A 72089-nucleotide genomic window follows, 5' to 3' on the forward strand; every position below is an offset into this window, starting at 1 on the left:
CTCATAGGAGTCATGACATGCTTTCCTCCTGATTATTTTAAATACGCAGACCTCTCATACCCCAAAACCTACAAATACATGCATACAGATAGCATCATAGAATAATTTAATTGTTGAACCTAAATTCATGAGAGAATTTAATCTACAAGTTCCCTTTCTTGTAATGTCCATGCCATGTTTTAAAATTCAGATTATAGGGGATCCCTGGGTGGCACAGCAGTTTGGCGCCTGCCTTTGGCCCAGGGCGCGATCCTGGAGACCCGGGATCGAATCCCACGTTGGGCTTCTGGTGCATGGAGCCTGCTTCTCCCTCTGCCTGTGTCTCTGCCTCTCTCTCTCTCTGTGACTATCATAAATAAATAAAAAAAATTAAAAAAAAAATAAAATTCAGATTATAATTGGCCCAAAGAAAAGTCCCTTTTTTTCTATTCTGAAGAAGAATTTGTTGAAATGTAATGTAATTTCTTCTTTTAATATTTGGGAGGAAAAATCACTGATGGTGGCTTCTGGGCCTGGGAATTTCCCTGAAAAAAATCTTGAATTTATTCAAAAGATATAGAGCCTTAATGTTTTATTTTCCTAGCATGTACACAGGCATTTTTCTTTTCTATAAAAAAAATATTGCAAATCGTAATGATTTGCAATGATTCAAATTGTCAAATATATTGCCACACATTTTGTTTAGTGTTTGCATGATATCTTTATTTTATCCAAATATAAACTTATTTTCCTCTTATATTTAAGGTATTCTCTTAAACAACATAGCTTTATTTTCACGCATTCTGACAGTCTTACTTTAAATATTCAATTTGACCATCTGCCTTAATTTCTACTTTGATTTTTTTCATGACTTCTTCTAATCGATTTTTAATTGCTACATTTTTTTCCTTTCTATTAACTTGTAAGTTACTCTCTTCTTTATCACTTACTTTTCCTGCAGTTGATACTTTGGAGCATCCTTATTTATTACAATCCAAAGCAAAGTGTTACTTTTATCAATTCTTTGATATTGCTAAAATATTAGAATATATAAACTCTATTTCCCTCTTCTATATTTCACTTATTTTAGTTCTACATTTATTTTAAACTTTATAAACATTAAATTACTTTTATAGACAAACTCTTTTATATTTACTCACATGTTTATCATTTATATTCTTCATCCTGTGTTTCTATGATGCAAACCTTATCTATTTTAATTCTGCCTGGAAAATCCTTACAGGTTTTTCCGCTGGCTGCTAATAAATTCCTCTGGTTTTATTTATCTGAAAAATGTGTATTTCAACTTAATTTTGGAAGATTATTTTCGTTGTGTGTAAAATTCAACATTAGCAGTTTTGTTCTTCCAGCACATTGGCAATGCCGTTCCATCATCTCCTGACTTTCCTTATCTTTTAAAAAGTTAACTGTCATTTGCATTTTTTTCTTCCCTTTGAAGGCCTTGTTCCCCTGCCCCACATATAAACATCCATTTTGAAGATTTTTTCTTTTTGTCCTTGGTTGTCTGCAGCTTTACTAATAATGTGCCAGGATTTGGTTTTCCTTGTGTTTAACCTTGGACTTTACTGAGCCTCTTAAATGTGTAGTTGATAGTTTTCATTACTTGCAGATAATTCTCACCTTTTATCTCCTCATATATTGTATTTGTCTCCCTCTTCCATTTTAGCTTTATTTCTACATATAGGTTAGTCTCTTCGAGCATTTGCAATATATCTCTTAAGTCTGGTTTTCTAAAAAAAAATATTTTATACTCTGTGCTACTTCTTAAGATATTTTCAATTGAAAATATTGTGTTAGTGTTACAACCCTTTTAGTTCATCTACCGTGATTTTGAATTCTAGAATTTTCTGCGCATTTTACATTTTAGTAATACTGAAATTCTACACTCCTCCCTCTCTTTTATTTTTCCTCTATTTTCCTTAGCATGTTAGTTCTTTCATTATTTTTTTTTTTAGATTTATTGATTTGTGTGTGAAAGAGAGAAAAAGAACAAGCGTGGTGGGGGTGGGGGTGGTCGAGCAGAAGGGAGAGAGAAAGAATCTCAAGCAGACTCCTCTCCACCCCATGACCTTGAGATTATGACCTGAGCCAATATCATGAGTCCAATGCTTAACTAAATGAGCCACCCAGATACCCCAGTATCTTAGATGTTCTTGTAGGCCAAAAAAGAAAAAAAAAAAAAAGTAGCCTCAATTAATTAAAATCCTTACAGCTTGCAGCCCACTGACAGATACCTGACACATGTAGAATATGATCTTCCTCAAGGAATTTGAGGCTGTCTTCACACCTTCATGTTTAGAAGTAACCTTATCTTGGCAGTAGCTGGCCCCTCAAGGTCCTGAAAGACTTGCTTCCAGATTCCTTGGAGACTGGTGCTATCCCTCACCTCCACTAAATAAAAAGTATACAGTCAGTCACTCCTCACAATCTCAGTATAGCTCTTTCTGCCCACAGGTCCTGCCCCATGAATAAGGAAGGAGTTAAGATCTAGGCAGGAGAGATAAGAGGCCACTAACTCCCTTGACTGAGCTTTGAAACTATTCCTGGCAGGTGGAGGTGCTGAGACAAAGCAGAACAAGAGATAAAGGAACACCAAGATGGCACCAGAAACTAAAGGCCACAAGATTCCCAGTCAATTCTCAATAGAAGATTGCCGCTAAAAGCCCTCAGTGGCAACCCATTCAGGACCCCTCTTACTCTAAAGAACTTTTTCTTTCCTTTGCTCTCATCTTCACTTAATAAATTTTCACTTTACTTCATCCTTTTGTGTCCATGAGATTTAGTTTTCTGTTCCATGAGACAAGAACCCTGCAACCTCACAACACTATGGTAGTCTATTGATTTTTTTCTCTTGATTAGTATTCATATTTCACTGCCTCTCTTTCTTTTAAGATTTTATGTATTTTATTTATCTAAGAGAGAGAGAGAGCATGTATGAGAACAGGAGCAGAGGGAGGGGCAGATGGACAAGCAGACTCTGTGCTGAGGGTAGAGCCCCATGGAGGGCTTGAGCTCATGACTTTGAGCTGAAATCAAGAGTCAGACACCTAACCAAGTGACTAGAGCTACCAGGCACCATATCACTGTCTTCTATTTTCAATATATAGGAGTGCACGTGTGCTTATTTTTTAATTGCATGGTACCTCTAAGTGAAAAACTCATTTTTCCAATTCCCATGTAGAGAAAAATCCAGTTCTTCCCTATTGTGTGTCTCTTTCCTGTGTGTCTCCTTTATTAATCATGCAGAACACTTCATTTCTGATATTTCTGGTCATCAAATGTCTCACTTCTGACATTATCTACCCAGGATTAGCATCAGATTTTGTAGGTTAAGGACTCAGTCTCATAAGGTTCCCCTCTACCCCCTTCACATGTGAATCATAAACCCAGGTTGTCACCTGTGCTTCTGAAAAACCAGCTATAAGAGATTCCAGTGATCCTTTCCTTGGGTTTGATTAATTTCCTAGACTGGCTTATGGAACTCAGGGAAACATTTACTTTTGTTTACCCAATTTATTAAAGGATATGATAAAGGGTACAAATGAACAATCACATCAAATACATACAGCAACGTCTGGGAGCGTCCCGAGCACGGGAGTTTCTGGCCCTGTCAGCATAGATGTTCACCAGCCTGGAAGCCCTCTGAACACTGTACTACTACTACTACATGTCCTCATGTAGGTATGATCAGTTATTCACTTCATCTTCAGCCCCTTTCCCTTTTCTGGAGGACTGGGGGTAGGGCTAAAAATTTCAAGCTTCTAATCAAGGCTTGGTCTTTCTTTGGCCAGCTTCCACCCAGGAGCAACCCAGGAACTCTAAGTGACCCAGAGTCACTTAGAACAAAAGGTGGTCTTACTGCTCTTAACACTTAGGAATTTGCAAAGGTTTGGGAGATCTGTGTCAGGGACAAGGTCAAAGACCAAATAACAGAACAAAAGATAGTCTGCACCTTCTTATCACTGGGAATTAATAAGGGTTTTAGGAGCTCTGTGTCAGAAACCAGGAGCTAGAGATCAAAATATGTGATTTCTTACGTTTTACACTGATCATTATTTATAAATACATTTTTGATGTTCCAGATGATGCTCTCCTTTTTCAGTGAATATTCCCCTTTCTTGCATCAGGCAGATATGAGGAGAAGCAGATTTTTTATACTGATACTTGTTATTGTCAAATCGATCAATCTTACTGTTTCTGAATTATATATTAACTACTTTCTTATATAAAAAAAAAAAGCCTGTTTCAAGGCAATATCATAGAAATTATCTCCTTCCTATTCCCTGGCAGTTTTCAAGTATACGTTTTCATATTTAATCCATTAAAGCATCTAGAATTCTATTTTGAGTAGGTATGATGATGCATTCTCATATTATTTTTTTATCCCATTTAGAATACAAACTGACTATCTTGACACTGTTTATTGTCCAGTTCAACTTTTCTTCATATATTTTAATGCAAATTTTTACTATACTGAGATGTGTGGTTTATCTCCTTGGAGCTCTCTTTTGTATGGTTTGTTAAATTTGTTGAAATTTTTCATTAATGTGGACTTCTTTATGCGCCATAAAATTGCTATTTTAGAAGCCTCTTTTTTTCAGAAGATGTTCTTTATGTATTCCTTGATATAGAGATTATAAAATTGCCTCTGCACAAGATTGCCAGGTGTTGGGTTTTAAATCTGACCCTCATTTGGAAGCCTGACTCTGGGCTCTCCACTTACATATTTATCACAATTTTAACTCCTGAACACAAATATGATGCCAGCTATGATATATTATTCTTTTCTTGATTATGACCAAGGAGAGGCCTAAACACAGGAAGCCAATTGGAACTATGAGAACCCATCTTCATAAAGGTCAGATTGTTCTCAGCCTTCTCCTATTCATGCAATGATGTACGCATTTGTATTGTATGTGTGTTTAAAATATGCACTTACACACAAACATAAAATAGTTACTCATGTACCCAGTCTTCCAACTAAGTCTCCAAATGTATTTCTACTATAGCAGTGAAATAGAATCAAATTTTGTATATTAGTCTCATGATTTCATTTCTCGCTGGAAAAAAAAAAAGATCAGTAAAGAAGAAAACTTTCAGGCACTGGAAGAGATAGAAGGACATACTATTTAAACAAAATGTTAGTAAGGGTTTATCTCCTAACTGCAAAGTAAACAAAGGCACCAGAATATATTTAAATCCCTTAAAAGAATCTTCAGCGGTATTTACTTTTTGTTTTAATTTTATTTTTGTAATAGATATGATAATTCATACTCTGAAACATCATAGTTTCCTCTGAACTAAATTATACATTCCTTTTACAAAGGCATAGTACACTTTTTTTAAATGGGAAAAAATGACTGTTAACGAATCTATTAATCTATACAAATACCTACATGTTTGCTGACTAGTTTATTTTTTAGGTAGAAAGAATATGCAGTTTTATTGTTAGTGGAGTGAATTTTGGAGGCAAGGTAAACCTAATTATTTATAGCTCATTGAAATGTTCAAATTTTAGGGATGCCTGGGTGGCTCAAGGATTTAAGCATCTGCCTTCAGCTCAGGGTGTGATCCTGAAGTTCTGGGATTGAGTCCCACAGCGGGCTCCCTGCATGAGCCTGCTTCTCCCTCTGCCTGTATCTCTGCCTCTCTTTCTCTCTCTTTCTCTGTGTCTCATGAATAAATATATAAAATCTTTTAAATTTTTTTAAAATAAATGTTCAAATTTTATCCTGAAACTTGGTATATAGATGATTTGACCTATCCTTGCTTCAGTGCTGAAAATCCTTAATGCCTATTCATGTTGCATGTAAACATTTGAAGATATATCTTGAGGTAGCCAAAAACATGCAACCATGGTACTGCATCTATCAAACTGTTACCATGGACAATCATTTTTAATTATCCTATTTGCATTATATCTGACTTAAAGAATTTTTTTTAAAGAATTTTTTTAAAGATGGTCATTTCTCCTAGAAATAGACATTTTTTTTCTTTGCTTAACCATCAAAAAATTCAAGGATATAAAAGCAAATCATTAAAATTTGTCAACATCGGAAATTAAAAACAAAGTTGGGGCACCTGGGTGGCTCAGTCGTTTAAGCATTTGCCGTCAGCTCAGGTCATGATGGCAGGGCCCTAGGACGGAGCCCCATGTCTTGTGCTTTCTACTCAATGGAGAGTCTGCTTCTCCCTCTCCCTCTACCCCTCCCCACTGCTTGTGCTCTCTCTGTTAAATAAATAAATAAAATATTTTTAAAAAATAAAATAATAAAAATAAAAAATAAATAAAAATTTAAAAATAAATAAAAGTGAAGTTTAAAAAAAAAAGACTTAAAGTGTTCAGCTACTCTTTGTAATAAAGTATATCTTCGATCCAGAGAAGAAAAACAGATAAAATAATTATTAGAGATTTTAAACTAGTGTTCAATATAATTCATATTGTGTCTTCCTTATACTTTACAGTTATTTGAAGAAATTATATTTCAAAAATATTGATGTTCCCCTTCTAAGTTGCTCTACAGCATTTTACAAACACTTTTCCCTTCTGAAACAGCAAATCATGTCTTTTACCAAATGGAATCAAACAGCTAGAGAATGATGTTAAACAATATTCTAAAACCAAAACAAGGCCTAGAGAAGTTCCGAGTCACAATATAAAGATAAACGCACTGGGTTGAAGTAAATATCACAATGGGAAAGAATTAGAAAATACGTGTAGAGTATTTGTTGACCCTTGTGTAGATTTTTACAACCCACTCTCAGTCATTTTATTCTTCGCCTCAATCAAGAAAACTTAGTGAATGTACATTTCCAAATCAGACATCTAGGTTTCTCTCTGAGCACTTTGAGGGAAAATACTGAAAAGTGAAACATAGATAAAGATAGAAAGGAAAACAAGCTACCAATCATCCTAATATATAGGTATTCACTCATTCTTTTCATATTTTTATATTTATAAATAGATTTGTTTTTCCTTTGCTTTTTATTTTGACATATTTTCAAACCTGTAAAAAAGGTTGCAAGAACAGTACTCTGTGTGTGTGTCGTGTGTATGACGAGTAAGATAAATCACAATAATGAATCAATGTTAATGTCTTAATTTTGATAACTGCATTGCAATTATATTAGAAAATGTCCTTGTTAAAAAAATACATACTGAAGTATTTAAGGAGAAAAAAGTATCAGGGGCTTAACATAGCCTCAAAATAATATGTATAATACAAAAATACACATTTTTTAACAATGTTGGGGTTATCAATTATGCCAAGCGATCTGCCTGCTTTTTAAATCTGTATTATATAATTAGCAGTTTCTTGTTTTATTGGCTGAATGTTCTACTTTATCTGTACACTACAATTTGTTTTTTAAATCATTTGACACATTATGTGTCCAGTATTTGGCTCTTATTGAAAGTAGCATCATAGATATCTTTGTCTATAATTATCCTTCCTGGGATAGATTCCTGGTGTTATTATAACTAAAACATATTGTGGGAATTGAATATATTAAGACTTTTGCAACCGATATCTAATTAGTCTCTATGCTTTTAATTTCTTTTTGTTGTATAATTTTTTTCAGACAATTATGGCTGGATTTTTAAAATCATTCAGCAAATGTAATTAAATATCTTCTTCTTGAGCACCTATCATGCAGCAGAGCACTGTGCATGATTCTAAGTACTAAGCTTACCAAAATAAATAAGATACAACCTTTACCTTGAATGCACTCATAGTCTTCAAATGTTGAATTAAGGAACTGTAACCTACATAAAAATATCAAATATTCACCATTGCTTAATGAAACAATGCAAAACATTTTAGACTGTCATATAAGGCATTCATAATTTTAACCTTATTTTAAGCTTCACATTCTTTCACAATATTTTTCTAGTCTTACATATGTTGGTAATTATAACTGAGGATACCAGAGCCAGGCAAACTCATTCTTGCCTTTTTTATATTAAACAATTCATAAAACCTACATTAAACTTCCTGCTATACTGAATCATCTTTCCTTAAAATCTAGCTCATATTTGTCAAAAGAAATATTCTAGGATGTTTTATTGTAACACTATTCTAATAGCCCCAATCTAAAATCTATTCGATGCTCATTAACAAAATCCATTATGGTTAAAGAAATTGTACTATATTCAAACAATGGAATAAAATGTTACAATGATGACAAATTATAATTATATGCAACAATATGGATGAATATCACAAATATAGAGATGAACAAAAGCAACCACTCAGAGAAGGTATTGAATGGTTTTATGCATACAAAGTATAAAAAGTGAAACAAATCTACGATGTTAAAAGTCCATATAGGGATACATCGTGGAGTCAGTGATTGGAAGTGACCATGAGGGGACTTTCTGAGGTGCAGGTTAAAGGATTATGTTAGATTTGTGGAAATTCATGGAGGCGTACACTACCTTATGTATATTTTTTGAATACATGTTACACTCCAATGATTTTTAAAATCTATTTTATTTTCTGCCTTACTCATTCATCTGTTCATTCAACATTTTCTCCTCATATAAGTCTTCTGTTCTGCATAGTGTGCTTTGCACTGAGAAATAAGAGAATGAGACATTGAGTCAAGACAGATGCAAATCCAGACAATCAAAACACAGAGTACAAAGCCAAGTTATAGACCACGTATTATGGAAGTACGTGGAAGTAATGAAGAGAAACTAACCTGCCTGAAAAACCAGGAAAAGCTAAATCATAAAGAAGTAATCAAGAATAAACAAAACAAAGAACAAGGGCGTGGTCAACCAGGGAGCTCACACAATCACTAAACATTAGTCAAAGCAGAAGTACAATAAACAGATTGATGAAACACAGAGAATTTCAGGACTTTCAGTGATAGTGAACGTAACAGGACTTTTATAGATGGTTAAAGAAATCTATAAAATTTAAAAATATAAATGTCTCATAAGAACTTCACTGGTAGAGGAATGCCTGGGTGGCTCAGAAGTTTAGCACCTGCCTTCAGCCCAGGGCCTGAGCCTGGAGACCCGGGATGGAGTCCCGCATCGGGTTCCCTGCATGGAGCCTGCTTCTCCCTCTGCCTGTGTCTCTGCCTCTTTCTTTTTGTGTCTTTCATGAATAAATAAATAAAAATCTTAAAAAAAAAAAAAAAGAACTTCACTGGTAGAGAAAGAGAGCTACAGGGAAGAAGCCATGGTCTTTCCCAGTAGAAAAGATGTCATGAATGATGCTAGAGAGATGTGAATGGAAATGGCCTTTTCAAGAATCATAACTGGTGTGACATAAATGAGGCAGAAAAAATACTGAGGAAAGAGAAGTGAGAATTTAGGAAAGACATTTAGACACCTGCAAATGCCTGCAAACTATATTAAAGGTATTATGATTTATCCCCTAGGCAAGGGGGAGATATTAACATTATTTCAACTGGGAAAGTAATATGTTTAGATTTTCCCATACAAGGAACATTGTGTTTGTGTGTGTGTATATGTGTGTTAATATTTAGATGTGAATGAGCATAGGACAATCAGCTTTATACATTTCTTGAAAAAAAAATCAGTTCCTTACAATTGCAGTTTCTATCAACATCTTCAAACTCTGTTCCAATAATATCAAAAAGTACAACTTATCAATCTTATAATTCAATTTCTACATATTAAGAAAAGAGTATTTTGTTTACTGTTAGCCTATTCTCTAAACAAGATAATTCTGACCTACTAATCCTTCTGGGTCTTCATAACTTCAAACTGCTTTAAGTAACTTCTCCATGTTTGCTTATGGTTTCTTATGTTAATTAGGTATAATAGCATTCAGGTATAATATAATATGATATATGTTAGATATTATTCAGATTACACATTTAATATAAAATATAAAGAACGGAGGTTAAACAGCTTTAAAAATATTATGTAAAACTTTATAGTTTTATAAGATCTTGTATATCATCAATTTTAGATTCTAAGAATTTATTCAATAATAGTCTACTAATATAAAGTGTCAATGAATTTTCCTAAAGTCTTAACAATATAGATATTTAAACAAAATTGGAAATTAGTAGTGGAATTAATTCGAAATATCATTCCTTTTTTGCATGATTTACTTTAACAAATAGGAGATCATATACTATAAATATTTTTACTATATTCTAATGATGTAATCTACGTTAAGTATAACATATTTAGAGAGACAGCGGATCATCTAACCACAAGTAGAGGGAAAAATCCCTTACATGATTCAACATTAAGATGTTTGCTTTATAAAATATTAAGTCAAAACAGAGCTAAGTGTCTACAGATGTGTTTTGCCCTAACATAAAATCCCATTATTATATGGAAATTTATTTTATATTAAATTAGACCACACTGAATTTGCATTCTTGTAGGCCAAAAACTACTGGATATCTGAACTATTTGAGTATTCTTGTTTAAAATGATAGACAATTACTCCCTTGGGAAATGCTATAGTTACCAAAAAAAAAAATAATAATAATTCTTACTTTGTTTAAACACTTGTAATCATCATGTCTACATTTTAAAAAATTGTTAACTATGATACATAAGTTGATTCTTTCAGAACATGTATCAAGAAAAGCAAATCAAGCACATTTCCATCAAGAACATTATAAGATATTTATTTTTCCTGTATAATGTAGTCCATTATTCCTGTTTTCGGACCATCTTACATCTTCACATATTTTTGATGTGCATATCCCCAGAAGAAAAAGAAAATGACGTGTTGTGCTCTCAGCATATTCTGGAAAGGAAGAGGAAAACTAAAGAACTCTCTCTTTATTTGACATTGAAGCTACCGGATAACATACCAGTGGGAGACACAGCATGGTAAAGCTGAAAATTTTTTTTTTCAACGTTCACCTGATGATATTGTTGGTTTTCAAATCTGCCCTAGCACACACATAACACTTAGTATGTTGGTAGTGTCAGAAATATACCTTCAATTAAATTCTCACTTATTCACACCATTCAGATGCAAGGCAAGGGAATAGTTGTATAGGTAAAAGGTGAGGTCTCTGTTCCCTGTGCAGAGGGGGCCATATTCCCTCAGAAGAAAAAAAAAAAAAGTTAAACTTAGTAATGGTTTTAAAATTTTTAAATATCTTGTTTTACTTTTCTTAGGAACTTTATAGTGTAGTTTCATTATGAATGTACCCCATGACTTATTAACTCTCTGGAAATGTGTTCTTTCATTCAAAGCCATATCTGAATACAGGCTGTTCCGAGTACAGATGGGAAGTCTTATTCATCTTGCTCATGCCCTTGGTGCTATTCCCTAAATGGAATTTGAAATGACTGTCAAGAAATCTAGTCTAGCTAGAAGAATGAAAATGAATAAAAAGCTAAATCACAATGTAAAGAATAAAAGGATTTCACCAGGATTGTGGTCATCTGTGGCAAGAGATAAATTGTATTTAAACATTATCAACAGCATTTCACAAATACCTGCCTCTCACGACTGCTACAAATGAGCCTAAATGGCTTGACGTGCGTGTGTAAATGAACAAAACCTTGCCTGTTTCAATGGGGTAAAGGAACAAAGGCACTTAATTAGAATGTTCGTGTTGCTAGCACCAACAGCTTCAAGGTGTCCAGTTTGGCCTTATCTTAAAAGGCAGTCAGGCTCCAACAGTGTAGCATTTCAAGACAAATGGTCTCACCTAGATTTCTGTGAAGTGGCACCTTTCTAAGCCATATTAATATGGAGGTGAAGGGCTTGACAACTAGCAATCCAATTATCCAGTCTTCTAGGAACCCTTTGGGTGTAACCTTTATATTGCTCAATTTCTATTATAAACTCACAGTGAGAGGTGAGATATATGTTCAGAATTACTCAGACCTTAGACTTTAATAAAGGCATATGGAAAACGAATAAATTCATGTTCTGTATTATGCACTGAGCCACTTCCAATCCCCACAAATAAATTATACTTAATATATCCTTATTTTTAAAAAGTAAACAGTGAGTCACTCCCATTCCACATAAATAAGCTATTCTTCACATCCATATTTTATTATTTTATTTTATTTATTTTATTGTTTTATTTTATTTATTTTATTATTTTATTTTATTTTATATTTTATTTTATTTTATTTTATTTTATTTTATTTTATTTTATTATTTATTTTTTCACATCCATATTTTAGACATAAAGGTCTTTTAGTATTTCAGGAAACTGAAATTATCCACTGTTTTCCCTTTTAATAAGATAAATAGATTAATATAGATATCTACAATGAATACTTACCTCCTTATTTTCTAGACATAACAGATCTGCAAAACTAGATTATGAAAGATTGAGTGAAATTCAGTGATTCGTATTTGGAATATAATTACCAAAATTCTAGAACCCAAGCTTTTCATGCCCAGCGTGCCCGAGGAAGCCCTTAGTTCTCTTGTTCTTTATGTCTAAGAGTCACTTTGAGAGCTTGCTCTGTCCTGTGAGAATCTGATTCAGGAGTTTCACAGTCAAGGAGAGGTATGTGAATTTTTTAGCAGGCACCTCAGGTGATTCTTGTACCATCAGAGATGCCAGAAACCCGTGTATTTCGACTTTGAGACTGCTAGGTGTTGTCAATCTGGTGACTTAGGTGAGTAAATTCTCAGGAAAGAAAATTTAATGTCTATGTCTTCTAATGACATTAAGTATCAGCCAAGATATCAAATCAAGTGTCAGAAAGATTTTTAAAAATTGCTAATGAAGCAATTCCCTTTTCCTCCCTCATTCTTTTACTATGCCAACCTTTTTTTTCTTTTGGGCCACATCGTCCTCAAATGCAGTTTATATTAGATAACAAGGTAAAGACTGCTCATGGTTCCCCAGTATCCATTGTCCCTTTAGTAAAGTAACCCAGGAATACATCTTTGCTTGGGTTGTTCAGAATAAAGACACCATTTCCCAACATTGATGCACAGTTGAAGCCTTGTGCCTAAGTATTGTCCAAAATAATAATTAATAATAATAATAATAATAATAATAATAATAATGGCTACAAAGAGGTAGGCCATTGCAACTAAAAAAGAAAAGAAAAAAAAGTCTGTACAGTGGGCAAAATCCTTTTTTCTTCCTTTCTACTTTCTATGAGATAGAACAGAGATATGATGACTAGAACTTGAAGGAAATAAGGACATGTCACCCTAAACATGCCTCTTTGACGTACAACCTATTGTGAGCTAAAGGCACTTTAAAAAAAACCCAAACAGCAGGTTCAAGGAAAGCACTCTGACCCTCCCTCCCCTTTTGCCTCCTGAATGTAGGAGATAAAGGCCCCTGTGGAAGATAAGTCTTCCCTACAGCACAAGAAAAGTAACATTCTTATCAAGGACAAGATGTTGAGACCAAGAGAATTTCAAACAAGCAGGATTTATTAAAAATAATTTTTATCTTCCTTTAGCTTCCCCACTAGTTTACTTACTTTTCCACAATCGACTCTCTGTGTCCAACCTAAAATCAAAGCAAGCAGGTTTCACCATTTCTTTGCGTTCTCATTCCTTGTGAAAGGCTCTCATGTTACATAAAACTCACAGTAACTAAATGTGTGTGCTTGTCAGCTGTTGATTGGTCTTTTGTCAATTAAATTCTGAACCCAACTGGAAAAAAAAAAAAAAAAACTTAATCGAGTAAAGGGAAAAATTTACCTCCTTTCCAAACTCAAGGAGCCATCAAAGACTTTGAGTATCATTGCATGGGGAGGATACAGTGGACTTCAGGCTGCTTAGAAATAAAGATTCTGAGTGCTTTTTTTTTTTTTTTTTTTTTTTTTTTGCTTTTTCACTAGTTTATCCTGAAAAACTATAACAATTTATGAAATACAGTGGATTTTTAATAAATATTTGTTAAATGAATTTTTCAGATGTTTCAAATATTACGGTCAACTTTTAAAACTAAATTAAATATTTTAAAGATTTTTTTTCTGTATGATTTTATTTATTTATTCATGAGAGACACAGAGAGAGAGGCAGAGACACAGGCAGGAGGAGAAACAGGCTCCATGCAGGGAGCCCGATGTGGGACTCGACCCCAGGACCCCAGGATCATGCGCTGAGCCAAAAGCAGACACTCAACCACTGAGCCATCCAGGTGTCTCTAAAAGCAAATTAAATTAGTTCTTGGTTTTTACGTTTGTTCACTGAAAGAATGACAGTGAATTACCACAGCTGAAAGCCTGTTGGAAATAAACTAGTGAAATTCTTTGCTTGACTGTCACTATTGCAATGAGATTGAGGTTGTAAACATAATTATATAGTGATTTGTCAGCATATAAACTGGTAATTCTTATATAATTGGTGGTTATTTGGGAAGAAGTTTACAAGTATTAAAATTTCAGTGATGGCTTCACTCTGGTTTATAGGTAGTTCAGATTTAAAACCAAGCCAAAGGAAGAGTTGACTAGGGAGGGGGGAGAAATCCATCTAGTATTATATTATGGCATTAATAATTGACTTAGTAGATAAAATTAAAACGTATGTTTTATCCTTGGCAATTAAAGTTCATACCTCTGCTAAGGCTCCATTTTCTCAGCTGTTAATCACAGGGACTTTCTCCAGATTCTGATAGCAACTTCTTTAATTAGATTAAAAATCTTGTAAGAGAGTGATCCAATTCTTAACTATTTATTCATGACTAATAATTTTCTATTCTACATAAAAATTATTGGTTAGGTGTATGCAATAATGGAGATTGCACAAATCCTGCTAACTTATTTAATTTGAAAAAATATAGTTCATGTGGTTTGCAGTGTTTTAGAAAAGAGCAAATAAAGATATAAAAAGTTGTGAATTTATTTGCCCTCTCCCCTCTACCTTTCTTGAATGTTTTTCCTTTCTTGGAAATATTTTTTAGTGAAGCTCATAAATTTTTACAAGTATGCTTAGAAAGGAATAATCATAGAGTATCCTAAGTCATATTATAAAGTGGGTAATAGATTATCCTATTTATAACTATGTTTATTTGAAATGAAATATTGAGAATAATAAGGCCGGCTAAATTTATTATGCAAAATTGGTTTTGCTTTTCTTTAAAAAATAACAGAAAAATACATATAAATGATAACTACTTCCAAAATTAGTTTTTTAAGAAATTGATATTTTTCTGATTGTTGTTCTCTTATGAAATCTGTACAGTAGAAGCTATTTGCCATGCCATTCCTGAAATCCTTTTTCCCCTTGGTTTTCCTAGCTTCACATTATCCTGGTCTCTACTACTTCTATACTATCGATGATTCTCCATTTCCTTCAGGGACTTTTCTGTCTTATCCTGTTTCCTAATTATGGGAGGCACAGCATCCTCAGTGTTTGACTCTTTAGCTCTTATTTATTGCCTACTTCATTTTTTTTTTGTCTTCAGGAATAGCTCATGCATTAAGTCACAAAATACTGCATCTCCATCAAATTTTAGTACAGATTTGCTTATGCCATTGTTACCTGCACTAAAATGAAAGCTGGAATCATCCAAATATGGAACACATCTGAACATGAAACTAATTTCCTTTGCCTCTCCCATCTTCCCAATCACCTGCTTTCTTGTTGCCAATTACTTTTTATACCATTAAGAAGTGTCTTAATAAACTTTTCATAACCATTCATTTATACTTACATTTTTCATTGCCATCATCTAACCATTAGCAGTTCCACTTATTCTAAACTTAAATTCAAAATGTTCAAATACATTTAGCAACAACAAAAATATTGTTGTTGCTAACTGCTCCCTCCTTTCTCTCATCTCATATTTAATTACTCTAGAAAATTTGCATTTGTATTTGAAGACTGTACTCTCTGATACTACATTACTTGCTCAAAGCATAAATTATTAGAGTTGACCTTAAATTGAAATGTTAAATGAAAGATGCTGAATTTTCAAAGTTGTCTGATTTATTTCTATAATTTACAAAAAGGTACCAATAAACTATATGAGGATAAATCATTTGGAAAATAGGGAGAAAACATAATTAATCTACATATTCGAATTAAACTGATCATGCATTCCTTATATTATGCAAATTAAAACAGATTTGTATGTGTTAACTAAATTAATATAATTACTCTTGTAATAATAATGTAATGACATATTATGACAGTAACATAATTATTTTCCATTTTATTTTTTAGCACAAACTACATTTCTTGACCAAGAGTAGGGTAGGCTATATATTTTCAGGGTAACACTGATGTGGAATCTAATACTATTTAAATATTAATGGATATGTTTCAGGTTTCACTCCATTCCTTCTTGAGTATTCCTCATTGTTTCCTACCATTACTTGAAAAACTGCCCGTTTAAAAAGGAATCGGAAATTGGGCTAAAGCCATTAAGCTTTATGGTAGGATTGAAAGGCCTAGAAGCCAAATTGAAGCTTACCAAGAGCTACTGGAGTTTCAAGTCAACACAGAACTCCCTAAATTCATCTTATCCTGTTGCTTAGAATCCATCAAAATAGCTTTGTCCTGATTTCCAAAATAAGTTTAAAATCCTAGTGAAATCCATTTTCTGAGAGATTGCTCTTAGTTGGGCTGAAACAATGGAAATAAAAGGACAAGTATTATGGCCTTTAATGACAGGACATGAATATAGTTGACAAATCAATGGGTGTTTTGAAGCAGTACAGAGGAGTGACTCAGAGTTTCCCCGAAGGGGGTTATTTTGAACAGTAGCTTTTTAAACTAGAACAGTTAACACACTTTGATCAAATGTGACCTGCTCAGATGGACCTTTTCTTACCATAGTACCCATTAATTAAACAAGTAGGCCATTAAAAAGAGATGGTTTTGATGCCTTAGTGATCTATGTAAGCAAAACAAAATCTAAGCCTCCAAGGCCTCACAATTAAGAAATCAACACCTAAGGGGAACAGTCACAAACAGCCAAGGGGATTTTCATGAAGACTTCAACAGCTTTAGCAAAGCCAATTGAGTAATTTCCTTGCTCTGCTTCCACCTCTTCTCTGTAAAAGTCTTTTCCCTAGCTTCCATCAGGTGAATGCTCCTTACCATTCCCCGTGTGGTCCTGCCCAATTGAAGTCAGATTTTCATCAAATAAACTATTACAATTTTTAATATGCCTTACTTTATCTTATATAAGCTAATGTGTCTGACATTTTTATACTATTTTTTTCCACACTTGATAGAACCTGAAATATTTATGTTCTTGTCTATTGTCTATCATCATATCACGATTGAAAAGCGCATGTGGAAATTTGCCCCATTCACCTCTGTATATCTAAAATTGACCTGTATTCTATATGTATTTTTAATTTAAATAAGGAATATTTCCCAAGTTACATTTTATTTCTCTGTCACAAAACTGAACTACTATCGTTTATGTCTTCTAATTTAAACTCACATTTAAATATATATATTTATTTATTCATGAGAGACACACACAGAGAGAGAGGCAGAGACGTAGGCAGAAGGAGAAGCAGGCTCCCCTCGGGAACACAATGTGGGACTCTAGGATCACAGCCTGAACTGAAGGCAGACGCTCAACCTCTGAGTCACCCAGGCATCCCTAAACTCATATTAAAAATGATAATAATAAAAGCTTAAATATATCATCTGATCATATTATCTCATTTAAAGATTAGGAAGAAATATAGTACAAAATCCCTATCAAGAAAATAAAACTGTTACCTATAAAAAGCAATATTCTGCAGTAAAATTTGCAAGAACATTAGCATAAAAGATTTATGAGATAAAATACACTCAAAACATAGTAAATCTATTTTGCTTATCAATCTAAGTTGTTAAATATGGTATGATCTAGATTAAATTAAGACATGAGTCTGAACCCTATTAGCATATCATAACCCACTGAGAATATTTGTAATATTCTGATACATAGGCTACAGTTTTAGAAATTCTTAGTTAGTTGGTCTGAGACATGAACTGAGAGGATCAGTTTTTTTTTTTTTTTAAGATTTTTATTGATTTATTCATGAGAGACACAGAGATAGAGAGAAGCAGAGACACAGGCAGAGGGAGAAGCAGGCTCCATGAGGGCACCCGACGTGGGACTCGATCCTGGGTCTCCAGGACCAGGCCCTGGGCTGAAAGCGGTGCTAAACCACTGAGCCACCCGGGCTGCCCTTGAGAAGTTCCCCAAAATGATTCTAAATGAATACCCCAATAGTGCATTGTACATCCAGCTCTATTTCCAAAATACTGTTTTAATTCTAATTTTGTAATACTTTCTTTTTGAATTTCACATTGCACATGCTATTATTTCCTATCACATGTTCTAAAGCTGAATTTCTTTTGATTTCACTCATACTGAGGCAAAATCATGAATGAAAATTAAAAAATATATAAATCTTCTTAAAATGAAAGAAAATCTACATGTAAATGTGAGATTTTGGTAGTCTCAACTTTTATAAACTATTTTAGAAATGTGTATTTATATAAAAAATAGGTTGCTTTTACTCAAAATATTTCTATTGAGTATTTGATGGGACATGTATATGCTCTGTGTAAACTCTGGCTAATATGTTTGGGTAGTTCATGCAAAACTGAAGTAATATTATTATACTTACTATAAATTATCTGGGCTATAGTAGCATGCACTACAATTTTGATGTTTTCCAAGAAATCGATGTGTTAGCAATTGGTCAGTTCTGTTGAAAAATATAAGAAATAAAAAAAATATGTAAAAAATAGACACCTTTTGCTATAAATATCTTGGTAATAAAGGAAGAAATCATTGGGTATACTGACTCTATCCTCCTGACATTTTGCCCAACACAGACACAAACTCAACATGTTACCATCCACTGTGCAAACTCTGTGTACTTAGCTCTCTAGTAGTATAATAGAACATCCGCTGAGAAATGTTACTCTGCAAGTCAGAATTGGATAATAGTGCTGCTTTCTTCAATTTTCTTGCTTTGGACAGTGGAGACTTGGCCCCACAATCAAACGTTTACCTGGTCCAGGAGAGTATGTAGTATCTGTAGAAGCCTTCCTTAAATTAGTCCTTTATGAAAATATTAAAGGAATTTCCTTCCAAACTGATATACAGTGTCTCTATGAGTGTGTATGAATGTGTGTGTGTGTGTGTGTGTGTGTGTGTGTGATATTCCTTAATGCGTGTAGCTTAAAATTATTCTTCTAGGCCAGCCAATATCCTCCTTCCAGATCCATTCTCCTTTTATCTCACATATCTGTTTTGGGCTTCAATCAGAGATGGTTGCTCTATTTTTGGCCAGTAAAATAGACCGATTAATGGCATTCACACTCTCTCACCTTCGTCCCTGGACGCTGCTTTCTCTCACAATAGCAAGACTCTGATTACATTGTGGTAGGAAGAGCTACTTTAAATCCAAGTAGAGAAAAAGCTTTCCGACTGTTCACATACCACAGGAACCTTGACATATCCTCTGAAATGCCATCAAGTAGACCCTTGCAGCAACGCTACCCCCCCCCCGTCAGACTGAGCCAGTGTGAGCATTATAATCACCAGGATTTCTATATTCTCTTACCTATACAATAATAGAAAAACCATAGTTGATTTGTTTCAGCTTCCATAATATTTGAGAGGTATTTAGTTAATAGCAATAGTATTCCATTTAAAAATGAGAGAACAAGAAAAGTAATTTTATTTACAATAAAGTGTGCACATACATAGAAATAGAAGAAAAAAAATGATATTGAGTCCTTAATTTTAAAATATGATTTTACTTTGAATTAAAGTTTTTAATAAAATATAATTTAACCTACTATCAAATGTACTTTAAAAAATAATTATTTATTCGTGAGAGACAGAGAGAGGCAGAGACACAGGCAGAGGGAGAAGCAAGCCCCATGAAGGGAGCCCGACGTGGGACTCGATTCCGGGTCTCCAGGATCACGCCCTGAGCCAAAGGCAGACACTCAACCACTGAGTAGCCCAGGTGCTCCTATTTAATGTACTCTTACAGTGATAACACAGTTGGGATAAAAGTGAATTTCAAAATTTTTTATGCACAGTATAAACTCAGTGTCCACTTACTAAATACATCAAACATCAATCAAATAATATTACATCTCTAATTTGTATCTGCTTATATTTAACATTGAAATTTATAATATAAGTATATATATAACCTATAATACGTAAGTCAAATCATCTTAGATAAAAATATAACTCTTGAATTATAGAAAATTTTAATGCAATTTTTAAAATATTTATTTTATAGAAAGAAAGAGAGAATAGAAGCAAGAGGGACAGAGGGAGAGGGGGAGAGAGAATCTCAGACAGACTCTATGCTGAGTATGAAGACTGATGTGGGTTTCGATCTCCCTACCTTGGGGTAACGACCTGAGCTGTAACCTTGAGCTGGACACTTAACAGATTGTGCCATCCAGGTGCCCCTAAAAAATTTAAATGTGATTTTTTTAAAAAAGATTTTATTTATTTATTCGTGAGAGAGAGAGAGAGAGAGACAGAGAGAGAGAGACAGAGAGAGGCAGAGGGAGAAGCAGGCTCCATTCAGGGAGCCTGACGTGGGACTGGATCCAAAGTCTCCAGGATCACACCCCAAGCTGAAGGTGGCCCTAAACTGCTGAGCCCCCCGGGCTGCCCCTAAACGTGAATTTTAAAAGAAATTAACCTCACGGGACCCCTGGATGGTTTAGCAGTTAAGCTCTGCCTTCAGCTCAGGGCATGATCCTGGAGTTCAGGGATCGAGTCCCACATTGGTCTCCCTGAGGGGAGCCTGCTTCTCCCTCTCCCTTTGCCTATGTCTCTGCCTCTCTCTCTGCCTCACTCTGGGTTTCTCATGAATAAATAAATAAAATCCTAAAAAGAAAGAGAAAGAAAGAAAGAAAGAAAGAAAGAGAAGAAAGAAAGAAAGAAAGAAAGAAAGAAGAAAGAAAGAAGAAAGAAGAAAGAAAGGAAAGAAAGAAAGAAGAAAGAAAGAAAGAAAGAAAGAAAGAAAGAAAGAAAGAAAGAAAGAAAGAAAATTAACCTCACATAGGCCAGAGTAAATAAAATAGCAAAATCCTAACACAGGCTTAAGTAATCAATTTATTTAAATCTTCTAATCATGAATTTTGATATTTTTAAACCAATCTTTTAATTTAAACTCCACATTTTAGAAAGTTTTATCGAGGTATGAGCTATATACAAAAAAGTTCACTTTTTTCATACAATGCAATGTCTTTCAATGGATTTAATGTTGTGAAACCAACACTACAATGCAATTTTAAAAATTTCCTTCACCTGAAAAGATCCTTTGTGCCTGTCTACAGTTTTATTCTTGTTCCCACCACAGCAACAGAAAGCTATGAGCCTATTTTGTGTATCTAGAGATCTGCCTTTTTGCATAAATTAAATCACATACAATGTGATGTTTTGTCTTAAACTTCTTTCATAAACGGAACATTTTTAAAGTTTTCCATGTTGCAGAATGTGCTTTGTTTCTCTCTATTGCTGAGTAGTATTTCATTGTCTGGATATACCACATTTGTTTATCCAGTCAATAGGTGGACATTGGGGTTATTTATAGTTTTCGTGTTTTTTATGAATAATGCTGCTGTAAACATTCCCATAAAAATACTTGACCGGACATATGTTTTCATTTATTTTAGAGGAATCCTAAAGAAGGAATTGCTTGGTTGTACGGTCAATTTACGTGCATCTTTTTAAGAAACTGTCAGACTCTTTTCCAAAGTGGTTGTTTCATTTTATTTTTCCACCTGCAATTTATGTAGTTTCCAGGGCTATTCTGCTATAGAAGCCACATGGAGAACAAGTGCCCCGGCCAACTGACCCAGTTGATGGCCAGACATGTGGATGCGCTACTTTAGCTCATGTAGCACCAATCAGCTCATCTGACGACTGCAGCTGCAAAGCAGGATGAGCAAAAAAACTTCCAAACTAAGCCCAGTCCAAATTATTGTAAGTAGATACAGATCTGGATTTAAATATCAGCATATCAGATTAAATTTTCTTTGTTGCTAACCTATAAAAAGAATACAGGACTGTATGAGACTTTATAGTTCTTATGACTGGCAAGTTCTGTTCCTAAAGAATATTTCTGCTCTTGGACTACTGGTGTTTTCACTGAAAATGTTTGGTAATCGGTACTACTGCTAATTTAAATACCATAGAATATGGGGCATGGGGAAGAGCACAGTCTTTTGCCAGCAGTGTCTCTATCGACTCTGCCAATGGGAGCTCCTAGTGTGGTGTCTGAGGGCTGGAGTGAGGTCAACCCCATTCTGCTTGTAAATCTTTCATTGAGCCCAGTCCTGGGCTCCTGGAGCACCTTGGCAGTGGCAGCAAGAGGAACCATGATGCTTTCATAGCAGCCAAGAGCATCTTAAATACAGATGGCTATGGTCTCCTAAAACAGTGGTAAGGCCTTCTTTCCCGCATTTTATGGTCTTTGGAAGACCACCCCAGGCCCCTTTTTAGCTCCTCTATCTCTTTCTGACAATTTTGTCACCCATGCCATTGCATTAAATTTCTGTGCATGAAATGTCCAGGGTTGGTTTATAGGGTCCTCCTGACCAATTCCTGACTGATCCTCTGTTGGATGGCCTCTACAAATCCACTTTGAAGAAGGTTTATTGTCAAACCCTGAAGGTAGAGATGGGCTTTCTGCACACAGCCGTTTGAATCTACATTTTGGTAAAATTGTACAGACTCATCATCTGACAAATTTGTTTGCTGTTGAGCAGAAACTCACCTGAGGACAAAAACATGTCAGATCGTACTGAAAGGAGAAACACCTCCTACCTACCCTCAGCTCCAACTCGTACTCATTTATCCCATTTATGGAACAACATAAATCCTTTTTCTGTCTAATTCAAAATAAAGGCAGAGTGCTATGGTGAGACAAGACAGATACGCATTCTCTCGGGTCTTCAAATTCTCTCCTTAATGCGAGAACTTTAAACACCAAATACTCCTCTTACTCAGTGCTTACTTTACTCTTTCCCTCAAAAGTAACTCAGTCACGCTTTCATCAGAGTCTTCCTTCCTTAACCTCCCTGATGAGGTATATACACCTACTGAAACAGGTTACAGAACTAGGGGTCTCTTCTTTCTACTACAGAGACGTAACCTGTTACTTGTATGATGATTGGATTCAAAACTTCTGCACAACTTACCTGTAAGTTCCGTAAACACAAGTCCATTAATTTGATCATTTTTGTTATTATTATTCTCACCACTAAATCTCCCAGCTCTAGCCTTGGTGATTGGAATCCTACTTCTATTTTCTGTTTGTGCTTTCCACCTTGGGAAGTCATTCCAACTCTTCAGTTTCCAAATTCTCTTAACAGCTATGTTCCCTTACACCATGTACATAATTTTGCTAGGCTTCAATTTACTCCTTTATTAGCAAGGTAACATTGGGCAGAATTTAAAACTTTCTTGGTCATCATCATAATAGGAATAGGATTAGTGTTATTTAAAGGATAAAACAGTGCATATGAAGTTCTTATCATGCTGCCTTATACTTGATAAGTATCTGGTAAAGATTATTATTTTTTTTTTTTTTGAGAGAGGGAGAGTGTGCGCTGTGAGAGGTAGAGGCAGAAGGAGAGGGAGACAGAGAATCTTAAACAAGCTTCATGTCCAGCTTGGAGTCAGAGGTGAGGCTGTCTCTCCACCCTGAGGTCGTGACCTGAGCCAAAATCAAGAGTAGGATGCTTGCTTAACCAACTGAGCCACCAATGTGCCCCTCTTTTTTTTCTTTTTTTTTTAATGGTAGTAATACTCCAACATAGTAGCTCTAATAAATATTCTATATATATCCTATATAATTTATGTTACCAATAATAGATGAAAAATATATGAATATAATTGTACTTTGTATTGTATAAGAAGCCTTTTGTACAGGGAGCTGTCTTTACTCTTAGCTGGAGGTTCATTCATTAGAGAGGCTATCTGACAGAAAATTCTGTTTTTGGTTTTGTTACTAAACATCATTAATCAACAATGACATAATAGTAATAATAGCACTTAATTATAACAAAAGAACTAATGATATGACTATCTACCATGTGCCAGAGATTATCCAAAGTAACCTTAAGTAATGAGTTAGACAAGTGTTTGAACTCATAGCTAAACACTTATTAACATTATACCTTTGGAAAATATTTAGCCATGCCTAAAGCTCTTTTACTTAGCTAATAAAATGGGCTAAAAATAATACTTGCTCTATTAGATAAGTATGAAATTTAGATGAGAAAATTCACAATCTGTTTTAATGTTGTGTTTGACCCACTGTAGAGACTCATTATGTGTTGATTCTCAATATTGGTGCTGGCACTCTTGCTACTGTATTATCCCTGACTTTAGAGCCTTTTAAGGTCTTACTTCATGTTTAACCACATTTCTCCAATTCATATACCTTTCCTAAAAGGTAATTTCTTCATTCCTGTCTTAACAAGTCATCTGATTTCCATGTAAATATGCTTGCACATACCTGCAGGTGCTTTAGCTGCCTCTGATGGCTGAATAAATACAGTGGGTCACTAAGGAGCAAGCTGCACTCTTTCTCGTCTGGCATTTCCTTCTCATCCTATATCTTCCTTTTCTTCAATACCCAGCTCAGGGATGCCTGGGTGGCTCAGAGGTTAAGTGTCTGCCCTTGGCTCAGGGTGTTATCCTGGGTCCAGGATCTAGTTCTGCATCAGGCTCCTTGTGGGAAGCCTATTTCTCCCTCTGCCTGTGTCTCTGCCTCTCTTTCTCTCTGCCTCTCATAAATAAATAAATAAATATTTCTAAAAAATGCCCAGGTCAGTTCTATTTTATTGAAATATGCCTATCTGACTATTTCAACCAATTTTGATACTGAATGAGCATGTCTTAAGACTTAATTGCCTTTGGATTTTTAAAATATGTTTTAAATATAGGGGTATGGTCCATCCAAGATTGTTAGAAAATTGCATCAACTGAAGGGGTGCCTGAGTGGCTCAGTTGGCTAAGCATCTCTGTCTTCTGCTTAGGTCATGATCCAGGGTCCTGGGATAGTACCTGCGTTAGGCTCCCTGCTCAGCAGGGAGTCTTCTTGTCCCTCTCTCTCTGTCTCCTCCCACCCCACAGCTTGTGCTCTCTCTCTCAAAAAATAAATATAATCTTTTTAAAAAGAAAAAAAAAGAAAGAAAGTTGCATTGACTTAACTAATTTTGCCAAGACATTTTTTTTTCTTATCAAATGTGCGTGGCAAGTGATGATTTTTTTTCCAGTAAAACATCAATGAAAATGTGTGATCACTGTATGTGCCCACATATCCTCCAAAGACTAACTCTTTGACAGGGTAATAAAATACTTGCATTTGTGCATCTTTCTGCAACTTGCAAGTAGAAATTCCTCCAAGGCCTGGCTCAATTTTCTGACCATACCATTGACTGGGAAATTGAGAATTAGGGGAGACTTACTGGGAATTGCAATGTCCAGTTTATGTCCAACTTGACAGAGAGTTTTCTCTTGGACAGAGATGGAACCAAAAACTATCAAGTTTAACTTGATTTTCCTCAGGATGACTTAGTTTTCCTGCCAATTTTTGAGGTCTGGAGAAGCATACAACAGTGGAATATCCCTTATCAAGTACAGAACAGAATGAAAAACATAATTCCATTGTTATGTTTAAAGAGAGTGCCATCTTATAATAAAAATGAGCACTTTTTGAAGAGTATTCAGGTTTGTGAGCTACAAATTCATCTGTTTGATTTGCAAATCTCATTCTTTCTAATGGGAAAGTCTTAAACAAGGTAATTTTAAGCAACAATACTACTTCAGCTATTATTGTCTAGATTTAAATTTAAATGAAACCTCAGCAATTACTCCTTTCAAAGTAGACATTTTTGTTATTAATTTATTTTGTCAACAGTGTATTATAGACCAAATCAGTGGTGCTTTTTAAAAAAATTATATTTTTAAGTGAAGGGCCTATTTATTTCTTATCTTTCTGATTACACAATGCAAGCCACTTCTGAAAGCTTAACAGAAAATTACAAAGGCTTGTCTGGGCCAAGAGAGGGGAACTAATTCAATTATAATAAAAAGGATTTAAACCCAAGCTATAAGAGTTCTTGCTTTTATTGATTATTTTTCAAACCTTCTGGAGATTAAAATCTAAAGGCTCTAATGCAGGATTGCAAACAAAGCTCATAATCTCAGAAAAGCAGTCAATTCAATCATGTTCATATGAGTTAGAATATTTTAGCAAGTATAATTAAAATGTTAAAAGTCTAACCTCTGACAGATAAATACTTGCAAAATCCAGTGGTTCCATAAAAGGAAAATATGTAGCAAGTAGCATTAGTTAGATAAACTCAGCTGTATTACACCAGAAATTAAAATATATAAGAAGATGGAACACATTTTGGTCCTCTTCGGAAGGCAAGATCATCAGTACAGAATTCTCTCCTATGTTGCACTGCTCCTGCTAGTCTCATACCTCAAAGTTCAGGATAGCCCAGGAACCAGTTGGAAATGGCAAACTGCTACTCTTCAACCAAAAACAATGAGTTTATTAATTTAGAAAAAGTCTAAATGGAAACAATAAAAATGCTCTATGTTGTTTTTCTTTAAAGCATTCCTCTGGTTATGTCACCATTCTGTTCAAAATCTTAAAACTCCTATTACTAACATAAAGATAATCAAACACCTTTGTACAAGGGATGTGATGTAAACTTGAACTTGTATCCTGTTACGTGGTTCGAGTCCAAGAAAACCATGTGTAGGGCAATGAAAATGTTTGCAAGGAGTCAAGACTGACCTCTCAATCTTGGTTAGGTTTCCTTTGAGCTGTATTATTAGGCTGACTCTGGTGCAGAGGAAAGAAGTAGAAAATATAATTGAGAGTTCTTGGCTTGTGTATTCTAGAGTTTGGAGGGAGTAAGAATACACATGGAAAAGCCTGATTTTCCTGTGAAAAATCCAAAGGCACAACAATAGTTTTAGTTGCTTCTGATGGCTGAATAAAGAGAAAGCCACAGAGGAGCAAGCTGCACTCACAAAGATGGTGGCACAAAAGTATTTGGTCCTGTTGGCCACATATGAACCTAGTAGAAAGAAGCTAGGACTTGAGTCCCGTTTAAAAACAAACAAACAAACAAAAAAAAAAAAAAAAACCTGTGGTTAAGAGTCCAGATTGGATAGTCAAAGTCACTCAGAGATTCAGCATGAGTGGACCACTCACAGTAGGGGTTGGCAAGGGGAGTTATAAGTGGCCAGTTAGTGGAGGCATGATCCAAAACTAGAAACTGTAAGGAGAAGATGAGGTTTTCACCAAACACTCAAAAATGAAATAACTGAATGTACAATGAAGTAATTCCACATCAACATCTACAGAAGACCTGTCTATCTTCATCACATCATTCATCTTTCCTTCCATTTTCAAACCCTGGAGAAGTACACATGGCCAGGAAAAGAAGAGAGGGCAGGATTAAGGCAGAAGAGTAAAACAAATACCAAAATCAATCATCAACAATAACAAAAAAAAAAAACAAAACAAAAACAAAACAAAACAAAACAAAAAAACCACTTTACCTTATCTACTACTCCCCTATCTTTCTCACCACAGGCTTTTGAGACTATAGAAGTAAGGCATCAGCCAGTAAAGTTTGTTTGGATTTTACCATATTTCATTTTTTACAAAAAAAAAACTGGAAAAAAATAGATGATCCTATGACATGTGAAAGTAAGTGAAAATGCTTTCTTTGGAATTTGCTCGATATATCTCAGGTTCAGGAAGGCTGAAAGAAGATACTTTTAAAAATCCAATTGTTTTTTGTTTCATATCCCACAAGTGTTGGATATGAACCATTACAATAGGTGCCTAGAATTCTTTTGATTTTGACATTTTTTAATAATAAATTTATTTTTTATTGGTGTTCAATTTGCCAACATACAGAATAACACCCAGTGCTCATCCCGTCAAGTGCCCACCACCCAGTCACCCCCACCCCCCGCCCTCCTCCCCTTCCCCCACCCCTAGTTCATTTCCCAGAGTTAGGAGTCTTTCATGTTCTGTCTCCCTTCTGATATTTCCTACCCATTTCTTCTCCCTTCTCTTATATTCCCTTTCACTATTATTTATATTCCCCAAATGAATGAGACCATATAATGTTTGTCCTTCTCCAATTGACTTACTTCACTCAGCATAATACCCTCCAGGTCCATCCACGTTGAAGCAAATGGTGGGTATTTGTCGTTTCTAATGGCTGAGGAATATTCCATTGTACACATAGACCACAGCTTCTTTATCCATTCATCTTTCGATGGGCACCGAGGCTCCTTCCACAGTTTGGCTATTGTGGACATGGCTGCTAGAAACATCGGGGTGCAGGTGTCCGGGTGTTTCATTGCATCTGTATCTTTGGGGTAAATCCCCAGCAGTGCAATTGCTGGGTCGTAGGGCAGGTCTATTTTTAACTCTTTGAGGAACCTCCACACAGTTTCCCAGAGTGGCTGCACCAGTTCACATTCCCACCAACAGTGTAAGAGGGTTCCCTTTTCTCCACATCCTCTCCAACATTTGTGGTTTCCTGCCTTGTTAATTTTCCCCATTCTCACTGGTGTGAGGTGGTATCTCATTGTGGTTTTGATTTGTATTTCCCTGATGGCCAGTGATGCAGAGCATTTTCTCATGTGCGTGTTGGCCTTGTCTATGTCTTCCTCTGTGAGATTTCTCTTCATGTCTTTTGCCCATTTCATGATTTTGACATTTTAAACTGAATAATATATTTCTCTTTCATATACTCTGCTAAGTCTGCTCTCAAGCCACACATGCATCTCCTGATAGTATGCCGCACTGCCAGAAGTCCTGGATGAGTGTTTGGTGCATAGTTGGTCCTCAATAAATATTAGCTTTATTACTCTATTTCACATAACCAGGTGTGTGTGTATGTCTGCATTTTTCTCAATAAATATTTGGTGATAAAATCAGTCTAATTTTGAAATGAATTACATGGTGTAAGCTCTTACATAAAGATTACATGAAGTAGATTCGTTCTTCCCTACTGGCATAAAATACCAGGTAATTGTGTACATATGCATATATCACATACATACGCACACGTAAACACACATGCACACCTCTACACACATATATACACACGATGCATATAGGTATGAATGTATACCTATGTGTATGTGTATAGCATCTTCGCTTATTCTCTATTTCATTCATCTGCTTATCTTCAACACAAATACAGATTCTTTTAATTACTGTAATTTGTACTGTCTTGATATCTAAACTCTTCTCATTTTGCAGAAACTTGCGATGATCTGTGTGGTTCATTCAGTTTCCGTATTTGTGTTAGAATCAGTCAGCCAAGCACAATAATAACTGTGGAATCAGTTGTTTCCCTAAGGAGCCCGGGTTCCTTATACTGAAGAAAAAGTATAGGAACCAAACAAAGGTGTGCTGCTTATTGACACCAACGTGTCATTGTACCGAGGCCCTCTCCGTGTATGGAGCTAGGAAATATATGAAATGTATTAGGCACATACATAAATACATCCCTATCTATTTTAGTATCAATCTATGTATTGATCAAAGTCCATGAGTTCATACTGGTGTCTCTAACATCACAGGGCTCACTCAAGCCTCCTCCCCTTCTTTACCTATAATTCCTTTTTCTGATCACTTTTCTGACAGTGAGAAACTGGATTTCATTATCTACGTTAGCTATTTACTAATTTGATCAGTTTTAGAATACCAATAAAGCAGTGTCAAAATTGCTACGCTAAACTACGTGAAAAGCAAATTTTCTAAATAGAGTACAAAACTTGGACAATTGTTTTTTTCTTTTTTAGATTTTACTTCTATATATTCAATAGCATACTGTAATATAATATATTCAAAATTTTATTATATATCTTCCTTTTAGTATATTTTCCTTAAAGCATATTGAATAGTATATTAATATTAACATATTAATATTCGATATTTTCTTCCTTTCTTCCAGGAAAGGTGGCTTATTATGTTCTTTTGCATGAAATGCTTTTACTAACCAACTTACCTAAAAAAGAGAAAGTCAGGTGCAAAAAAACTAAGTCTGACAGTTTTAAAGTAACATGTGATTTTTAAGTTCCAAAATTTTACACTAAAGATTTAAAGTTAGGATTTGTTATGGCTCTAGTTTTTATTCTTATCAGTTGGAATGATAGAGAACTGTTTGATTAAATTAACCACGGGAAATCACAATGTTTTACTTTTTCCAAGACAGAGAAGACATTGTATGGGCAGCATATAAGGAAAATACCATTTGATAATTCATATCTAACATTTATATAGAAATTATTTTAAATGTTTTATAGGAGATAAAAAGGATTTAATGTACCCATTGAATACGTTGATAGAGAAAGCACTTGCTCTGTGGTATTTGCACTAGACTACACAATTCATGCTAAATCACCATGCAAATTCTGTTATTCTGCGGTAAAATTTAAGTCCTGAAAGTAATACAGAAGGAATGTAGAAGTGAAACCCACTGCAAATTAGCAAGTATTTTCATGGATTTTACCCAAAGATTTCCATCTTCTGGAATATTTTTTTTTTAACTTTTACTTCTAAACAGCAACTCTATGCCAGTATTTTGTTATGAATAAGTAAATGAATTAATGAAAGGATGAAATGAAGGAGAAGAAAACAACGTTTCATTGTTTTCTGTAAAACAAAACAAACAAAAATACCAATTTGGTAAAATAATCATTTCCAATCAATTCACTCAGACTTTAGTTTCACAAAACTAATGGAAACAACAGGCACAACACATCCCCACAGCAAATGGAGGTGTTTTCTTTCCAAAAATAGCACTATCTCTAGAAGCCTTTCTTTACCTTTCACAAAGTATTTCTCCACTTTTTTTACCACAAGCATTCCAATTACCAAAAATCCACATTATACACACTATACAGTTTGATCCCAAATTGGATCTACTTTATCACTGAAGTAACATGAATATATTTAGTTTTTCACCTGAAATGAAAAGGTGTCAGATCAATTCTTCCTCTCTGATTTCTGCTTTTGACTCTGGCATTATTACAAATTGCCCTGAGGCATATCTTTCCTTTTAATACCATGTCTCAAATGCAAACGTTGAGAGGTAGTTATTGTTCAACATTATATAACCAAAAAGAAATGCCACCTAGTTATTAAACTGTCAGAACATTAAAAGTGAATAAATCATAACAAACTTTATAGTATATAAAGCCATAGCTACACTTTGCTTCAAAAGAGGCCTTAGGAAGTGTGTGGAGGGAACTAGGACTAAATCTGAGAGTAGGGATTTATTGTCTTCAGATTTTTTAACTGTGTCATGAAAAGTAACCATATCGTAGCTTCCACAAAGTTAGTAAGGATGCAGAATTTCCCTTGTATTGACCACCTTTTTATTATTTAACGTGCAAACTAGTTATAGGAATATCTCTAACTATTAAAATATAGTTCCTTGCAGAGTAGCTCCCTAACAGACAATCATCATCGATACTTAACTTTAATTTGAGATAACCTCTTGTGAATACTCTTGATTTAGCTTCACATAAGTTTTAAACAAAAAAGGAACATATTTTATATAGAATATATTATTGTACCTTGTTTGTTCCCTCTGTGACCATACAATTGATCCATACCGTCTTTAATCACATGACAAATTATTTTCTAGATTGTATGAAATATATGCTTTCATCATATCTCAACTTTTTTTTTTAATATTTTATTTCTTCATTCATGAGAGACACAGAGAGAGAGGCAGAGACACAGGCAGAGGGAGGAGCAGGCTCCTTCTAGGAAACCTGATGTGGAACTCGATCCCAGGACTCCGGCATCACACCCTGAGCAGAAGGCAGACACTCATCAGCTGAGCCTCCCCAGCACCCCTATAAAAGGAAAATATTGGCCATATTTATGATATCCTAAATTCATCCCGAATTACAGGTTTGCACAAAATCAATGTAGCATGGCACTGAATGACCTACATTATTTACTATCCTTTGGAAAAAAAAAATAGAGATAAAACATCACACCTGTCAGAATGACTAAAATCGGCAACAAAAGAAACAGCAAGTGTTGGCAAAGATGTGGAGAAAAGGGGATACTCCTGCACTCTTGGTGGGAATGAAAACTGGTGCATCCACTCTGGAAAACCGTATGGAGGTTCCCCAAAAAGCTAAAAGTAGACTACCCTATGATCCAACAACAATGACACTCCTAGGTATCTGCCCAAAGAATACAAAAATACTAATTCAGAGGGATATCTGCATCTCAATGTTTATAAAACAATATTCTCTACAACAGCCAAATTATGAAAGCAACCCAAGTATTCAGTAATAGATGAATGGATTAAAAAGGTGTGGTATATACACCCAATAGAATATTACTGGGCCATGAAAAGGAATGAAATCTTGCCATCTGCAACAGCATGGATGGAGCTAAAGAGTATTATGCTAAGAAAATAAGTCAGAGAAGGACAGACATACGATTTCACTCATATGTAAAATTTAAGAATCAAAACAAATGAGCATGGGCTGGGGGCGAGAGAGAGAGAGAGAGAGAGAGAGAGAGAGAGGGAGTGAAACCAAGAAACAGACTCTTACCTATAGCGAACAAACTGAGGGTTATCAGAGGGATGTGGGCAGGAGATTGGATAAAATAGGTGATGGGGAGGATCCCTGGGTGGTTCAGTGGTTTGGTGCCTGCCTTTGGCCCAGGGAGTGATCCTGGAGTCCCGGGATCAAGTCCCGCATTGGGCTCCCTGCATGGAGCCTGCTTCTCCCTCTGCCTGTGTCTCTGCCTCTCTCTCTCTCTCTCTCTCTCTCTCTCTCTCTGTCTATCATAAAAAAAAAAAAAGAAAGAAATAGGTGATGGGGATTAAAGGAGTGCACCAGGTCATGGCATGGAAGTTATAGACTGTCTACCTAAATTAACATTACACTGGAATTTAATTAAAAACGTAAGAAAAAAATAAAGATAGTTATAAAACTGACATATCCATGCCAAACTATCTTTCCATGTCTTAGGGTCACTTCTGTATTTTGGACTCAGTAAATCAGCAGGATTTGTCAGCAGGAGCTGAAGTTATGTATTTGTACCATACCTGATGATTTGAGATGACCACTAGAGCTGAGAATTAAATTTTAATTTCAGAATTGAATTTTAATTTCAACCAATCTAACTATCTCATCATCAGGAATCTCAGGTAACTTCTACAATAGGTTCTAATCCTTATTTCTGCATAACAGTATAACTGTGGGTCTCCAATTCTCTCTACAGCTGCTTACTGAAAGCAGTGAACTTTGGTAAGCAATAATATTCATTGCCTGCACTTTTTGCTGAGACATTTACTGTCCATAGTTTTCTTAGTACAGAATTTCTTGATTAATGATGGTTGTCATTCTCTTACCTTGCAAATTTATCTTAATAATGGGACTGGGCAGCCTGGGTGGCTCAGCGGTTTAGCATATGCCTTTGTGCTCAGGTTTTGATCCTAGAGTCCTGGGATCGAGTCCCACATCAGGTTCCCTGCATAGGGCCTGTTTCTCCCTCTGCCTGTGTCTTTGCCTCTCTCCGTGTCTTTCATGAATAAATAAATAAAGTCTTAAAAAAATAATGGGACAATATTTGGCAGGTTTCTGTTACATAATTGACTTCCAGATACAAAAGCAGATTATAGGATATGTCAATCTCTATGTACCTATTTTATTTGTTGCCATTAAGTGGTAATTTTATTTTTTAAGCGGTAATTTTATTAAGCTATAATATAAAGTGCAATATTTTATATCTGATGTTTTCAATGCAAGTTTATTTCCCATCATTCTTTTGCTCATGATGAGAAAGGAAGCTGTGATATCTATACTTTAGAGTGAGTGGGAAAACGTAAGCCTTTTGTACCTTCCTATTCCTAACTTTCTGATTTAAAATGAAAATGGCTCATATAGATGAAGAAAATAATAGCCAAAACATAAATGAACATTAAGAGGGAGATAAATGTGAATTTCCCCTCCTAAATATCACATATTATTGCACATCCTTCCAGGGAATCACTTAGTGTATGATTGTTAGTAAGTTACTACGCATATCTACTCCTCATGTAATGGGTGTTAATGTCATTGTCTCAAACCAGATGTAGTTGGTACTCCGCAACTCAAAAAAAAAAAAAAAAAAGCGAGTGTGATGAGAAAGGAAAAGAAAAGACTAAAGTGGGGAGGGGGGGGAGGAGGGCAAAGGAAAAACTATCATAACATGGATCCAGTTTTATCATCTCATCTCCATGTTCTTTTGGTGATACCAAGTTGTCTTCTCTTTTCCACGTGTATTTAGGGTAGTTAGGGCCAAATAAAATATCATTTAAGGAATCTTGTTTTTAAAAGATCCTTTCTATTGCCCAGCACCAATACTACCGATGAGGTGGTGACCCAGGAAAGGCAGAAGGAGGATGATCTTGATTGCTTGGAGGGAGTTTTTCAATAACCCATCATGAGAAGCTTTGTGTAGACAGATATCTTTAAGTGTTCCAAATTATATGAGGAGTTATAAATGAATAAAAGGTCAAATAGACTTAGGAACTCTGAGTTCATTAAAAGTAAACACATTTCTTTCATTAAAAACTTCTCAGAACTTTAAACAAATCTAAGCAGAGAAGAGAATGTAGCAGCATAGAAAATGTGGAGCAACCCGTGAGCGATGTTATACAAGGGAAGTTCTGGAATGCTAAGGTCAGGCATTAAATTCCAGATCTGTCCTACAGCATGTTACCTTGGATGAAAGTTTTAATTTCCTTAAACCTATTCCCTAATTGATAACATTAGAAAATTATACCTAACAGGGAGTTGCAAATTCTAACACATTAGAAAAAAGTATACGATTTCCAGACAATGATAAAAATAGTTAAATCATTTACAAGCATTATTAAAATTAACACTAGCAAAAAATTCCATGAGATAGATATTATTTTTCTCTATAAGGGTAGATTTCTACCCTAATAGAATCTTTAGAAGGATAAAAATATGTTTTTCTTTTTGTATTTTTCCCATTGGTGCAACCTAGTGCGAAAGTACATACAGTGAGTCAGAACTCAGTAATTTTTTAATGAAGTGAGTGAATAAGGTTAAACACACACACACACACACACACACAAAAAAAAAAAAAAAAAAAAAAAAAAAAACCTGTTAAAAATCTATGCAGTTTGATTCCAGAGTCTGTGATTCATTCACAGTATGTTGTGGATTTCAACACAACGGACAGTTTTTTGTTTGGGGCTTTTTTTTTTTTTTTTTTGGTTTTATGCTTTTTTGACAAAGTAATAGCCCTTGAAATAAGCAAGTCTATGGAACTAAAATAATGTGTTTTAATTTTTCTGCTTCTGTTAAATTATTATCTCGTCACTTACTGAATAAGCATTTAGTCAATGGTGACCATGTGTGAGAAACTAAAAACTTTAGAAGGCAGCTATAACCACCAACACTGTAACCACCAACACTGTAACCACCAACACTATACCACCAACACTGCACAGAAACAGAAAGCGTTCAAAAAATTGAAAGATAAACCCCTGGTTTCAGTTCTAGGAAAATGGGCAAGATCAAAATGTAAACAATTACTAATGAACACAGGGCAAGCGCTCGCTTATTTAGGGTTTACTTGGGGTTTGGGCACAACACTACGAAATGGTAAGACAAGAACTACGAAATATTTGGAAGCGTTTTACACCCGATGAATAGAAGGCTTACAGAAATGGAAAACAGGTAATAATTCAAAGCTCACAAGCAGCAAGTTCCCAAAAAATGGCTTGGTCTTTTCTGAAACTGTCTGCAGAGCACAAGAAGAAAATAGAAAGCTACTTGTGCCTACAATTGTTGACCATCTATGAAATCCATGGCATATCAGGAAACCTCAGAAATATTGCTTAATAAGTCAATAAAAGATGTTTTAAATAATTATTTTTTAAAGATTTTATTTATATATTTGAGAGAGAACGAGTGGAGGGGAGGGGCAGAGGGAGAGGGAACAGCAGACCCCCCACTGGACAAGGAGCCCCACTCCAGGTTTGATCTCAGGACCCCAAGTTCATGACCTGAGTGGAAGGCAGATGCCTAACTGACTGAGCCACCCAAGTACCCCCTTAAAAACCTATTTTTAAGGAGCTGGAGGTGGAAGAGATTTAGGGTGGGAAAAATTTTTTTTTCAATCTTTATTTTGCATTTTCCTTTTGGGGGAAAAATGTTATTTCCTTCTCAATGTCCATTCTCAATTACTAGTTCTAGAACTATTAGAAATATTAATCCTAAATTGACCAAATTTCATATAAGGTGGTATATAATATGTATGTCTCTTCTTCTAAAAAAAAAAATGGACTAGAGGATACCTGTGGTAATAAAACTTGAACTGATAGAAATAATTTCTACTGAAACATATTATTTAAAAAAAAGTTCACTGGCCACTTAGAAACAGCTGTCTAATGAGCAATTTGAAAAATGAGCATAGGTTAAATAAAGAAAGACATATTGGTAAAGATATCAGGCAAAAATGATGAATCGAATCCAAGATCAAGGGTAAAGGTGGACTCACTGGAATTGCAGATTGCCATGGCTGATTTTCTTTTTCAGCTGTGATTGTCACTTTATAGCCAAGACCAATATACCATAGTGCTGAATTTTTCACAGAAGATATTCTGTAGTCAAAATAATCTTAAAATTCCCATATGCTGCAGAAATTTAAATATCGAGGTAAATGTATTTCCCAGTCATTCAAAAGCCTGAATAGGGTGGGATGTGCCTGCCTGAGAAACGAGCTAGCCAGCCCTAAGGGCCTGCTGGAGTCACAGTGATCACCTTGAGTTTACAAGTGAAATAATTCCTTTCCTCGGTCTTTCAAGAACAGACAACTAATTTTTTTTTTTTTTCCCACCATCCAAATGTAGAATCTGTCTCTTAGGAGAATATTCATATTAACTAAGCTTATAAAACGGATTTATACAACTTAACTGGCAACTCTACTTAGTTATGTGTAGGAGTTATTGTCCTAGATTTCAGACTACTAAAATTATATTTAAATTACATGGAAACAAAATAAGGTTGTGATAGAGAATCTTGGGAGCGATGGTAGAGGCTAACTGGATTTATGTAGTACATTGTAATGACAACCCATTTCTTTCTTTCTTCTTTCTTTTTCTTTCTTTCTTTCTTTCTTTCTTTCTTTCTTTCTTTCTTTCTTTCTTTCTTTTTCTTTCTTTCTTCCTTTCTTCCTTTCTTTCTAGATTTCTAGATTTCTTTCTTTCTTTCACAGAGCTAGAGAGGGAGCATGGATGGGAGGGGCAGAGGGAGAAGGAGAGGGAATCTCAAGCAGACTCTGCACTCAATGTAGAGTCCAACTCCAGGGTCATTCTCACGGTCCTGAGATCACGACCTGAGTTGAACGCTTAACCAACTGCACCACCCCGGCCCCACCATATCCCATTTCTTTAGCCGTACCTTTAGCCATGACCGTTGTCATATTATGTTGTAGTTTCTCGCAGTGAGGGAGTCGAGTTCCTCTCCCTAAGCAGGGTGTTTGGGGTATCCCTTCAATTTGTCCTAGATAAACAATTGAGGCAAAAATGATACTATGCAGTTCTAGTGCAGGGTTCAAGAAGCATTTCAAGAAGTTTCCATTTGTGCTTTTGTACTTCCACCTACATCACGATAATAGGGTGGGACTAACTGCTGGAAGATGAATGATACGTGGAGTAGAGTCTAAAGTCAGTCTAGATCACTATCTCAAGACCTGTGAGCACGTCTAGTCAGGATCTCAGTAAGTATCTAACTGACTTCAGACACGTGAGCCATAAACTCTTGTATGACAATAGTGTCAATAGTTATTCGATACAATTTTAAAGGGAATTGGGTTAAGCTATCCTAAAGACACCATCCACAACAGGCAGGTTTTTGAGCACATGCTCTTTCACTAGTCTCAATATTCCAGTGGCCCTACTATTGCATTTAGACTATACTAACGAAGATGTCTTCACACAAAACGATATGTGTCGATATAGACCAATTTGTTTCTTATGCATTGGTATTAACAGATGTGGTGTATATGTTTGTCATTTATGACATGTTTATGTTATTTGACATTGTATGTGCTATTAGAGATCTAACTCTTTAGAGAAAATATAATAATACACACATACACAAATATGTCTGTATGTATGAAATACATGACTATTCTCACCATTCCTAAAAAATGCCATATACTTTCAAAATAGGTTTCTTTCACTTGTGCTCAATTTTCCCACTAATTTGCATAGCTTTATGCCATTGTTTTGCCCTTTGGAATCTTTCTTACACTCCCACTCATTTTAAGTTGAACCAATCAATTGAGGGTTATTTTGCAATTACATAATTCTGAATTGTACGATATTTAACAATGTCCCTTTTAAGTTCTTTTTCATTAATGGAATGATTAAATATTTTTCTTTATTCTCCTTTTGATCTCCTCCTTGCCTCCCCTTCTGTCCCCAGCCATAAGAATAAACCTATACACATAGCAAACATATAATAAGTATTTGCTAACTTCAGTTTATTTTGAAATTTAATTTGCTGCATACTTGAGGAATGTATGTCTTGGGTTTATCGTTTCCAGTTAGTGTAAGTTTATCATGTTATTGATTTGAAGTTGAAGATGCTACTACATTTAGCTCTTGTATTAATTTTCTATGACTGGTGTTACACAGTTCTGGAAGCTACAGGTCTAAAATCAAGGTGTCAATAGAGCTATGCTCCCTCTGAGACTCTGGGGAGAATCCTTCCTTGCCTCTTCCCAGCTTTTGGCCATGGCCACTAATTCTTGGCATTCTTTGACTTCCAGTTGCATCTGTCTAATCTCTGTCTACTAAGGGTTAGGACTTTAACATATTGTTCTGGAAGATACAAATACACTCATGACAACAACTAAAGTCCCAGGTGATGTTTTTCTCAGCCTAACTCCCAGAATTATGAACTTGACTGGGGCACCTGGGTGGCTCAGTGGTCAAGCATCTGCCTTTAGCTCAGGTTGTGATCCCCAGGGTCCTGGGATGGAGTCCCACATTGGGCTTCCTGCATGGAGCCTGCTTCTCCCTCTGCCTGTGTCTCTGCCTCTCCCTTTGGGTCTTTCATGAATAAATAAATAAAATAAAATAAAAAAATAAAGAAGGACCAAATTAACCAACCAATAAAATTCTAGAAAGTATTTTTTTTTTTCTGTCAGGCTATATAGTAACCCCCACTTAGCACACCAATGATAATATTTATAAACCTGAAAAAACATTAACACTCATATTAAAAGGAGGCCATACTAATGATAGAGATTTGTACATATAGCAGTGCAATCATCAACAATGTCCTAAGGGTGGTTTGAAAAGCAGCCATGTCTATAGCAGTTTTTTTAATTAAAAAAAAAAAAAAAAGCTACTAATTGCCTAGAGCTGACCATATAGGCCTGTCAATCAAATCTTACAGATGAAAGCCTCTATAAGTACATCCATGGACTTAGATAACTAATCCTGGCAATCATAGAGACAACTAATTTGAGTACAAATATAGCTTAATCCATTAAAAGTAACATAATACTCATCTTATGAATGATCAGTTCATAAATTCAATTCATAAGCATAATTTATGCAGATTAGAAAATGATACCCTATCATTTATTCAAAATCATATAATTTCAATAGCAATCTCCAGATATTGTTGGCAAAATAATCAGTGGCTATTGGAATTAAACCAGTGTCCTGAATGACTTAGCTCTAAGCAACATTTTTAACATCATTTATGATATATTATGTATGAGAATGTCTCACTACTATTATAGTTAAATAAACATATTTTGGTATACTGTAGTATTGAATTAGAATAGATTAATGTCATTATTTTTATAAGGAACCAGGGTATTTCTACAATGATATAAATGTGTTTATCTTTCCCGTCACCAGATTTTTCTTTCAAAATAATGTGTTATAATGAGGTCCAATTTGTAAATGACTTAAGTGTCAAAGGTAAGTATTATCATTTGTCCAATACAAATAAAATCCATTTCACTCAATTATCAAGGTATGGAAAATGTTAAGACATTGAGGTTCCATTTGAAGGCAATCGTCAGATTGATTTCTGTGAGTTTAAGCGAAAAAAAATATCAATTACATAATTTTCAACTCTTGCTGGTTAGCTTCAGAGGATTCTCAAAGATTAGCACCACAGTTATGGATATGATTACAATAAATATCTCATGGTGAAAATGCCAAAGAAAAAAATTGAACATAAAACCCAAGTTTCACCTATAGAAGTACTTGAATATTTAACTATTATGGCAATTATTTAATGTGCCTATGTAATTATTACTATAAATATTATTTATACATAATTATGAAAATAAAGAATAAAAATCCTATGTAGCTATAATATTGTGTTATAACGATAACAAAAAAATATATATATTTTTAAAATACATTTCTCCCATTTCCTGGCACAGAGTTCCTAAAGTTTCTGGAATTTCCTGAGTGAAACAGTGAAAGGAGAATCTAATATGCCCCTTGCAACCGTATCTGAGTTCATGCTAATGCAGTGACTCCTGGATGTCAGAAAGACCCAGGAAGGATTAGAGGGTTTTGATTTTCAGGTCCACCCCCAGCCTCCTAGGAGGAGAGAGGGCCTGGAGGTTTATCTAATCACCCATGGCCAGTGATTTCATCAACCATGCCTACCCAGTGAGGCCCCCATAAAACTACTGATGGGATTGAAGAGCTGAATTGGTGAACACATTGAGGTTTTAACATTGATCTCTGCATCCCTTCCCCATACCTTGATCTCCATAGCACTTCCATGTGGCCAAAGGGGTCCTGGGAACCCTTGATTTTTAGCCAAGTGACACAGAAGTGTGGATAACCTGGTGGCCCAGCACCTGTGATTGTGGAGTCTGAGGTAGGGGGCAATTTTGTGGGTTGAGCCCTTCATCCGTGAGGTCTGCACAGAATAGTTAGTGTCAGTTGCTTAATGTGAGGGGAAAATCCATATGTATAGTGTCAGGAATGTTATGAGGAGTAAAGAAACAGAAGTCCTTTTCTTTTAACAGCTGTTCAGCGAGCCATTATATTCTACCCCCCCCCAAAAAAAAATGAAGCAGGTTTTCAGTTTAAAACTTTGTAAATGTTCTTTCCCCTTTAATCTACCATTCACAATTTCACAACTGGCTTCTGTTGAAACTGAACCGCCCTAGAAATATAAGGATGGATGGAAATTAAGATAGAGACACTAATGCTTCCATAAGCCTTGACTTTAAACAACTAGTTTCTCTCTTCCTCATCCTTGAAGCCTCCCCCTCCCTTTCACTTGTTTTTCTGTAGAAGAAAACTTTGTTCCAGAAACTCCATATCCATATTTAGTAAACAAGACTCGAGGAAAGTGCCCAGCCCGAGTCATGAGAACACCTTGAAAACATGACCAACACAACTGGCAGCAGGTACCATGTTCCTATCAAAACTGCCCAGATCCTATGTTTTCCTATTAAACCCCTCAGCCTTTTGCTCCAGGGTGTCTGCAGTTTTGAAGGCATTAGCCTGCTGCAGCCTCCTTTACATGGCAAAGTAACATAAACTATCATTCCTCTTTACCCCAAACTCTGTCTTCATGTTTTATTTTGGCTCTGGAGCACAGAGGTCGGTTTTGGACAATAAAACTAAAATGCCATCTGTCTCATAGACTGAGACATCTGAATACCTTGACGTAGATGGTAGACGTAAGGAAAGCTCAATCACTGTGGTCTATAATTACTTTTTTTTTGAAAAGCTATCTGATCTCTTATGATGAAGCATTTTTAAAAATACTATTTTAGTTAGATAAATACTGGTGGGTTTAAAGCTCTCCATTCAGACTTGTTTAACATAACAATCTTTGAATGTCATTTTTTCCCAGAACTTTGCATATGTGAGTATGACCCTTGCAAGGTTCTGATATTTTAAATGTGAAAGTTGTTAGTCATCCAAGGTTGTACTCAAATATCTTCCACCTCTTACTTACAGATGACATTTTCTGCATGAATAGGATTTCACCCGTGCTGATTTATACATCTCAAACACACCTAATTTACATCCAATTCAAATTTAACCTGACAAACATTTTCACATTACAATGTACCTGAGGCTAACTCAGTGCTTTGGGGGGTGGATGATGGCTTCATCAGGTCGTTAAGGATTTCTTTTCCTTTGGTGCCCAGGGTTCTTGGTCACTCCCCTTCAAAGAATAAAGAGGTAGATCAGATGAACAGTGGTGGGCAGAAAAGCAAAGTTTACTGAGCAAATAATACAAAGATACCAAAGAAGGAGGGGAGCCCATAGGGTTGCTGTTTTGGCGTTCAAATCTAGGGGTCTTTATAAGCTCTTTTGAGGGACTGTCTTAAACATACTGAGGTTGGGCTCCCTGTGGATTAGCTGCTAAGGTGCGTCAATTAGGGCTTTCATCATGCACCTGTCTACCTATACAGTTATTGTTCTCAAGTTCCTGGTCTTTTGTGCTGTTATCTGGAGACTAACTGCCTCAACTTGTTGATAGTGACCCAAGTTTTATAGTTAATTGTTTCTTTTCAGGATATTTTGCAAAAGTCACTCCTCTAAAAGCTGTTAGGCAGGATGCTACTGTGATCTGGTCTAAGCTGTAAAATAGGATGCTGGAAGGGTTTTGTCTTAGCTGCCCTGGCCCTGTTTTCTTATTGGGAATCCTGGCCCTGACCACCCAAGTGTTCCAATTAACTTCTAACAATTGGTTACAACTTCTAACAACTGGCAAGAGTAAACTTGTCTTCAAAACAAACAAACATAAAAATACCCCAAACAAACAAACAAAAAAACACAAAACTCTTCCATCATCTTCCAAGATGAGTAAATGATATCATTCAATGAGTCAATCAGTATTTATCAAATTTCTAATGTGAAAATATTATTAGTTTGGGAAACTGCAGGAGATCTCAAGCATACAAAACGTTCCCATCGTTATCATTACAATCTAATCATGGAGACAGAAATCCTAAACATAAAACTGAGAAATTATATGACAACACATAATTACGTCCTAAAGTAGACTGAGGTTGGCTTTATTTTATAAAGGATTTGTCTTCAATAGTCCTGTCAAAATGTAAAAATACATGAAATTCTCAACTAAGTAGCTAAGCAGTTGTCACTGATGCTGCTTTAACAGTTCTGAAGTCATTAAATAAGCAAATGAATAAATATTTAAAATCTGTTTTGTCTTTGCTTAGGAGGGATCATTTCTGTAAACTTGAGTGCATAAGTGCATAAGGACATGCACTTAAGACAGATACTGGCTGTCCAATAACAATTAAAAATTGGAGTAGTTTGAGCATATAACTTTGCATTCAATTATTATTATTTTTTTTTTTCTGGGGAAATGTCCTACTGAGTCCCAATCTGCTGAACTATGCTGTGATGTTTGAAAATAGAGCTTGTGATAAAAGTCTCCCAGCTAAATTCAACACATGGGGAAATCAAAGAGATGGGACACTTTGTTTCAAGTACAGAAGGAGAGTTAAAGGGACAGGCCCAAACAGTTCAGCAACACACATATGTTAATAAATTCCAGTCCTTAAAGGCGCCACAAAGTTGTTTACATGTCAAATAAAAAGCACCCACCCAGTATAGAGTCAGCTGCTTGTCTAGTTCGTAATAGAAAATTGCTGATATACTGGCAACACCACCATCTGAAAGATAAGGGTAAAAACTTTCTACATTCCTCATGTTGGCATTTCTGCAAAATAGCGAGGGTAACAAAGCTTGCCTTCATATTCACGACATTATGATGATACCTTTAATGTACTTTAAAACTAAAAATGAAGATGTAACCTATCATTTTGTCATACCTAATTTGCTTCCAATTTCCTATAGTAATGCTGTTAATTTTCACTGTACAAATATCTTTGCTTGTGGTGTATTGGAATTAGGCAGTTAAGGGTGCAAGATGATGGTTAACTAATTGAATAAAATCTCAGTCGATTAAAAGATGAGCCAAGCACAAGTAATAACATCTTTAAAATTATTTCTTTAAACAGGGACACAAAAGAAAAACTACCCCCAACCCACTGCCTTTCTCTCTCTCTCTTTGTCTCCCATAGCCTTGGCATTGTGTCTCCCAAAAAACAAACAAACAAAAAAAGTAAAAAAAAAAAAAAAAAAAAAAAAAAGAAGTGTGTCTCCCACTCACCTTTCCCCATCCAAAGCTTGCAAAGATGAAAGTCACACATTTAAATTGCAGAAAAGGAATTTAAAATGACTAAAACTAAAAAAAGACATTTTAGGGAGTAATGTCAGTAAGTATTAAAATAGATGGCTATTTGAGGTTGTGTCACTTGTTCCCTTTTTTAAAGAATAAAGACTTTCCTATTTCCCCTTTTAAGATTTGGAGATGACACTGGCAGGAAACTGGGTAAAAAAAAAAAAAAAAAAAAAAGTAAAAAACAAAATAGAACCCGAACTTCTTGAACTCCTTTTGTCTCCTTAATTTTAAAAATGATCTGCATGACAATTAGTGGTAAAATATGGGCATGATTATGTAACTAGGTTGTTTAGGTTAAATAGCCAGGCATATTTGAAGTGGGGTAAAATAAAGTGAATTCTTTATTATCTCCTCATAAATGTTTTATTACTCTATGTAATTTGAAATCAGACTCTCCTGGTAAAGGTTATCATAACTCTGCCCAAGAGGGAAATAGGTAAAATAAGAAGACTGCATACAATAACCTGACCTTAATACTAATGATGTATCGATGTAAAAAGGACACCTATGGATAAGTGTCTCGTACCTTCCATTGAAATTGCGAAGGAATTTAGCTTCCAAGGCATCCTTCATTATACCCATTGTGTCCACATTTCTCTGATGTAGTTCACAGTTACTATATGCGCTTGATAGAGATAGCAGACTCACTCAAGAAATAACTGTTTGAAGAAGTGAAATACTGCAATATTTACAACACATTCCATGGGAATTCATTATTGAATGTCTCCGCAAACCAAATTTGGACGAAGAAAATACTTTTATCAATCAGGCATGTATAATCAGTATATGACAGTCCCGAAATACGATATACAAGCTAGTTTTTCCAACTAGTGTAACTTTTGTCAACTCAGATATGCAGAGGGGACAGGAGTCTAAGTGTGTGGTTGGAAGAAACAAGGGACTTGACAGAGAAACAGCAACGACCTGAAGAGTCTAGAAAATCTGCTCTTGAAACAGAGCAAAGGATAATCCATGTCCTTATTTGGTTGAGAGTAGCTCTTCCTACACTGTATTTGCTTTTCTCATCTATTTTCTTTCTTTTTTTTTTTAAGATGTTATTTATATATTCATGAAAGACACACACAGAGAGAGAGGCAGAAGCATAGAGGGAGAAGCAGGCTCCATGTAAGGAGCTCGATGTGGGACCCGATCCCAAGACTGGGATCACGCCCTGGGCCAAAGGCAGATGCTCCACCACTGAGCCCCCCAGGTGCCCCACTCATCTATTTTCTTCATCAGTAATACACCTTACACTATCCATATGACACATAGAAAAAAAAAGTGCAAGTGCATTATTGATTAAAGCATCTGCATGATCCCTGGAGTCCTGCATAGAGCAAACCATGACAAGCAAGAGCAAACACATTCAGTGGTTTTGAGAGCTGCACGTGATCTTAGTGTTGACATACTCGGAAGTGAAAATAGAAAAATTTAACTTCTCAATTTTATCACAAGATGCCCTAATAGTCCGAAGCTACGGTCAACTATGTATTTTCTGGAGATGTATGTTATGTGATATCTCACAAGCACATATGTTTGCCTCGGGTTTTTCTGTGTTGTGAAATCAACATTTGTTTATTGATTTTAGTAGTTCATCAGTAGATTCTTTGGACTTTTCTAGGTATATCACGAAGTGGCTACAAATGACAGTTTTATTTCTTCCTTTCCATTTTTGATATATTTTCCTATTATTGTTGCTGGTGTTAATATCATTTTATTGTATTGCGACGGGCTAGGTTTCTCTGCAAAAAGCTGCATTGAAGTGAGGACAGGCATTTTTTCAGAAGAAACTATTTCGATATTTTACTATCATGTGTGTGGTACTTTGGTATGGCCTATAGGTTTTATTATAGAAAAAAATCTTTTTTAAAGGAAATTTCCATTTGATTTCCAATTTGATAAGAAATGCGAGGTTCTTTCAACATGAATTGGTGTTGAATGGTATTCACTGCTTTCTTATATATTGAGATGAACATACACTTTTATATTTCTTCATTCCTTAAACTGGCAAATTATATTGTTACCCTTATCGTGTATTTCTGGAATAAGCCCAATACTTTGTAATAGATTTTTTTTTTCTTTTTATGTACCGTTTCAATGTATTTGAAAATATTTTAAGTAGAATTTCTTCATCTTGAATGAAGTGGTTATGTACATGTGACTGTGTTACTATTTCGACGTTTTTTTTTTTTTTCTTGTGGCAGTTTTTGATAAATGTTTCTACTACATTATTTATGTTTATGAGCACTCTCTTATTTTTCCTCTCATCAGGATTCTAAATTTCCTTTGGTACTGGCATAGTTAACTACTAGTATTTGTTTTCTGTGTCCTTCCTTCCTTCCTTCCTTCCTTCCTTCCTTCCTTCCTTCCTTCCTTCCTTCCTTCTTTCCTTCCGAATAGGCTTTATTTATTTCACTGTTATTTTTAAAGGATATACTTATTGCATATAGACTTCTAGGTTGGCAGCTTTTTAGCACTTTGAAAATGTCATTTCCTTCTCTTCTGTTCTTTATTCCTTGCTGCCGTTGTTGACAACTTCCAGTGTATCTTGTTGCTCATTTAAAGGTAATAGTCTTTTTCATCAAATACCTTATAAAACTGTGTTATTGATTTTCAGTAGTGATACGATGATGTGCCTATATGAGGTCTTCTTTTATTTTTCCTGTTTGGCATTTATCAGATTCCTTGAATCTGTGACTTGGAGCTTTTCATTTGCTTTAGAAAAAATATCAACCATGATCTGTCTCTTCAGATATCACTTCTCTCCCCTACTTCTAGAAATCCATATATATAATTTTTCATTATAGCCCATATGTCTTTTAATATGTTTTATTGCATTGTGCCTTTCTGTCTCTTATTTCAGTCTGTGTATTTTCTTCTGACCTACCTCTCAGTCCATTGAAGATTTCATCTTTTCTTTTTTACTGAGTAAAAACAGCTACTGAGTTCTATATTTTAGCTGTTTTATTCTTTAGTACTAGACTTTCTATGTTGTTCTTTTTCTACTTTTTAGTTCTCTGGAAAATTCCACAATCTTATCTTTTACTTCCTTGATTTTTAACTAATTATGTAAATGTTCATGGTTGATAAATCCCTTATCTAGATTCCTGTGAGTCTGTTTATTTTGATTATTTTAGCTCTTGTTTTTTGATCAGGTTCTGTCTTCTATGCCTGATGAGTTTGATTAAGTTCTAGAAACTACATATAAACAATTTTGGAGATAATTTGAGATTCTGGATGATGTAAATTTATTTCTCAACATTGTAAGCTTATAATAATAAATCTAATGAAAGAATACAGTGCTTTCTTTAAATTTAGTCTGTGGAACAAGTGTGAACTTAGTAGGTTAGGTTTTGATTACTTGAATCAGAGATAACACAACATCCAAGCTCTAGTTCATCCTCTGAATTAAAATTGACTATTGATAGGAAAAAGATAAATGGTATTATTATAGTATTCATTAAAAGAGCATGTGAACTATAGTCATTTCAGTAAGTGATAATTATTAAATTATGAACAAATTATAAAAATACCATCACTCAAAGAAAAATAACCCTGTGTGAAACTAAAGAAAACACAAAAATAAAATAACTGTAATGACATTTGAATTGACAATGATTATTAAAATTATTATTTTAGCTATAACTATTTTTATATTTCCTTTTCTTTTACCATTTTAATCCACAGAAGCTTCTAAATTTATCTTAATTAAAGCTTATTGTGTGTCCTGTGCTTTCAAAAAGAAAAGAGAATATGGTTATAAAGGCATTGCATCCTCTCTTGAGACCAGCAATTCTCAAAAGCTTTGCTGATAGCTCTCTTTTCTATTGACAAGCCACAAACAAACTTCATGAAAAATGTCAGTCATTTCTTTAGCTTTTATAAATCAATGACAGGCAACTTTACAATCTTATTTTTAGACTAAAGACTACTTAGTAGAAACCTAATTAATGAATTATTTAAAGTAACTACAATAATACTTATAAATTAAAACTAACACATAACTCAGAAATATATAGCCAAAGAATATTAACAATATCACAAACATCTAGCACACTCAGGAAACTAAAGGTAATTGTGATTCACTCAGTTTGCAGAATGGTATTCATCAGTGCATGAATTGGGTTTGCATCAATTGGTCATCATGTTCAATGTTATATTGTTACTTTCAATTATATGATAATAATGTGATTAGTTCCTTCTACAGTATTTAATTATGGGTAATTATATCAAAGAAAATGTTAAAATATTTAGAGATACGAATTAAAATTGATTATATATCTTGAGGAACTTTAAAATATGTAAATAATCTGAGTAAAACATGAAATTTACTCTTCTCACACACCCCTCCCAAATAAATCCTAATAATCCTACCACATCCACCCTATATGAGGAGATTATTATTTTAATAATTTGGGATACCCATTCTTAAATTGTTTTGCCTTGTCACTAATATAGTTAGCCATGTATCCAAAAAACTTTATTTTCCATTGAATAGCATCCCCTACTTATCATCCAGGTATTTGCCCATGTGATATCTTCTTGATCTTTGAACTTATAACTTACTTGGTTATAAGAATTACCTGGAATATTTAATTCTCCTTGGCATTATTTTTCACCAACACACCTATGGAGTGCTTACTTATAGTGCAGTCAATGAAAGATCAAAGATCCTTCCAATCAAATAGTTTGATGATTTGAGAAACGAGATAGTCCCAAATGTAAAAGTTTGTGTATGTGTGTGTGTCTGATAGTGAGGTGTGTTAAATGAAAAATAAAGCAGGTTAAGACAGGTAGAGGGAGACAAGTGCCGAAATTGGGGCTGTAGCAGGAGGGATGATAGTGTTAGTGTTGATTTACAATATGGTGAACAGGGAAGGTATCATTCAAATGGTGTGATGTGAGCAGAGCCTGAATGACATGAAAGAGAGAGCCCTGGATCTGATGGAAGAAGAGAATTACAGATGGAATTCCGACTGTGCCAAGGCCCTGAGGCACCAATATGCCAGGCACCTTTGACATAGAACAACATTTCCACTATGCCCAAGCAGAACAATGTGAAGAATAGAATAGGATGTGGGGAAGGACTTATTGGAGAGATACTGGCTTTTAGATGAAGAGAGTCTGAGAGTAGAAGAACGGTTTTAAGTAGAATACTGATATAATTTGACTTAAATGTAAACAGAAGTACTCTGGCTGCCAAGGGAGAATAGGTTTTAGGTGAGCTAGGGCAGAAAGAGGCAAACAGAAGGTGTCTGAATAATACAGTTGGGAGATAGATGGTGGTTTGGACATGGAGGTGCTGAAACTGGAGTGAAGTTGGCAGACATAGGGCAAATGCTTTTGCAGCATAACAGAGTTTGCTGCCCCAAATACACCCGCTTTCATATAAGGATTATTTTCAGCCCCTCTCTACTGGGAAGGACAAAAGTTAATCCCCAGAGACAACTCTAGACCTTTATCAGCCCAAAGATGGAAAGAATCTCTATCACAAACTTCACTAACTACCCTTTATCTACCATTTGTTTCCCCCAGCATATTTACCTTCTCAGTTTGCAGCCCTTGGAAGCCTAAAAGTGCCTTCTTTTTCCTGTCATTTCTTTACAAATGTATTTTTTTTGGGGGGGGGGGGCTGTTAAAGATTCTAGGTAAGCCTTAGTTCTGAGCTATCTCTTGAGTTACTCATCCCTGGATTTCTCCACTTAAATATGAGACACATATGTTATTTTTTTTTTCTTTTTTCTGTATTTTGTTTCTCTATTTGTAACACAGCCCCTGCTGATAACCTTAAGATGGCAGAGGAAACATTGCTTCCTCACAACACTAGGTAACTAACTTCTGGGTGGATTGCATTTAGGGCATGGGAGAAAAAGGACTTCTCCAGTATTTAGTGTTTTTGAACTCATACTGGAGGAGGCAGATATCAATACCTGAGATGCGGAAGAAAGGTTACAGGAGTAGGTTGGTAGAGTGGGCAGGAAGATTATTTCTTATACAATTAAAAAATATCAAATATATTAGTTACCATAAGTCTGAGATGTCCAGGAGACATACTAGTTGCAGATACAGTTTAGAAGTTCTCCACATGGGGCGCTTGGGTGGCTCCGTATGTTGAGCGTCTGCCTTTGGTTCCCATCATGGCCTCAGGGTCCTGGGATGAAGTCCCACCTCAGGCTCCCTGCTCGGCGGGGACTCTGCTCTTCCCTCTGCTTGTGTTTTCTCTTTTCATCTCAAATAAATAAATACAATCTTTATTTTTTTTCAAAGGAATTCTCAGCATGGTATTTAGAACCATCTCTGCAACTGGATAAAATCACTGAGGAAATAAAAACAATAAGAAGTGGTTGGGAAAATTAATTACATATTACATATTTACACATTGCAATAATATTGTATGTCCACAATTCTTTACTCTCCTTCAATCCATGCCTTTTTTTTTCTTTTCTCTCTTTTCTTTTCTTCTTTTCTTTTCAGGCTTTTATTTATTTATTCATGAAAGACACACAGAAAGAGGCAGAGACACAGGCAGAGGGAGAAGCAGGCTCCATGCAGGAGCCGGATGTGGGACTCAATCCCAGAACTCTAGGATCACGACCTGCGCCAAAGGCAGATACCCAACTGCTTGAGCCACCCATGCACCCCGATCCATGCCCTTTCTAATGTGATTGTATAGTGCCTTCCAATAAGAGGTGACATTTATTCATACCCTTTTGATTCTAGGCCAGCCCTGTGACATGATTTCACCAATAGATTGCAATGGAAGTATCAAGCCAGCCCTCTAGACAGCTTATGTACTTCTGATTTCTCCTTTGACAGATTTTCATTTAAGCAAGCCCAATTAGTCTGCTGAATGCTAAGAATCACATGGTTCAATCACCTCTATTGTGCAGGCCAACAAGCCTACCAGCCTCCAGAAATATAAGTGAGGTTATTTGGGCCAATCACCCATCAAACAACACACCAGCTGAACACCTATGTATAACTGAGCATTAAAACCAACAGAATTGGTTCCCAAACCACTTGAAAGATATATGGAATCGTCAGCAATAATACAAACTTCTTATTTTAAACCACTGGGTTTTAGGGTAGCTTATTACTTCACAATAATTATAAAAATCAAGGATGGAATTCTGAGAGCACTCCAGTTGGTAAGGGATTAGGACATGAAAAAGAACCAAACCAACAAGAAAAATGAAAAATAAAACCTATGAGAGCAGTCAACAGGGTTGGAAAAAATATCGAGGTATTCATGGTATCATTCAACCTGGAAAAAAAAAAAAAAGATTTCAAAAGACACAGAACCATGAACTCTGTCAAGTACCACTAAATCAAGTAAGATTTGGGAGTTGACCATTCAGCTTAGTAATGTAGAGAATATTATTGGCTTAATTTTGAGGGTGTTTCCTTAGCCATGTTGACAGGATTGAGAGAACAAGGTGAATTTTATGAAGGACACTGAAAACCACTACATGAATTTAATTATAAATTGCAAAATGTTGAAATTGTAGATAGTCTCATTTTGGCTGAACATGTATGTTTTCTAGTAAAACAGAATGTATAATCCTTAGTATAAGATATTAAACCATTAAACATTCCTACCCCTCATACATACAAAAATAAACAATAAGATTCAAGCATTACCCTTCCTGTATAAACCATTATATATGCAACCTATATCGCCTTTAATTTAAACCAAATGACAGATGGATGATCGCACACCAGCATGTAAATAGCATTTCAAACAAAAACGTGGAAGACATTTTTTTTAAATAGAGCATTTCTAAAGGCATAAAAGCATTCGTTAGTTATTTTGACCTATTAGTTACATGAGAAACAGAACTTCTATGTATTAAGAAATAATTTTCTGGACCAATATAAGCATTTGCTACTAAAATTTGACATTAAGGGAAATCTTTGGCATTTATTACTAGGCTTTATTTCTCTGAAAGTGAGAATGGTGGATTATTTAGATAGCCTTTGTTTTATTTCATTTTATTATTATTTATTTCTTAGTGATATTTGCCGAAGCTCACATAACGCCAAGAAAGGGAACCAGACATCACAACTTGACCCCTTTGCTGTCCTGGAAGGCATGTTTATCTCCCCCGCTTTCTGCATTACCCCCATTGGAATAGAGAGCAGGATGGGGTGAGTCTCTCACTCAGTGTAGGTTTGGAGACGGAGCACTGAGGCACTCCTAGTAACCTTTGTGCATCCAGGCCCAACAGCGGTCAGAAAGAAATAATTACAGCCACTTCAAAGTGATTAAAAGCAGTTCTGTGCAGAGGGAAAGAATCATCCTAATTGTGCCCTGGGGAAGAACTGTTGCAGAGGGGTGCTTATGATGGCTTTGAAGAAAAAGTAACTCCTCTGGCCCTCTCAACAGGCTTCACTAAGCAGAAATGTATAAGCTCTCACAGAGTCGAGGGAGACAATAAACTGAGTACCTTGTATAAGCATTGATTTCTTAATCTCATGAGGTAAACCCCTGCAGAACATGATGCAAACACAAACCATGTGATTTCCACGGAGTGACCCCATTGCATTAAAACTAAATTAGACCAGCGTCGATAAGCCTCAAGAAATGAATGTCCTTCCAGAGAAGCAAGAGTTTGATTTATAATTCTGCCTAAAGGTTTCTCTGCTAAAAATAATCAAATAGAATAGATCTCATGTTTTCTGTTTCATTTAAAACAACATCAAGCAAATGTAGTAACTGGCCAGTAGTGATCACATATTTTGAAAGCACACACTGATATTTATTTTCTCAAAGCTATAGGGAAACATAAAATGTGGTCACCCAGTTGTATCCCGGTGTCTGGAAGGAAAGGCACTTTAACTTACTACCTGGCAATGAATTAAAAACTAGGGAGAAGCATTTGTGTAAATAGGTTTTATGGTCTAAATGTCCTTTATTAGGGATAGTTTCCATTGTGACCTAGATTTTTATTTAAAAATACATACTTACTGAAATGTTGTTTTGTTCTGAACTCAAGTACCCAAGTACTCAAGTGCTCAATAGGGATTATACCTATTACTTAAGTGTAATAACAAGACTCAAACTGGTCTAATTCTAGAATGCTCATTTGTATCAACATCTTGAATCAATAATACTTTAAATGCTCTGTAAATTATATTTTTCTCAGTTTATTAAAAACTCATCACAAACATGCTAATTGCACACCATTGCTGATATACACCACTGTTGATTTAGAAAAATATTAAAATATAATTATTACTTTAGGGATATTGAGAATGTTTTATCAGTCTTGTCTTTGAAAAAGAAAAAATTTGTATGTTGCAATTCTTTTATTCTTTTTTTTACATTTTACAAAGTAATAGTATTAAAAGAGAAATTGCCTCTAGTTAAACTTTATGATATAAAACCATATTCATAAGTATTACAAATACAGACTTTAGGAAAATAGTGTAACAGATCATTTTAAAGTGATGTGTAGGTTTTTTTTTTCTTCTTGTTTTAATTGACTAGAGACAAATAAAAAGAATCAAAGGAGAAGATTAAAATAAGTTACAAGAGGATATGTATATAAATGAATATTTAGATGAACAATAAAGGCATGACTATTATAATTCATAAATACCTATTTCATGTTATCACTTAGTGCAATGTTTTACTACTTTTCCAAGAGATTAAACACCACTGGGGCACCTGGGTGGTTCAGCATTTGAGCATCTGCCTTTGGCTCACGTCATGATCTGGGGTTCCTGGGATAGAGTCCTGTATCAGGCTCTCCACAGGGAGCCTGCTTCTCCCTCTGCCTGTGTCTCTGAGTCTCTCTCTCTGTCTCTCATGAATAAATTTTTTGAAAAGTCTTAGAAAAATAAAAGATGAACCACCACTGCATACTTTGGTACACATATAAAAAAATCTGTATTTTTATGGAATTACAAAACACAAGAACAGAATCTTTGTTTTCTTCATTCTCTATTGATCATTCAAGATCTTTTATTTAAGTTTATTTCTCAGCAAGTGCTAACAGAATAATACTATGTGAAATGGAATATGTTGCTTTTTTTTTTTTTCCTCAAATTTTTACTAGTTGTTGAGAGGTACTGGAAGACTAACATACGGTGTAAAATAGATTTCATTTCCGTGTGCTACAATATGTTGTATTAAAGCCATAAGGAAAGAAAACTTTGATATAAAGGTCATAAAAGTGCTGGAATATTCCACACTGAGAAAGAAGTTGTGAGTGCCTAAGTCAGCTCATCAATACAATGATATACATTTCAATATGTTGCTAAATAAAATAGGTTTAAAATACTTTTAAAAGATGCCTTCTTTATGCAAAAAATAATAATAAGCCAAGCAGTGTGGCAAGCTAAATATTTAAGACTCAAAAGAGAAATATTTAAAAGCGTGGGTCCATTCACACATTCAGAATTTATCGATTACCTACAATATAGTAACCACCAGGCAGAAAGATGTACAAATTCAGAATCAGTTCTCCGGGGGCTTATAATCTACTAATGGTGGCTGTAGACATATAATCAAATAACCATAAAAATGTAGTATGTTCTATTTTTAGTAGACATTTGAAAATGATGTTCTGTGGGCCTGGAGAAGAAAGCACTTAACTCTGCATAATAATTCAAGGAAGACTTCCCAGAGGAACTATCATTTCAGCTAAAAGTTTTGTTTCCATTATTCAAGCCTCCCAAAGTGCTAAATCTATGTGTCCAAAAGTTTAATAATAATAATAAAAAGAGTAATTTCACAGTTTCTACTCCTATGTCCCCAAAATACAGTTCTACAGAGCAACCAGGGTGATCTTTTCAAAATGCCATTCAAAGCAAGCCATTCTTTTGCTTTAAAAAGTGTTCAGTCACAACTTATCTCTTTTCACCCTTCTCTTCAGTTAGTTTCTTCTCTAGATAGTAATCTAGTGAGAAAAGACTTTCCTGGTCACCCTATGAAAAACTGCATCTCTTAACCTAACATGGTATAAAAAAAAAAAAAAAAAAAAAAAAAAAGTCTCTACCCTAGTTCTTGTCCTCCAGCTCCTAGAACCCTTGAAAGCTCCTGAGTGATAGGAGTATCTTTGATATGAGATGGCGGAAACCATCTGGTCTCCAGAAAGACTAAGTCATGATTAGAGGGTTGGAACTTTCAGCATCAACCCAACCTCCTGAGAAGGTACAGGGAACAGAGATTGAGTTCAACACCAACGGTCAGTGATTGAATCAAGCATGCCTACGTAATGAGACCTCCATATAAACCCCTAGACATCAAGGTTCAGAGAGTTTCTGTGTTGGTGACGCCTTGACTGTGTTAGGAGGGTGATGTGTCCACAGAGAGCGTGGGAGCCCTGGGCAACCTGCTGCCACCCTAACTTTGCACTGTGCCTCTCCTCCATTTGGCTGTCTTGAGTTGTATACTTTACAAGCCAGTAAATGTAAGTAAAGTGTTTTTTTTTTTCTTCTTGAGTTCTGTAAATTATGCTAGCAAATTATTGAACCTGTGATGTATACCCAGTTGGTCAAAAATACAGGTGACCTACAACTTATGACTGGCATCTGCTGTGGGGGCAGTTTGTGGGACCAAGCCCTCAATCTGTGGGATCTGCACTAATGCAGGATAGCTAGTGTCAGATTTTATTAAACTATCAGACAGCTAGTTGGAGTCAGAGACTCAAGGACCTGTTTTTTATACATTCTTTTTAATCTGTTTTGTTTTCTCTACAGCATATTATCTAAGATTATAAAAAGTAAAAGTACTTTGTCTCCTACAGATGCATGATGACAAGTGACATTTCTGTTTTGTTCATTTTGCAAATATTGGCCAAGCAATAAAATGTATGAATTAGTGTGCAAATGAATCTGGGACTGGACTACTCTATTGATATTTCTTTTATCACTGGTCATATGGGATATAATTATTATATCAAGAAACAAGCATATGTTTGTAAGACTGCATGAGTCTTGTGAAGCCTTATTATCCAATGAAGGAAGATAAATGAAATATTTTGCAAACCAATTAAAAAGAACCAAAATGGACACAGAAACCAAACTAGAAAAGCAAAGTATCTTTAGTTTACATTATGTGGTCCTGAAAACCTGTTCTTTTCATTTTTAGTTTTATAAAGTTCATTCCTTGCCCTGAAATAAAAATGATGTGGCTTTCCCCCTTGTTTGCTTATAAGCTTTAAGATCCAAGTATCCCAGCAGGTTTTAGTTCCAAATACTAAAAGAATAAATTCCCCCCATATGGTTTTTGAATTATCCATATGAGGGTAATCAAACAAACCAGCTAGTGAAATCAAAGGGATCAGCTGGAGACTTCCTCTTGCCACAACTAAACAAACCAGTTCAAACACTATGCTTCTGTGAAATGTCATTTTGCAAAACTGGGTTTATCCTCCTGAAAATTAGACTCTCATCCTTTATGAAATGGTATACATTTAAAAGTATTAAGACAATTTGCTCAATGTATAAGGTACATTTAAATGTGTTAAGTATTTGCAAAATATCTCTCCAGTACCATTTCTGTTTGTTATCAAACTGCCTCTGCAGTAGACCAAAGCCTGGCAATAGCAAACTTTGATTTAAATTCTTAATTTCCTTAGTCAACTTTTTTTATGTTGTTCTGACCAACCACAGAGACCTTTAACAGAAAATATCCACCTTAAGTAACAAAACCTAAGACTGTAGTATTTTCACATATATATCTTGTGCCTTTTTCCTATGCAGATAATTATAAAGTCTTTATTTTAGTTTAAAAACAGTATATTGTAAGGGAGGAAAAGTAATTTTCCTTCCACTCCTCTAGGTTTCATGGGTGAGACTCCTCAGCAATAAAAAAGAGACTATCAAGAGTATATATGGGGGATACCCAGGAAAACTGAGTAAAACTCCCTGAATAATGTGGAAGATACTATTTTAATATTTTTATGGGATTCAAAAGAACCATGAGACAATCTGTGCCTCTGAACGGCTCAAACTCTAATGAAGCACTTTAGGTCTAAATACACTATGCATACACAGAATTGCTAGAAACTGTATGGCCACTACTTCATCTATTGGGGTACTGTACTAACATGCAGCACTAGAGACAAAATAAGCTAGTTAAGATCTCATATCCTGTAAGAAATTCAGTCTACTGAAAAGCTAAAATTTGCCAACAGAAAACATGGACAAATAAGTGTCTCAACAGGGCCTCAACAACATTCCCTGGTATTGATAATTTCAAGACCTGTCCTAATTTGGCAGAAGTCAATGAAATCTAGTAAGAAATATATTTTTGTGAAAAGTTGCTAGCCATTTTCAGCTCTTTATATATGGTCATATTGAGTTTTTAAGTCACTATAAATCTACTTGCAAATTTTGCATGTTGTGTGCTTAAAAGAAACTCATTGAATTGCATGATTCAATTTAAATTTCCACATGGACTTACTAGAAAAATCATCATGAAATGAAAAAAAAAATACAACCTAAGTGTTAAATAAAAAATTGCTAACTCAAAGTGATATATATACTATTTATTATATATATATTTTAAGATTTTAAAGATTTTTTAATTTTTTTTTAGATTTAAGATTTTTAAGATTTTTTTAAAGATTTTATTTACTTATTTATTTATTTATTTTTTAGATTTTATTTATTTATTCATGAGAAACACACACACACACACACACAGAGAGAGAGAGAGAGAGAGAGAGCAGGCAGAGGGAGAAGCAGGCTCCATGCAGGGAGCCCGATGTGCAGGTGCTCAACCACTGAGCCACCCCGGCATCCCAAGTTGATGTATTTTCCATTGGCTATGCTATAGTTCCATATTTTCCTGTTTCCCTGATGTGGTTCTTATTATCTTCTACAATGTATTTTTTTTAAGGGAAGCACCATCTGCTTATTATGACTTGATACTATAAGTAATAATACACAGCTTCACTGCTTCCTTCCTAATGGGTTTCCAACTGAACTTCATCCAAACTTTCATGAGAGCTATAGCATATCCTTTCCTGCTGAACGCAATATTATATTTAATAGTACTATCATGTTTTGCAGTTTTATGATACAAAAATACACAGCATGTAGGCTGTTTCCCTTTCATTATGCTGTTGTTTTTAGTATGACTTTAAATATAAACATTTAAATTTTGCAGTTAAAGACTATCAAGGAGGTCATTTTCATTGAACATTAAACCTGTAGGTTTCCGTTGAAACAAGAGACTTTATTTGATATTTAACTCTATAGAATGTCATATCAATTTAGTAAAATGATTTTACTAATTACCCTCATAACTGTTCTTTGGATTGCTATTGTCACATAGCAAAACACCTAAAAATTTCTAGCATAAAGCAACCGTTTTATTATGCTCATAAATTCTGTGGGTCTGAAATTTATACAAGGAACCAAAGAAATACCTGTTTCCTCTTCATTATACTGGGAGCCTCAGCTGGGAGTATATGAGATCTGAGAATGATCTAGAGCCTGCTTCATTCACATGTTTAGCGGCCAGGCTAGAGTAACACATGATAATGCCACTGAGCCAGAACTCTCAAAAAGAGTATCTATCTATACAAGACTTTGCCACGTGTCTTGGACCCCTCATGGGATTTCACTGCATAGATAGTCAAATATCTTACATGGCAGCTGAGGGACAACAGCATGAATGTTAGCGCAATTAAACGAGAGTTGCATAGTCTCTTATGACACAGCCTCACAAGTCACATGGTAAACTTCAGTCATACTCTATTGCTTGACAGGTATAAGTTCATGCATACGTGAAGGCAGGAGACAGAGACACTGCCTTTCAATGACAGGAGTGTCAAAGTATGTGAAGCCAATTTTAAAAATACATAATTCGTAAACATAGTTGTTTCAGATACTGCAACCACAAGCTTTGGAAAATTGTCAAAATTAGTAGAATATTTAAGCCTGATATGGAACCTCAGATCATAAAATTCAACCTCCCATATTGACATGTAAGAAAGCTAAAGATGAGAGAGAAATTGCTCATCTTTGGGGAAACTACCTGTGGCTGCAGAAAGAACCACCCAAACAAGATAAAGGATAAATAAATGGCGCTCACACAGGGCCAGAGACACTGCCTGCTTCCATCCACCAAGTTGGAAAACCTCATAATTCAAGGGGGCTTGAGCAGAGCACATAGAAAAGTCTTATTTCAGTTAACAGGGAAGAATTAGCCTGTATTAAAGCTCAGTCATTGTCATGCCTAACAAATCTTTAAAAGCGAGGACTGAGATGGCCATACTGTTTCCACGTAGCTTAATTGCATACTGGAACACAGCTTCAGAATATGGGATCACAAAAATATCCAGCACAAACAGGGCAAAATATATAATCACTGGGACCCAATACAAAATCACCAGACACCTAAGGGTATAGGAAAATATGATCCATAATGAGGAGAAGAGCTGACCAATTAAAACTGAGCCATAACTGGCACAGACATAAGAATTAGCAGGTATGGGCATCAAAACAGATGTTGGTTTGCATTTCATGTGTTCGAAACTTAAGTAGAGCCATGCAAGATGGCAAATAAAATCCAAATTGAAATTCTGGATATGAAAAACTGTAATCGCTGAAGTGAAAATTACACTGGATGGGATTAAAGGCAAATTAAAGTATTGCAGAAGGAAAAAAAAAAGACTAAAAGTTTAAAATAAAAACAATAGGCAGTATCAACTATTGTGTTAGATGTTTACAGGGCCACTAGAAGAAAAGAAAAAGATATGAGTCTTTCCTGAAACATATCAAGTGGAAGTCAGCTACAATAGATAAGGAAAACCTCCATTACACACACACCATATACATACATATTGTGTTAAGCCACATCATAGTATTATTTATTTATTTATTTATTTATTTATTTAATAATGAATTTATTTTTTATTGGTGTTCAATTTGCCAACATACAGAATAACACCCAGTGCTCATCCTGTCAAGTGCCCCCTCAGTGCCCGTCACCCATTCACCCCCACCCCCCGCCCTCCTCCCCTTCCACCACCCCTAGTTCATTTCCCAGAGTTAGTTCTGTCTCTCTTTCTGATATTTCCTACCCGTTTCTAGTTTTGAGTTCCAAAATTTACCAGCTTCTTATCATTGCAATATTGCTCATAATATTCTTTGAAATTGTCCACATTCTCCTAGAAACTTCATCTGAAGCTATGCAATTTACTCTGGAAACTTCACAGAGAAAAATTAAATCCTGCAATATATTTTACTTTAAACATTACTATTTTATAATCTTATTTTTGTTTTTTTAATTTTTTTTTAATTTATTTATTTATGATAGTCACAGAGAGAGAGAGAGAGAGAGAGAGAGAGAGGCAGAGACACAGGCAGAGGGAGAAGCAGGCTCCATGCACCGGGAGCCCGACGTGGGATTCGATCCCGGGTCTCCAGGATCGCGCCCTGGGCCAAAGGCAGGCGCCAAACCGCTGTGCCACCCAGGGATCCCTTATTTTTATTTTTTAAAGATTTTATTTATTTATTCATGAGACACACAGAGAGAGGCGGAGACACAGGCAGAGGGAGAAGCAGGTTCCCCAAAGGGAGCCTGATGTGCGACTAGATCTCAGCCCCTGGGGATCATGCCCTGAGCTGAAGGCAGATGCTGAACCGCTGAGCCAACCAGGTGCCCCTAAACATTATTAGTTTAGCTTTAGCGTTAACAGTTATCAAACCCTATATTAAATAAAAGGCATATTACTAAAAGAAAAGATTTACTCCCTATAACACTGTATAATTTCAAAATTGTTACTAATTAGACATAAGACGTATGGACACTATACTTAAAATGTACCAAAATAGAGCACACGATACAGACATCAAATTGTGATCTTTCACATCTTTTTTTAATCTCCTGAAATGCAATTTTTGATCCGAGAAAGAAGAGATAGTGTATATACGTGTATAAATAACAACAAAAGTTTCCATACTAAAACCCACCTATATCAAACCAAAGTCTTGAAAATTGGAAAGTTGGGAACAGGTAATGATGTTAGTTCATTTAGTTTATTTGTTTGAATGTTTAGTTTTGAGTGAAAATTATGTATTAGGCATGGTGATGTTTTCCAGGAAGCAATAAAGAGGAAGATCATCTTTGAACCTAATACATCTTAAACAATTGGAACTGATTACAATGCAGCACATAAGCATGGTGTCCTGTAATCGGAGGGAACATTCAAGAATAAAGTTCAGAGACAAGATAACAGATTAACTTCAGGTTAACAAAGGAGTAGTAGATGAGGGTCTGTAAAACATTAAAGCATAGACAACCTAGCTAAAAGGTCTGAAATGTGATCATGTTGTGTTGAGGCACTGAAAATTGCTTAGTAAAGTCAAAGATTCTAGATAAAATGGCAGTGGGAGTTAAGTGTAGCTCGTAGTGGGCATTCGTGGCTACCTCTCATCTAAAGGAAAATGCAGACCTTTCCTTTGCAACCCATAATTCTGTTTTCCATGTATATATTTAATCTTGTTGAGACATCTGTATTTTTTTTGAGACATCAGTATTTCGAGCAAATTCTATTTATATTGTGATCCACTAAAAACCATAGGTCATGCTGAACACATGATGATTTATTTCCCCAATGCCTTAAACTCTCAGTGAAGGGATGAATCTGCAAAGTACTCCAGATTTCCCAGTTTAGTGAAATTCCATTAACATACATCTCATATATCTTAATTTTAGGAGCAAAATATTCTATGAAATGACTGTCCACATATTAATAAATGGATAAACTATACATACTGCTTTCTAATAAAGTCATGGTCAACCCATTGTTTAAATTCCTAAATATTATAAATCATGAACAAGAAAATCTAATATAAGATTTTCTGCTATTTCTCATCTTCCTTACACATCTAGATATTCTAAATAAGCAGAAATGGATCTACTAAGTCTATCTGTAAAATAAATTTTCATCCCGATTTCATCTTTGAATGAGTCTTCATCTGTTATCAGGACTTCGGGCTTTCACTGGGACCTAATTTTAGATAAAAATTGTATTATATGGGCTACAAATAATTGGATTATAAACACAAATTGACAGAGGAAAGGTTCTCTGACAGGAAGACAGTATCAAATTTAACCTAATAGAGCGTATTAACATTTTGGGAAGAAATATATGATGCACAAAGCTTAGTCAAACTTGCAGACATAGGTATAGAGCTACTGAAAAAAAGTTCTTAGGATCCACACAAGTACTATTCATAGTAAGTAAGCATAAATCAATGGAATTTGAGTATCTCAAACCCCTTTTCAAAAATGGATATGTCTTGGGGCAGCCCTGGTGGCTTAATGGTTTAGCGCTGCCTTTAGCCTGGGGTGTGATCCTGGAGTCCCGGGATTGAGTCCCACGTCGGGCTCCCTGCATGGAGCCTGCTTCTCCCTCTGCCTGTATCTCTATATCTCTCATGAATAAATAAATAAAATCTTTTTTAAAAAAAATGGATATGTCCTGGTCTGAAGTCATTAAAATATTCACTCTTCTAGCTCCTTTTATTTCATTCAATGCTCAATACGTGATATTCTAATTTTAAAATAATTCTTATACAGATCTGGATAAAGATAGGTGTGTGTGTGTGTGTGTGTGTGTGTGTGTGTGTGTGTGTAAGAGAGAGAGATAGGACTGCTCATGTATACGACCATTAGTGTCCTGGTCCAGCTGTACAGTTTTATACTAGATAAATACCTCGCTATACTAGTAAACAGAAATTGCGATTGCATTTAGTAAAGGATATGGTTAATATGCCCTTTCCTGGAGAAAAAGCTTATTCTACTGTCTATGCACAAAATGAAGTTCTCAAGCATATAAAGCACCCTTGAATCTTGGTAGGTCTGTCGTAATTATATTAACTTCTAATTTTCTTGGGAACTAACCACCAGCCTTCTTTGGCAACAAAACCTCTAGTTATATGCCTGTTGATTTTTTTTAAGATTTTATTTATTTATTCATGAAAGACACATACAGAGAGAGACAGAGACAGAGACAGAGACAGAGACACAGGTAGAGAGAGAAGCAGTCTCAATGCAGGGAGCCTGATGTGGGACTCGATCCCAGGTCTCCAGGATCTCGCCCTGGGCTGAAGGCAGGTGTTAAACCACTGAGCCACCCAGGGATCCCTATATGCCTGTTTAAATTTAAAATTCTATAGCACTTAAAGTGGTATCTAATATAGTTTCCCTATCCTTTTGCCCACCAGTTTGGAAATGATACCTTCCCTTTCATAATCCTTACTGATCACTTGTAGCCCGTTATCAGTTCATGGGTATCTCACGCAATATAATTAAAGGAAACATAGTCCTTTTAGATAGGTTTTTTTTTTTTTTTTTTTGGTAAGTCTTTTAATAAATTTTTTATTCCAATTTTTATTCTGTTTGTGAAGAAAAGGATATTTGTTTCTTGATTATTTAGCCCAGCTATATCTTTGCTACCTTCTCTAGTTTTTATAACTAAGGTAACATAAAGGCATTTTTAAAAACTGAAGGGATAGATTAGAGGAGAAAATGACCAGATTTTACATAAAAACCTTGCTTTGCAACAAATTTTTAGTGTCAACAAATGCAACACACTGCCATCAACATTCCTTATTACTTTGTTCAACTTTAATTTTTGTATTGATGTTCACAGATTTGTATACGACCCAATTCATGTTAACCTTGTTTGCAATAGCAAAATGCCCTGCACTGGCCATTGGGGCTTTTCTTGTTAAAAAAATCCTATAAAAAAATCACTATGATTTATTCAATCCTAATCAAATCCTAATCAAATAAAGAATGTTTTGTTTGACCAGAATCATGAAGACAAGAAAATATGAATGTCTTTAGAGAGTTTGCCACAATGAATACTGCTTCCTGTTGCAATTCACTTGGACAGTGTCTTTTGTATCAGAGAAATCATTTATCTATTATTATCTATTATCTATTACGTAGACAAATAAAAGAACAGTGTTAATATGCCTTTGAAATACTTCTTATTATTAAATAATATTTGTTTTGAAGGTTGAATCAGTAAAATAATGCTTAAAATTGTAGACAATCTTGAAAGATTCAAGCTCTATTGTCACTGAAGGCTACTAAATGAACTAACACCAACTTCCAAAAAGTTGAAGTTTTTCTCTATTAACTAAAATCAGCATAAAATGATGTCCTCATTGTTAGTATTCAAGGTCAAATAACCGTCCTGAAATTTTATGTCTTCTATATAGTTTTGAAGGCATTAACCTCCTAACATAAACTCTTTCTCTCCTCTAATTACTTCTTTTCAACATTCCATAAAGTTTCATAGGAGATACACTGATATCAATTATTAAAGTTCATATAATTGTGTTCAATATTTCATTATAATTATAATAAGCTCAACATTTTTTAAATTTGAAGGCTATAAATGGAAAGTTTAATTACTAGGATATTTAAAATTGGACACATTGCTTTATCATCTCCCAACATGATTATTAAATTTATCAGAATATTTATCCTATACCGCATCTATAAGCCTTAGCCCATAAAAATTAATTTAAAAATTTAAATAATAATATTATATGTTTTATTTTTTATTTTCTTTTAAAGATTTTCTTTATTTATTCATGAGGGACACACACACAGAGAGGCAGAGACAGAGGCAGAGGGAGAAGTAGGCTTCCTGTGGGGAGCCTGATTCAGGACTCAGTCCCATGACCTTGGGATCATGACCTGAGCTGAAAGCAGATGCTCAACCATTGAGCCACCCAGGAGTCCCCAGTATCATATGCTTTAAATGGTTGTGTAGGGCAGCCCCGGTGGCTCAGTGGCTTAGCACCCCCTCAGCCCGGGGTGTGATCCTGGAGACTCGGGATCGAGTCCCGTGTCAGGCTCCCTGCATGAAGCCTGCTTCTCCCTCTGCCTCTATCTCTGCCTCTTTCTCTGTGCCTGTCATAAATAAATAAATAAAATATTTAAATAAATAAATAAATAAATAAATAAATAAATAAATAAATAAATAATAAATGTGTAAGTGTTCTTGAATCAGGAAAGAAACTAAAATAAAATATTTAAATTAGTTTTGGTGTTATATTGATGGATTTGTTTTCTGGACAATACCATAGGTGTTCAAACAAGGCTATATTTAAGAGTATCTTTATAATTAACTATTTCCATAAGTAAAACTAGCCTTAATGGGTCACCAGGATACAAATGGAACTTTTGAAAACTAATCAACTTTCCTAAGAACCCATTTTAGACTCTTTGAATGATTTGATTATTACAGAGAATTTGAGACAGGTAAAAGTAATGTCATTATAGTTAACATTTTTATAAATATAGCTCAATAAATGGATGAATATTTTGATAAACAGATGTTGTCCCAGTTGAAGATACTGCTGATATTTTCAAAGGAAAGTCATGGCAATATCAGTGTATGAAATAAAATACATTAATTCTCTTTTGATGGTCTCCATCATCCTTTCAATTAGCTATATACATATGCTTTCTTACCTTACAAATATTTTATACTTTGACTTGATTTCTGCCTCCTTGTCATTTATGATTTGGAAAAATTTCATTTCCTGAATTACAACTGGTTTTGTTGTTGTTAGAAAAAAAGAGCATCTGTTCATATAACACTTAAAGGTTATGTAATTTAATTAACAAAGTATTCAAATTATATGTTTTGCATAGCTCTTCAGTAGACTTGAGGGTATTTAAGGACAATATCTGTATACATTAAAACTATATTCTGGGATGCCTGGGTGGCTCAGTGGTTGAATGTCTGCCTCATGGTGTGATCCCTGGTCCTGGGATTGAGTCCCACATCGAGCTCCCTGCAAGGAGCCTGCTTCTCCCTCTGTCTGTGTGTCTGCCTCTCTCTCTGTGTCTCCCATGAATAAATAAATAAATACATCTTTAAAAAAAAGAATTATATTCCTTTATTCTACTAAATGTTGCATTGTACCGTGCTGGGACAAGAAAAAGAGGCAACATTTAGCCTGTCACTAAATTTACATATCTTCATTTCTCTTTCTTCTCAAGGTACATAATAGGTCAAAATTTTAGGTGACAGAAGCCAACTATCCAAGTTTAGTAATCATGTAAAGCAAAGTAAAGAACAATTAAAAATAGCATAGACATTCATCAAAGATTCTAATAAAATAATAATTATTATGTATTTATTGTGTTAATTTATTGTTTATCAGAATGACTGTGTTATAAACTTTACATTTATTTGTTCATTTCAACCTTTCCACAATTATGTAAGATAGATATTATTGTCTTCCCTTGATTTTTAAAGATTGTGTTTATTTGAGAGAGAGAGAGCTCAAGTGGGAGGGAGGGGCCGAGGGAGAAGCAGGCTCCCCCTTGCACAGGGATCCCAATGCTATGCTCCATCTCAGGACCCCAGGATCATGACCTGAGCTGAAGGCCTCCACTTACCCAAGTGAGCCACTCAGGCACACCGATAGGTATTATTATTATTTCCATTTTACATATGAGCCATGGAAAAATTAAATGACTATCCTATGTTGTTTTTTTTTAAAGATTTGTTTATATATTTTAGAAAGAGAGCATAAGTGGGAGGGGCAGGAGGAAAGGGGGAAAAAACTTCAAACAAACTCTGTGTTGAGTGTGGAGCCCGACAGAGGCAGGGCTTAATCCCACACCCCTGAGATCATGACCTGAGCCAAAATCAAAAGCTGAACACTAAACTAACTGAGCCATCTCCATGCCCCCATTTTTGCTTCTTATAAAGTTCTTAAAAACAGATGCATTAAAAAAAAAACAAAAACAGGTGCATTGAACTATAAGAGGCATAAGATAAATTTGACATATTCAAATTGTATAATTTGATAATTTTGATATACTACCAAAATTAAGATGTTAAATATATTCATCATCTCAAAGAATTAGTCCTGCCCTGTTGTGATCTTACTATACTGGCCCTGACTCTCCCACAGTTCTTAAGCAAACTCTAGTCCACCTAATATATTTGTAGATGTTTGCATTTCCTAGAATTTTATATGAATGGAATCATTTAGTATGCACTCTTTGACTGACTGGCTTCTTTCACTCAGTAGAGTGATTTTGGGACTCACTCATGTGGTGTGTATTTCAGTAGTTCACTCGTTCACTCTTGTTACTTACAGGTAGTGATTCATTGCATGGGTAGACCAAAATGCATCCATTCACCTGTGAGGGACTTTGATATTATTTCAGGTTTTGGTGTATTAAATATAAAGTTGCTATGAACATTCATGTTCAACTCTTTGTACAGAGGTTTTTATTATTTTTTTTTTTGTAAACACCTATGAAAGAAATGGCTGAAACTGAAACATATGGTCAGTTTACAGCTAATTTTTAAAGAAAATGCCAAACTGTTTTCCAAGATAGTTATACCATTTTACATTTCTGACAAAAGTAAGAGTTCCAGTAAATGTGCAAAAGAACTAAACTCACAAGTAATCAGAGAATGACTATTTGATAATGACGTACCACTTACAGGATAATGACATATCATTTAACATTCATCAGAAAGGCAAAAGTTAAGATGGGCTATAACATCTATCACTGAGATTGAAGGAAAAGAGAATATTCTCTTAATGCTGTGGGTAAGGCAATGTGCTTTAACTACTTTGTATGTAACCTGAAATGAAATTGAAAATAATAAGATTTTATATATTTAATTAAAAATTAAAAGCATTTTGCTCAGAAAAAAAATGTAGTGTTTGAGGATATACAATGATATACAATTTACAATACCAGTGTTTATAGCACAGAACAGGGATAAATATATAATCATGGGAAAATAAATCACATCCATGACATGAAATACCATATAGCCATGTAAAGAATTACTGGCAGATATGCCAGTTTACCTGATACATTTCCATTTTGTAAAAGAAAGTTGAGATCTACAAATATAGGTCATGAGGTATAATTTCTGTAAAGTAAAAAGAAAAAAAAATAAGCCATATATTCAGAATAATACGTGGGCATAGTGTAAATGGTGTAAATATCAATTATAGTATAAATGTTTATAAAATTACATGAGTTTAACAAATTACATAATTCTAAAACTAGATTGAGAAAGATAATGATCTAAAAAAGAAAGATACCAAACTTAAATATATGTATCATTATAAATTTATATAAAATTTTGTGTTGACATTCATAAAAGACTTTCAAAGTAAAATAAGTAACCAACGGATATCTCAATTCACCTCAAACTAGAGTGTTCCAGAAACCCATCATCTATCCTGCTGATATGGTTCTTAAACAGTAAAGTATTGAGGGAAATACCAGATAAGCAGAAAAAATTAGTAAATTGGTTAAACTCAACTTCCTTCAATTAATTTGAGAACACTATTTTTTTCAATTTTGAATACAATAGCTAAATCACTTTCAAAAATTGCAAAATCACGTTTGCCCTTTCAAGGTGTTCCTCATTATATCTAAACATGTTCACATATGCCTTAAAATAGCCACTTGTTGCAGCAATTAAGTTAACATGCAGAAATCGTTTCTAGTAATAAGAAATATTTGATTTAGATGTCTTTAATTAATATGCATCCAAACATTAAACCAACAAATGGAGTTTAAATACTGGATCTCATAATACATGTTACTAAACATTTTTGGAAAAGACCACATTTATACTTGCATTAATTTTTGGAATAATAGTGGATATTGGGCTCAAATCTATGTTTAGTTTTACAACCTTTTTAAAGGGAACTCTTTTTTAAATTCTATACACTTGGATTAACAGAAGTAATCTAATACATGTTAGCCTAATGAAAGGGAAGTAGTGAATCAAACCACATTTATTTCAGTTCACTGTTCACAGGCTCACTCATTTGTGAAATCTAATGAAATGCTTCTGGAATGAAAGGGAGAAAGACAGAGAGGCTGTAAAAGATTTGTGGGAAAATGTGAATTAATTTTGAGACAATAAAATAGTTTGAGAAAGCTAATACTTCTTGTCAGAAAATTTTATAACAACTAATTCTACTGAATTCAGTGCATATTATTTCATAAAATTGAATTGCATGCCCAATCAATTCGATTGTCTGTGTTAAAGCATGTTTCATTGTTACTGAAATTTAGAAATGGTTACTTTGGGCTACTCTTACACATGGAAAATGGAATTATGTAGATTGCAGTTCATCAATGGAGATACAGATTTTAATTAACGACTTACCTGGAAACCTAAGAATGGCTCCCAATCATTTAGTTAACCTCAAATAATATTAGTGCAATTGAACCTATTGGAAATTTTCAGCAGCTGAAAAATGTGTATGTGAAAAAAAAATCATGACAGTTAATTAATTACTTGCTAATTTTATGAATTCTTGGTCATTTTAATGGGTTATCCAAGATTTGGAGTCTAATCCAATCTTTTATTACTATTAGTATAAGAGTGATTTTAGTTCCTTGTGTTATTTTATACACACACACATATATACATATATATATATATACACATACACAAATACACTCTTTAGGATTGCTAAATACTGACAAATATAGCTTATTACAAATCAGTTGTAAAATCTGGCTGTGTGTGGGTTTAAAAAAATACATATTTAACAAAACAATAGCAAATCTGTAAGTAAGAATTAAGTTGAAAATCTGATAACATGAAACCATTTAAAAATTCTCTTTTTCACATTATCAGTCCTGAATTTGTGTAGGAATGCAGCAAAATAATGTTTCAGAAAATTCCAGATATTTGCAAGCCAGAAAACCATCCCAGGATCATTTTCTTTTTACAGAACTCAGATACCTTAATAACAAAATACACGGTATATTCAGACATGTTTTACACATTTGGGGTCCTGTTTAATCTTAAAAACAAATCATATATATGGCTTTTCCTGATATGTGATTTACTTGCATGAAAAAATATACCTGGTATATATCTTCAAGTAAATAAAAAAATGTATGTAATTTAATCAGGAGCTTCATATGAAACTGAAATACGATGATTTTGCAGCGATTTTCAAACCTTTCCTCTCTTCATAGACATTCAGATTATTTCCAGGTTTTATTTACTCCTATGAACACAGGTGAAATAAATATCTTCACTTCTGTATTTTTCTTCTTAATCTTTTACAGAATACAGCCAAGAAATGAAGGAGTGAGTCTAAAAAAAATGGACATTGTTAAGTGTGATCGCTGTTGCTAGACCACTTGTCCATAAATTGGACAATTCATTTTTCCAACGGTAATGACAAGCACCTTCTCTAAAATCCCTTCTAACAAGAATTGTTGCTCTCCAGGTAATATTTATTACTATTCATGGTAAAAGTGGCAGCTTTCTATGACTTACATTTATTTATCTCTACTAAATATTCTTTTTGCCTTTTGTTTCTGACCCACTCTTTAGCCCACAGCGGGTCCCAGTGGACCTCTACAGTCTTTCTCCCCATCTCAAATCCCAACCCAGCTCCTAGGTGTTGTCATCTTGCTTAATAATTGGTACAAGTCTTTATTAGATTTCCCCTTACAGTGCACACTCATAGCACTGCCTTTGTTTTTAAATATCCAATCGTGTTTACATGAACACAACACTAAGATAAACGTGTGTTAACCTTTATTAATCATTTTCTCTCTTTTCCCTACCTTGATATTTCTGATTTTGTTGTTGCCAGTTGGTCAAATTAGGTCTTCAACTATTTGCCTCTGATGGCATATGCCACTCTAAAATAATTTCCTTTCCTTAAATGTTTTTCTCTTGCTCTAAAAGAAAAATTATACCTTATGTGAGCGTATGATTACCAGATTGAGTATTTTTCTCTGTCCCACTGACTGACCATGTATTACTACCAGTAAAAAGCTGGTGTTCATATGTTGCATTTTCTTTCAGAAGTAATTTGCTGTGATTGACTGGAGGCTGTGGATAATTGTCTTTATTCTTGGAATTTAAGGTATTCACTCTGATGCTAAAGGACTTTTTTAATTAATCCTGATACTTGATGAGTTTTTTTTTTCTTTTGAGAGATCATGTGAGAGGGGCAGGAAAGGGGGTTCAGAAGGGGTAGAGAGGAAGGAGACAAAGAATTCCAAATAGCTTCATATTCACTGCAGAGGCGATGTGGAGGTTGACCTGAGATCATGACCTGAGCTGAAATCAAGAGTTGGAAGCTTAACCGACTAAGCCCCACAGGCACCCTAAGATTTTTAATTCTTTGGATCAGATAAATTGTCCCCTTTGATTTATGCAATCATTTCTTCTGTATCATCTATTTCTGTTCCTTTTCTAAAACACATATCCTATCCTATAAACTATCCTATAAACTTCCTGTTTCCATTACATGTTATCTTTTTTTTTTTTCCTGTGAGTTCTGAACTATTAGTTTCACATAATCCGCCAAGCCACTAACGTGGTGCTGAATACTGATGACCTAGTCTTCCAAATGGTTAAAAGAGTTTCACAATGTTAATATCATGATTTTAGGAACTTAACTGGTGCTTCCCAAGGGCTCATATTTTCATTTTGATAAGGTTGTTATTCGTTGACTCCAATGACTACATTTCAACATGAGCAACTTAATCTCTGGGTTTTGTTTGTTATTCCCTCCTGGGGTTCCATGAAATCTTAAGTATAATATATATTTTTTTCTTACCTTCCATACGCTTGGTGATCAGATTGTCATTAGCGTAGTTTGGACAAAGGAACCATCACCAGAAGGCACAGATCTTTCTATGTCTCTGATAAATTAGGAGACAGTCTCTTAATTGCCAATTGTTTCCTGAGGCCAAAGAAAAATGCTCTTTGCTCCCAAGTCACCAGCTGCATTTGTCAAGCCTCGCCTAGCCTCAGAACCTGAAACCAATTTGACTCAATTTGGTAGCTCCTTTCTAGATCCAGAAAGACCAAGCAAGCAGGTCT

Source organism: Nyctereutes procyonoides, unplaced genomic scaffold (assembly GCF_905146905.1).
Source record: "Nyctereutes procyonoides isolate TBG_1078 unplaced genomic scaffold, NYPRO_anot_genome, whole genome shotgun sequence".
Lineage (NCBI taxonomy): Eukaryota > Metazoa > Chordata > Mammalia > Carnivora > Canidae > Nyctereutes > Nyctereutes procyonoides.